Source organism: Notolepis coatsorum (assembly GCF_963971535.1).
Source record: "Notolepis coatsorum genome assembly, chromosome: 6".
Lineage (NCBI taxonomy): Eukaryota > Metazoa > Chordata > Actinopteri > Aulopiformes > Paralepididae > Notolepis > Notolepis coatsorum.
Genome location: NC_140170.1, coordinates 16,918,919 through 16,991,007, shown reverse-complemented (window position 1 = coordinate 16,991,007; position 72,089 = coordinate 16,918,919). Strand labels below are relative to the sequence as shown.

Here is a 72,089-nt window from a genome sequence, read left to right as displayed (position 1 = left end):
GGACAAAGACAGAGGCCCGGAGAGGGGGACCGGAGACATGGACAGAGGACCGGCGAGGGAGGCCGGAGACGGGGACTGGGACCCGACAGTGGAGGCCGGGCACAGGGACAGAGAACCGGCGAGGAGGGCCGGAGACGGGGACTGGGGCCCGACAGCGGAGGCCGGGCACGGGGACAGAGGACCGGCGAGGGAGGCCGGAGACGGGGACTGGGACCCGGTGAGGGGGCTGGACGGCACCTGAAGACACCGGGCACGACAGGAGGAGCTCCACCCCTTGATGGCACCGGAGGACCAGGCGATGTGGGGCTCGTGCAGCGCGAGCCAGGGCCTGCCCAGGACCACAGGGACAAGAGGAGAGCTGGTGACGAAAAACTGGAGCCTCTCAACGTGGTCACCAGCAACGGTGAGAAAGACTGGACAGGTGCGTTGAGTGACGTCAGCCAGGCGGCGATGATCCATTGCGAAGACCTCCAAGGGCCTCTCGAGGTCCTCAAGTGGAATGTTGGCCCGGGTGGCAAACCCAACGTCCATGAAACTCCCCTCAGCACCAGAGTCCATGAGTGCACCCACCGTCGCCCGCTGGTCCGCCCAGGCTAGGGTGACGTCCGCCAGACGGTTGGGTGGTGCACGGGTGGGGGAACAGGAAAGACGGCTCACCAGGATCTCCCGGGGTCTTGGCGAGCCTGGTCCTCTTGGCCGGGCACGGCAATTGGAGACACGGTGTCCACCCCGGCCACAGTAGAGGCAACGGCCACAGAAGAGCCTGGACTCCCGTTCGGCCGGGCTAAGGCGGTTGCGTCCCAGCTGCATGGGTTCCTCCTCGGTCACGGCTCGGGAGGGAACAAACCCACCAGTCACGGAGGGGGCAGGGCGGTCAGCACTGTAGAGGCGGCCGCCGGGAAAGGGAGCCCCTGAGCGGCGGTCGATGGCACAGTCGTAAGGCCGGCGAGGCGGAAAGACCTGAGCCCTGGACTCCCTGAAAACCCCCTCGGGGTCGTGGTACTCGGGGGGTACGTCTGGGGTACAGAAAACCTCCTCGAGGTCGTGGTCCTCGGGGGGTACGTCTGGGGTACAGAAAACCTCCTCGAGGTCGTGGTCCTCGGGGGGTACGTCTGGGGTACTGAAATCCTCCTCGAGGTCGTGGTCCTCGGGGGGTGCGTCTGGGGGTCCCCGTCGGGTTCTCTCACGTCTTCTCTCCTGGAGGCGTCCGTCGATGCGGATGGCGAGGCTGAACAGGTCCTCGAGGGAATCAGGTTCCTCCCGGGTCGCGAGCTGGTCCCTGACTGCGTCACTGAGCCCACTCATGAAGGTTAGGCGAAGTGCTGGGTCGTTCCATCCACTCTCCACCGCCGCCAGTCGAAACTCCAGGACGTAGTCAGTTACCCTGCCGCTCCCCTGTCGGAAGGTCCCCAACCGGGCTCCAGGGTCCAGACCTCGGGCTGGATGGTGGAACACTCTGCGGAGCTCCGCCACGAAGTCTGGATAGGAAAAAACAAAATCTGCCTCCATTGCCCAGGAGGAAGTGACCCACTGGGCAGCATGGCCTGAAAGCAAGTTCGTCATATAGGCCACTTGGGACCCTCTAGCAGTAAAACGGCTTGGTTGATGACGGAAAACCAACTCACATTGCATGATGAATGTGGCACACTCCTCGGGATTGCCGTTGAACAGCCGTGGGACGGAGAGACGGGGTTCCCGAGGTGCGGGATCTGCTGGGACTGCGGGGAATGCTCCTGAAGGAAGTGAGGGAATTAAAGCGTTAACGGTGTCGCTCAGCGTGTGAAGCTGAACGAGAATACCCGACTGTTGTCCTGCCAGAGCGGCCAGGGACCCTTGAATAAGCAGGACCTGCTCTCGGAGTCCCTGTACAGCAGCTGCAGCCGCATCCAGCTGTAGGCTGTGTTCCTTGGCTGACTCTAACTGGACTGCCGCTGCTGTGCTGACTCTCTTGCGGGCGCAGACCGCGCAGGCCAGTACGAACCCCTTGACGTCGTTCCTCATGGTGGGCCACCAGAATCGACGAGCCAGGAAGGAGAACGTGCGATGAACGCCCGGGTGGCAGGCGAACCGGCTGGTATGGCCCCACTGGAGGACCCGGGACCGGACTGAGTTGGGGACAAAGAGATGATTAACCGGTACATTGCCTGGAGCGCGATGGAAGCGTAGGGCACGCCTTACCACCCCCTCGATGCCCAAGGTGACTACTCTCTCTGTGTCGGCTGGGGTCGTCATATTGGTTGGATCGTAATGTTATGGTTTGACACCGACCCCAAACGCACGACACAAGAGAGTAGGAATTCAGAGTTGCCAAAAACAAGGGCTTGTTTATTGAGACTAATTAATGAGCACAGAATAGGCAAGTCAAACAAGACAGGTACACAAGCAAGGGGGAAAATGTTCTGCTGCTCTGCAGCTTCTCCCGTGGTGGTAGTAGGGGGTAGCAGATGCTGACGTCTGAGCCGCTCTGCAGACTTCTCTCGGCAGAATCTCCGAAGTGTTGCGGGACCGAGAGAGAGAGAGAGGGAGCGAGTCAACAAGGGTGCAGGTGGAACGAGCAGGAGAACAGGAGAGGTGACTTGTACCCAAATACAAAAGTTATCCAAGTGAACTAATCTTCGTGTAAATACACACAGTGAGAAAAGTTCCACAACACAATCCCAAGTGAATATCTTCGTGTAAATACACACAGTGAGCACTGTTCCAAAACACAATCCCAAGTGAATATCTTCGGTGCAAAAATAGACACTGAGAGTGAAGTCCAAAAAACAATCCAATGTGAATAATATCTTCGGTGTGAACAACACACAGTGGGAGATGTAAAGTCCCAAAAATATTATCCCAGTGAGAACAACAAAAAGGCGATCGCTGGGTGAGTGACTGTCTGATAAAAAAGGTGGTAATCTTCAGTGTTATAGAAACACACGAAAACGGAATTTGATCAAGACAGTCAGTAAAAAACTCACCCAGACGTAGTGCATAATGCGTAATAGTGCGCAGCGGAGCGAGCGCGTCGCCACGGGGAAAAGGTGTCCAAGAGGAAGGCTTCTTGGAATATCCTGGAGGTAAAGCACAGAGAGCAAACAGCAGCAGCAGCAGGAAACGGAGAATGCAAACAGAGAAATATCAAAACGATCCAACAAACTTGAGTGGGGAAACGGGGTATAAATAATACGGGATTGATTGATTGACAAGCAGTGACAGCTGGGGAATGTGATTGAAAAGCGTGTGGACGGGAGAGAACCAATCAACGACGTCTCTGGGAAGAAGCGTGTGAATAGGGGAATGAAATGATTAACAGAAAACTTAAAGGGACAGAGCGAGTGGGAGAGCAGCGGACCAATCATCACAGTACTTCAAGAAGCCCGTGGTGGGGAAAGAGCCAAACCTTACAATTACTGCATGCCTGATCGCTACGATACGTTCATTACCAACGATTGGACAAGTATTGTTATGCAGCTGCTGAGAGAGAATGTTTTTTTCACGGAAGACGCAAACTGTTTTGTTCTCAACCATCATTTTCTTTGGACAATAAACCTTACAAACTACATCAGCTGCAGCCTGGACATTAAACTCTGTCAACATCCACAACTTCTTTTGTTACCCGAGTATAAAAACATCTAGTAGGTGCATCGTGGCGCATTGTTCATTTATTAGTTAATGACAAGTGGCCACTATAGCTTCTCAAACTAACGTTATTTATTTAAATTGTTCCCGTTAATAATAATGAACATAAGTAGCATGGTAATAATACGTAGGTTATTGATCAATGAATGCATTGATAAATTAATGGTGTACAAATGATACACCAGTAGAACTTCTGTACTACTTCTACTGTAGAAGTCATGTTATTTCCTCATTGTCCTTGCTGTGTCACCTGCCGTTGCCTAAACAAATAGGATCGAGGCGATTTTTAGCCAAGCGACAGAAATAGCTGCACGACCGTCGCTTCAGAATCTCCTGCCGTGTGGGTTCTCTCATTCATAACAATGAAGGCGATACAATTCTGTCTGTCGGCTCTCTAAAAAAATCGGTCGCCTGGCTAAAATCGCTCGCCGTGTGGGGACCCCTTCAGGGTCGCAGTATGCCTTCTAACGGCAACATATGGGTCCCTGACATTGAATAGAATGTACAATAGAGAGCATCCTGACTGGCAACATCACCTCCTGGTTTGGGAATAGCACTGCACAAGACCGAAGCAGACTACAAAGAGTGACACGTTCAGCCGAACGCACAATTGGAGGGGGGCTCCCCACCCTCCAGAACATTTACAACAAGCGTTGCAGGGGCAAGGCTAAGAGAATCATTAAAGACTCCAGTCACCCGAACAACTGCCTCTTTGAACTGCTGCGGTCAGGCAAGCGATACCGGAGGCTCAAGGCGAGCACAGAAAGACTCAGAAGAAGCTTCTATCCCCAGGCCATCAGGCTGCTAAACGAACAATGAACTCTACACAACAACAACCATCAAACGCACATAGCACACACATCCACACGCACACACCCACTTTAAACAAACACACTGTAGCACCCACTCCCCACACTTTATATTTATTGATGAAGGATTGCACTACAACTCGTACACCTTACTGTAAATTGTACCTAAATTGTACCTCATCCCATTTCTGCTTTGCACTATATAGTACTGTACATTAGTACACTGCATAGTATTGTATATTATATGGTAACTCAGTTACGTCTATTCTGCATCGAACATTGTACATATGTCTATACTGAACACTGTGACCTCATTTTCTACTTCTAAATTACATGCTATACTATGTTATTTGATACTATCTTGTCTAGCACAGTCTCTGGAGCGTAACAGTAAGAAGCATTTTGTATGAAAGTATTCTGTACTTCTGTATGACAACTATTAAAGAAACTTGAATATTAAAATCGAGTATACTCGTTGTTGGCATTCAAAGGATGGCGCCCAATAACGAGTATAATCGTTGTTGGCGGGGAATGAGTTAAAAGGGCCGTTCAAGGGGGGATCTCCCTTCTTAGATGTCGGTGACAGTAGTGTTGCAATCAAACAGGCGAAACAGTTGGTAAGCATGCACATATACAGTACGTGTAATGAAACACAAATAAGTACATGCAATAGCAACTATATAAGAACATTTGAAAGATTGAAAATAGAGCTGATGACGGATCCACTTGAGGTATGGGGGCGGCTTAATCTTGCAGTGATTGACTTGTCTCTTGATCTTGCAGTGATTAACTTGTCCCTTGATCTTGCAGTGATTGACTTGTCCCTTGATCTTGCAGTGATTAGTTGAGTTAACATTGTAAATTGTATATTGCATAGTAGTGTATATAAGAACCAGTTTCTCAGGAACCTAGCATGTCTTTTTTTACCATGCATATTCTTGTGTCTTATCTATTTATTTTTTCTATGCCTATTTTATTCTATTTTATTATTGTATTTTGCACAATCAATGCGGGCATGACCACCCGCATTTCACTGTATGCCCTGGTATGTATGTGACAAATAAACCTCTTGATTCTTGATTGACTTGTCTCTGGATCTTGCAGTGATTGACTTGTCTCTGGATCTTGCAGTGATTGACTTGTCTCTGGATCTTGCAGTGATTGACTTGTCTCTGGATCTTGCAGTGATTGACTTGTCTCTTGATCTTGCAGTGATTGACTTGTCTCTTAATCTTGCAGTGATTGACTTGTCTCTGGATCTTGCAGTGATTGACTTGTCTCTGGATCTTGCAGTGATTGACTTGTCTCTGGATCTTGCAGTAATTGACTTGTCTCTGGATCTTGCAGTGATTGACTTGTCTCTGGATCTTGCAGTGATTGACTTGTCTCTGGATCTTGCAGTGATTGACATGTCTCTTGATCTTGCAGTGATTAGACCTGTGTCTAATCTACACTGGCAGACCTACTTTCAGTGAATGACGCTAAGCTAGGCTAACGGCGCGGCTGTTCCCTAAGCCTAATGCATGCACAGAGAAGAAAGGAGTATGTATCTGCTTGTCTAACTCCAGGGTAGATGGTAAATAAGGTAATTTCCTAATAAGTTGGCGTGTTACATTGAGGACCGAAGGAAGAATAGTCAACACGTTGATGATGACTAATGGAGATCCTAATAAACATAAACATAAACGTTGCTTGTTTATTTAAAACGACTTGTTCTTGTTTGTCAGGAGTGTGAGAGCTATTGTCCTATATGTTCATGTCTTTAGTATGTTTATTGTTTATCATTTGTTATAGTTTGTATTGGCCGTTTTGTCCGGATGTCGGTTATGTTCATGTTGTTTATGTCCATGTTGTTGGAAAGCGAGGCGGGGTGCCTCTCAAGGTGCTTGATCCTCGAATACATTCTGAAATGAAAAATGAATTCAGGCTCTGGATGAGTGTTCCCCCCTGCTGTCTCTCCCTCTGCGCTCCGATCTTTATTCATCTCCGTTGGCGTGGCTCTGCTCTGTCGGCACCTTGCTGTAAAAGCCTCCAGAACGCTGCAATAGAAAATGAACAATGTGAATTCTGTCCTCCAGTTATTGATGTATTGTACACAAACAATCTCATTCGTTTGAATGGATCAATATTTGGAGGACACTGAGAACTAAATGAAGAGAGAGAGAGGCATGTGCAGAGGTTGGTCATCCAGTGTACCAGGGTTTTGTCTCAGTATCTCTCTCCAAACGGGAACAGAGCTGGTGCGGACGTGGTTACTATGCTGTAGTATCTGTGCCCTCTGCATCCAACCCCTTCTGTGGATATATTAGCCCTTTACTATAGCACAACTTCGCGGATGTGGAGCTAATGATGCTAATGATGGCGCATCGCCGTCGGTTGTGTGATAGTAAAGGGTTAATAATAATAATAACTTCGTTTTATATAGCGCCTTTCAGAGGACCCAAGGTCGCTGAGGGTGGCTGTGTTACCGTGTGAGAGGGGAAGTCCAGGGCTTGGTGTTCTTGGAACCAGGCCTGTAGGTGAGGGTGAAGTTAAACCTGGCGAAGAACAGCGCCCAGCGAGCCTGGCGGGAGTTCAGGCGCTTGGCCGTCTGGACATAGGCAAGGTTCTTGTGGTCCGTCCAGACCAGGAAGGGGATCTCCGACCCCTCCAGCCAGTGCCTCCATTCCTCCAGGGCTAGTTTGACCGCCAGGAGCTCCAGGTCTCCGATGTCATAGTTGACCTCGGCTGGGGTTAGGCGGTGCGAGAAGAAAGTGCAGGGGTGCAGTTTCTGGTCGGTGACGGAGCGTTGGGAAAGAACCGCCCCCACTCCGGTGCAGGAGGCGTCCACCTCCACCACGAACTGGCGGGACGCGTCCGGCTGGACGAGGATGGGTGCGGTGGTGAAAAGCCGGCGCAGCTCAGCGAAGGCGGAGTCCACCTTGTCGGACCAGACGAAGGGCACGGAGGGCGAGGTGAGTTGGGTGAGGGGCGCCGCGACCCGGCTGTAGTCCCTGATGAAGCGCCGGTAGAAGTTAGCAAACCCCAGGAAGCGTTGGAGCTGCTTGACGTTGGTGGGACGGGGCCAGTCGGACACCGCCTTGATCTTCTCGGGGTCCGCCCGGATCTTGCCGCCCTCAATGATGTAGCCGAGGAAGCCGATGGAGGAGACGTGGAACTCACACTTCTCCATGTTGACGAACAGCTTGTTCTCCAGAAGACGCTGGAGGACCCGGCGGACGTGCTGGACATGCTCCTCCATGAAGCGGGAGAAGATCAGAATGTCATCCAAATAGACGAAAACGGAGCGGTGGAGTACGTCGCGGAGAACGTCGTTGACGAGGGCTTGAAAGACAGCAGGGGCATTGGTCAGTCCAAAGGGCATTACCTTGTACTCGAAGTGGCCGAGTGGTGTCTTAAAGGCTGTCTTCCACTCGTCTCCTTCCCGCATGCGGACAAGGTGATAGGCGTTCCTGAGGTCCAGCTTTGTGAAGATGGTGGCACCTTGCAGGGGCTCAAAAGCAAAGTTGATTAAAGGCAGGGGGTACTTGTTCTTTACTGTGATGTTGTTGAGACCCCGGTAGTCGATACAGGGGCGAAGGGAACGATCCTTCTTGGAAACGAAAAAGAATCCTGCGCCGACAGGAGAGGAGGAGGGGGTGATTATGCCCGAGGCCAAGGACTCGTGGACGTACTTCTCCATTGATTCCCTCTCTGGGCATGAGAGGTTGAACAGGCGACTAGCGGGGAGTGGCGCCCCGGGGAGTAAATCAATAGCACAGTCGTATTGGCGATGAGGAGGCAGGGAGAGAGCCTGTTGCTTGCTAAATACCGCTTTTAAATCATGGTAGGCAGGGGGAATAGCAGACAGGTCAATGTCTTCATTGGGGGGGTGAGAACCAGCGGCCCCTAGTGGCGGCCGAGCCAATTGTAGGCATGCGACGTGGCAGTGGGCGCTCCAGCTGGCCCCAGGGCGGTAGGCCAATTGATAACGGGGTTGTGTAATTTGAGCCAAGGCATGCCCAGGACAATGGGATTGTGGTAACATGAAACCGAATATCCTCGCTGTGATTTCCGGATAACAGGAGGCGGAGGGGTACGGTGTGGCGAGTTATCCGTGTGAGCAGTTTCCCGTTTAACCCGCTGGCGTCACGGGGAATCGGCAAGGCGTCAGTGGCGATGTGGTAACGGGAGACTACCCCGGCGTCGATGAGGTTCTCGCCGGCCCCTGAGTCAACCAGGGCAGATAGCGGGAGCGATTGGTTATTTAGCGTAGCGTAGCGCTGAATAGCATGTTTGGGCCGGAGCTGGGAGCGATATCAAGACTCGAACAGACGCCCAGCGCTACTGTCGAGCCCCCGCGAAGCGGGCATGAGACAACGGAGTGACCTATTTGGCCACAGTACAGACATGCTCCTGTGGCGAGCCTGTGTCGGTGTTCGCTGGGGGGAAGGCGTGAGCGGTCGAGATCCATGGGCTCGGAGGAACTACTTTCAGCGCGGGCGATGCGGGGAGAGCGAGTCGGGCCGGGTATAGGCGGAAGAGTGGTGCTAGCTTTCTCTCGACGACCTTCACGAAGACGCATGTCCAGTTCCCTGGCCAAATGGATTATCTCGTTTAGGGAGTTTGGTTTCTCCTTGGACGCGAGTTCGTCCTTTATAACGTCGCTCAAGCCTTGGCGGAAGGCGCCTCGCAGTGGCGTGTTCCCCCAGTCAGAGCCGGCTGCTAGAATGTGGAACTCGATAGCATATTCGCTCACACTGCAACCTTCTTGGCGGATCGTAAAACAAGCCGGAGGCCCCCTCTAAGCCACCTGGAGGGTGGTCGAATACTTTACGCATGTCGTCGACATACTCGGAGTACGAATGGCAAAGGAAGGAATCGTTGAAGTGGAGAGCGGTGGCCCATTCCAGCGCCGCGCCCGTGAGCAGAGCCGATAGGTAAGCTACCTTAGACCTATCGCTGTGAAACGTGTGTGGTTGTTGTTCGAACACTAACGAGCACTGAAATAAAAAAGATCTGCACTTGGAGACGCTTCCGTCATAGCGCTCTGGTGCGGGGACAGGGGGTTCCCTATGCGGGGGCATCGCCGCAGCGGGGGAAGAGGCTGGTGGAGCCTGCTGGGCAACGTGTGCCTGTTAGGGATTTCCTATCCCTCGTGAATTCTTAATTGATTTGCCAGTGGGCCAGTCGGCCGAAAGACGAAGCGGAGACAGAGTATTTCTCAAACGGAGCTTTTATTCATTAGAGAAGAAGACAGACAGTCACCCCGCGCGGGCACATCACCAGTAGACAAAAGAGAGCCGGAGAGCAGAATGTCCATATTACATGTCATTTTATACACTTGAGAAAGGGGAGGGGGGGGTGTGTGTGTGTGTGTGTGTGTGTGTGTGTGTGTGTGTGTGTGTGTGTGTGTGTGTGTGTGTGTGTGTGTGTGTGCTGAAAGGAAGAGACATGATTTTGCATGTATAACTGCCAGAGAGAGAGAGTGAACTAGGATTTTGCATGTTCTGCTACATGATTTTGCATGTGTGTGAGGAGGGAGAGAGACACAGACTTCTAGGCATATTCTTCATTAAGGCTTTTAGATATATAGAGGATATTCGACATCAATGAACTGAAAAACCTATCAATTCAATTGATAGGTTTTTCAGTTATGCAAATCCTAATACAAAGACACAGTTATTTCCCCAAGAACGTTGGAGCATATAGCTTTAACTACGCACACACACCAATTATATGATGTACCGTGGAGAGGGGCGATAAGGCGAACGGTGGTAGGGAGGCAGGGGACTGCTTTTCCATATTGAAGGCAGCCCCTCCTTCTACTCCGCTTCCCATCTAAGATCCTTTGTCCTCAAACTATGACATGACAGCTATCAATCATTAAGCCAGGAGGAAGGGTGGAGACGAGAAATGTATAAATGATGTGACGATGTATTGACGACACCACCACTTGGCACTGGCTCGCTCTGTGTGCGGAGGTGCGTGGTCCGGATTGTGGTCTACTTGTGCTGTGACGGTTCAGTAAAACTCTGCAGACTGCCATCTGACTCTGTCTCATCTCTCTGTTCACCTCGCCGACATTCAATAAAAGAACTTAGGTTACATGAGGGTATTTCCTTTCAAATGGGGGCTCGTCCGGGATTGGTGATCGGAAAGAGGTGAGCAGAGACCGAGTAGATTATCTGCAGAGTTGGCACAGGATGAGTAGATCATAATCTGTATTTTTTTATTTTTTTGTTTGTCTTCTTGTCCGTTTCGTGCATTTTGTCCTGGGACGGACTGACGAGTTGAATGGCTGTGTGCGGCAGATCGGATGACGGACCCCGGGGCTGTTTCTTCAATGACAAAAGGTGAGCAGAATACCAAGTTTCTGCAAATTGGCTAATCCAAATTTAGAATAGGTTTGTCATTTGAATGAAATATGCCTGCGTCTGCGAGATCTGTGGCCACACACTGTACATAGGATTTCGTGCAGTTGTTGTTTTCTTTATCGAGTAAGGTCTGCTAAACAGGGTTAGAGGCCAAATAGGGTTAGAGGCCCAAATAGGGTTAAAGGAGTGGAGGTCTGCTAAATAGGGTTTGAGGCCCTAAGGTCTGCCAAATAGGGTTTGAGACCCAGGGTTAAAGGCCCCACCAGAGGTTAAAGTCCTGAGAGGTTAAAGTCCTAAAAAAGGGGTTAGAGTCCCCGGGTTAAAGTTCCCTGGTTAAAGTCCTCCGTGGTTAAGGGCCTAAGTAGCACCTTTCCATAGTGTGGGTTAGAGTCACTATTGAGTTGCCTAAAGGCATATTGGGTTGCCGTGGTTAAAGGCCTATATAGCACCGTTCCACGTGGCCCACGGCTGCATTTACAAGACCAGTGCGTTATGTTGTTGATAAGGGGGCCATTATCATTATTATTAAAATGAATATCGTCCATATTGCAGTTTCAGACTATGCATTGACAACCTAGTTGATTAAATATAGGTGGGTATATATGCTCCGGGTCTGAGAAGGAGCGGGTGTTATATTGTATTATATTATATGTATTATGTTGTGCTATGTGGTTAGTTTATTTGCATGAACCGCTCTGAACACCGCCGTGCACTCTGCGGCCGGTGGGACCGGTGCTTCGCTTTCGCTCCCCCCACGGGCGCGCGGCTTGAGGGGTGGAAGCGGTTGTTTTCGCGTGGTTGGATTCAGAGGCGTGCATGTTCACAGAAATACACTCGATATCTGCGTTGTTACCACAAATATGGATGTTGGTAGAGGCGAGCATGTTCACAGAAATACGGTACAGTGCTGTTAAGGGGATGCGGACCAGTGATGGAGCTTTCGTCATCAGGGTCCCCATTTTCATTTCCACATAATCATCACCATTATTATCATTATTATTTCGTTGGTGCCGCTTGCACACGTAAATTCACATGGGTCTGCACCCTGCATTGCTACTCCCTCCTCGAAAAACTACAACAACACGGGAGTAGGAGCTGTTCCCGTGGTGGTGCTGAACCCCCACTCTCTCTCTCTCTCTCTCTGTCTCTCTCTCTCACTCTCTCGTTCTCTCTCTCTTCTCCCGCTCTCACAGGACCCATTCAGAGTGTCTTCTCCCCCACTCGCACGCTTTCTCCCTCCCTCTCCCTCTCTCTCTCTCGCTCCCTTTCTCTCTCTCTCTCTCGTTCTCTCTCTCTCTCTCCTTCTCTTTCTCACTCTCTCTCTCGTTCCTTCTCTCTCTCCCCACTCTCTCTCTCTCTCTTTCGCTCACGCACCCCGGACTGACACTTTTCCTCACACGCTCTCTCTCTGACTCTCCCATTTTCTCTCACTAGCTCGCGCCCTCTCTCTCCCCTTCTCCCCTGCTCGTTTTTTTTTTTTTTTTCTCTCTCTCTTTCAAGGTAAAAGTGGCTATGGAGAGTCTCCCGGGCATTCCGATGGCTCCTGATAGCAGTGCCGAAGGGACTACTCGACGCGTACACCCGATGGCCGTACACCCGATGGGCGTACACCCGATGGCCCCACTGGGGGCTATGGGCCTTACGTCTAGGTCAGGCATTATAGCTCAGCTACAATCAATGGGCGCAGAGAGATTTGTGTCAATGTCAATCCGTGACGTAGCATTCTTTAAAGAAGGTATGTTGCGAAATAGGGCAGGAGAAGGAAGGGTGATTACGTTCCCCCCCCTCAATCCCCATTAATCTATCTTGTGTTCCCTCTCTCTTAGGCCTAAGGGGGAGTGGGTGTAGACTGGAATTGGCTGAGATTGAGGGTAGAAAGGGAGGAAGCCGCCACTGTTTGTTTGCCTAATACGATACTAAGTGCATGTCTTAAGATTCCAACTAAAACATGTGTGTGTTGATACCGGTGTGAAAGCGTGTTGTGTTTGAGTGATAGATTTTGTTTGTAATGGTTTATTAGTAAATGCATGGAGTGCATGTGTGTCCTGGAGTATGGGTGTGAAGCGTATGTTTGGTTTTAATTTGGTTCATATTTCCTTACATTTGCATGTTTCTATGAGGTCGTGGTAGGGTTGTGAGAATGGGGACAAGATATTGTTGCTTGTTTTTTTTTTTTTTTTTTTTGTATACTCATTAGAATATTGTATACTCATTAGGATATTGTATACTCTGATGTGGGACAATGTGTGTTTTGTTTTGATTTGGTTTATGTGAATTTTAGTCTGATTTTCTAATGATCCCTCGGCATAGAGATTGCAACCATTGAAAATCATTGCATTTTTTTTTGTCCTCTTTTTCATTTGTGAGTTGAGTAATGGTGACGGAGTATGACGCTGATGTGCCGGAACTAGGAATCTGAAAGCTGTCGGGTTGGGGAGTGGCTGAGCGACCATGGACGCGATGGGGAACGGTCAGCTGTCATCCACTTCCTTGGGGACGCTGTGGTCATGCTGAGAACCGTGCCGAGGCCCTTCTCCACTCCATACCTTTGCCGGTGGTGGGGTGGAAATGAAACCCGGACGATGTCACGAGCTGTCGCTCGGTGGTCGCCTGAAAATGTAGGGCTGGTGCCGGATTGAGGGGCGGGGCCGGCAACAGGACTTCGGCCTGAATTCAGTATGATGCAGTGTCCTCTGGGGGTGATGGCTGACTGACGAGGAGTGTCGTTCGGCGCTCTCTGCCTGATGGCCTGCGGTTTGAGACTGTGGGATTCACAGTCTCAAGGGTGGGTGTACTCTGCGGTTCCACACAACAACTGAATAGTGGACTCAACAACTGAATAAATTGAACTAAATTGGACTCAACAACTGAATAAATTGAACTAAATTGGACTCAACAACTGAATAAATTACTGAATTGAGATAATTAATTGAAATGAGAATATAGAGAATAATAGATGAGAAAGTATAAATTGATTGGAATTATGCAAAATGTGACTGAACTAAAACATGTACATTGTGCAAGAGTGTCATGCATCATTTCCATATCTTACAGATCCTGGTTAATGTTAAATCGACGTCAGTTTATTGGTAGATTATTTTTTTTGTTTTTATTCCTCTATAAAGTTACGGCAATGAATTTTTGTTGACTGTTCGAATTGGTAGTGTACCCTCAAATATGTTTCCTGGCTTGTATTGTATAGCTGTCATTAGCATTTTACGGGTTTTTAGTCAGCCTGGAGGAGCAGGGCCCAGTAGTGCATTGTGGCAAACACAAGATTACAACCGGGCATAATGGATAAATGGGAAATCGATTGAACGGGTCATCGAGGTCCTGGGTGGGCCTATGTCAGGGGTAGGACTGGGTAACACGAAGGGCCAAGGTAAAGTTGATGATGTGTATTAGAAGATGAACGATTGAAGTGGAAAAAAGAAGACGGTTCACTCCACTCTCTTCCCCTCTGGTCCGTTCCATCATCTGCCCACCTATGACCCCTCCTGTCTAAAGACACTAGACTCTACTGGCGAGATGGAGGCAGTCGTCTCGGGGGACATCGCCTCCCTCGTCTCCCTCTACCCACTGACTGTGCAGGGATCAAGGACTCTGAGATCTCCAACACCCGAGGGGGTTTTGCTAGGACTCTGTTTCGTTCTGCGGGACTCCCACACCTGCACTGTATTGATGATAGTATTGGTGGTCATCCATACTTGGTGCATGTTTTGATGGTTGTGTCATATTGTTGGGTACAGATCCATCAATGAATTGTTGTGTTGACGTTTTGATTTAACGTCAAAAGGGGGATTGATAGGTTTTTAGTTCATTGATGGGTATATCAGTTCATAATGTCTGGTAATATCTTATATCTAAAGGCCCCAATGTATAATATTCCTGATGGGGCCTGGAGCAGTGGCTCTGTGTCTGTGCTCTCATCCTCCCTGAATATGACCTGATGACCCCGTTCTGCATCCATCCTGAGGCTCCCTCCTCACAGACACACACCCACACACACAGGACCCCTCTCCCCACACACACCCACACATGCACACACGACCAGATCTCTTGCGGGCTGCTTGCGTCTGACGACTGGCCGGCGCACAAGCACGCGCACACATGCAAAACCTCTCTCTCTGGCACGTCAGAACACTCACAGATAATTGATAGGTTTTTCAGTTATGCAAATCCTAATACAAAGACACAGTTATTTCCCCAAGAACGTTGGAGCATATAGCTTTAACTACGCACACACACCAATTATATGATGTACCGTGGAGAGGGGCGATAAGGCGAACGGTGGTAGGGAGGCAGGGGACTGCTTTTCCATATTGAAGGCAGCCCCTCCTTCTACTCCGCTTCCCATCTAAGATCCTTTGTCCTCAAACTATGACATGACAGCTATCAATCATTAAGCCAGGAGGAAGGGTGGAGACGAGAAATGTATAAATGATGTGACGATGTATTGACGACACCACCACTTGGCACTGGCTCGCTCTGTGTGCGGAGGTGCGTGGTCCGGATTGTGGTCTACTTGTGCTGTGACGGTTCAGTAAAACTCTGCAGACTGCCATCTGACTCTGTCTCATCTCTCTGTTCACCTCGCCGACATTCAATAAAAGAACTTAGGTTACATGAGGGTATTTCCTTTCATGCCTCGATACGGTCACATTGTCTTTCTCGCTCAGCAGAGTCGAGGGCGAGGGTGGCCAGCTGAGCAGTGACAGTGTCTATGGAGAGAGCGAGTTGGTCTACTCGGGCGGCCTGGCCGTTGATTATACTCACAGACTGCTTCTGAAACTTCCTCCATTCCTCAATCTCGTGTGCAGCTGGTGCTGTCATCTTGGTTGTGGTATACTGTGAGAATGTGGTCTGTGAGAATTGCTGGATATACACAGGAGAGGAGAGGAGATGGAGAGGAGAGGAGAGGAGATTGGAGCGTTTCAAGGGTTTTAATGAATTCAGTAGTACAGGAATTGGAGGGGAATAGAACGGGGTTATAGTTCTTGTCTTGCGGCTGCTGCTGTGGCAGCGAGCGAGCAAGTGGTCCTGTTCTTGTCTTGGGGCTGCTGTGGCAGCGAGCGGGCAAGTGGTCCTCTTCGGGGACAGGGAAGGTCCAGGCAGGAACGGTCCTGGGGCACAGGAGAAACAGGTTAGGCAAGGCAATACAAAGGGTAGATTCCAGCAGAGCTTTAGGTAGAGACGTCGTACCTGGGTAGTGGTATTTAATACCACAACGATTTCTGGTCAGCGTCTTGGAGTTGAAGTAGGCACCTCGTCAACGGGGGATAGGATGCAGCTGTGAGGAGAGAGGTGCCTGGCAGAGTGCGAATCAGGGGGATGAAGTGCAGCTGTGCTAGGTGACGTGAAGTGAAGTGACGCTGGTCGTATAAGGGTGAATGGAGGGGTGAATGGAGAAAGAGAGGATGAGGAGGAGTGTGTAGTGGATGGAGAGGGGGATGAAGAGGAGCGTGTGGTGAACGTGAGGGGAAAAGGAGGGGGAGTGAAGTATGCCCGTGCTGTGATTACAACACATGTACAATACAGTGCTGTATATACAGTTATATATGCATTTATATATTTATATTTACTGCATATAAATATATCCATATCTGTCTACTATACTTAGTGCACCTGCATAGCCCATATAACTCTGTATGATAGCATGTACAATAATGTTCTATATACCGTATGTATATATGTATATATTAGGGCTGTCAAAATGTATGCTTTAACTTTGGAGATTAATTTAAATTATTTAAAGCATTCAAATAAATGTATCTAGATTCATCTATGGAGTGAAAAATCTTCAATCTTAGCGCCGCGGATATAAGAAAGAGGTAGTCTTTGAATCTAATATACTTTCTTTGTGTTGATTTTACATTAATTCCATGATTTTACTCAAGTAAATATCTGTTACAAGCTTCGGTCTCAAGTAGAAAAATGCTATTTTTAATCTAGATTAATCTAGATTAATTACAGAAAATTGTGAGATTAATGTTAATTTTTTTAAATCTATTGACAGCACTAATATATATATATGTAACGGATGGTACCGTGAAGTGCAGTCACGAAGGACTTCAGATGTTGTGAAGTGGCTGGGGTGAGTAGCGGTGCTGTGGGTTAAACTCACTCTCACCCTCAAAAGACACATAGACACGTTACAAAGCAGTGAGGTCACTTCTTGGTATAGCGGTCTGTGCTGTTGCCTGCGGTGTGGGAGACCACGGGTTCGAAACTCCCTCGGGGGAAGTTTAAGGTGACGATGTCACAACCGTTACATAATCTATCCAAATTTGTCTGTACATACCTGCATATAACCCTTTTCACATATCTGTAGATACTATATCTATATCTGTACATATCCCTTACCTACTCTTACTAGTTACACTGCTGGCCAGTATGACTTACTACCATAGTGTCTTTATACCTGCATCACTGTACATATTAATACTACCATAGTGTCTTTATACCTGTATCACTGTACATATTAATACTACCATAGTGTCTTTATACCTGTATCACTGTACATATTAATACTACCATAGTGTCTGTATACCTGTATCACTGTACATAATAATACTACAACTCTGTACATACATCTGATTAGCACTATTACTCACTCAGTACAGTACTGATTTACATATTTTATATAGTTTATTTATATAGTTTAATCACCTGTACATTGTAGCCTATAATATTACTATGGCACTTTACGGTTACATTTGCACTCTGGTTGGATGCCAAACTTCTTTTCGCTGTACTGTACTCGTGCTGTGTGATGACAATACATTTTGAACCTAATCTAAACTACATATGCAGCTGAATGTATTAGATATATAAGAGCACGGTTATGTAACAGTGGTGTGTGTGTGTGTACTGTATATATATATATACTCTCTGGTTAGAAAGTGGTGGCGTGCAGCAAAGTGGGTTTGCCATTATTTCCTGAAGCCACGCTTCTCCGCCCTGAGAGAGAGAGAGAGAGAGAGAGAGAGAGAGAGAGAGAGAGAGAGAGAGAGAGAGAGAGAGAGAAAGAGAGAGAGAGAGAGAGAGAGAGAGAGAGAGACAGAGAGAGAGAGAGAGAGAGAGAGAGAGAGCAGAGAGAGAGAGAGAGAGAGAGAGAGAGAGAGAGAGAGGGAGAGAGAGAGAGCAGAGAGAGCAGAGAGAGAGAGCAGAGAGAGAGAGAGAGCAGAGAGAGAGAGAGAGAGAGCAGAGAGAGAGAGAGAGAGAGAAAGAGAGCACAAACAGGTCTCCTTGTTATCGTTCTCCGAGCGCTATCCCAACAACTAGCCCCGGTAATGATTTCCATTGTGTGGGTCCGCTATCTCCTCCCCCGCTGCAACCGACGGGAGGAGAGCGACCAGTATTCTCCACCGGGCGGGCGAGCAGAGGGAGTCTCTCTCTCTCTCTTCCCTCATTCACATGATAATGAGGGTACGTCTGAGACGCTACAGGCCCAAACGTAATCAGCCCAGCCGTGTGAAGAGCACCCCGCAGTCCGGCATCACCTATCATCACTATCAGGATCCTATAAGGCTAATGCAACGTGCGTCCAGCTCGGAAACAATAATCCCCCTTGTTGCTATGCCGGCGGTACCCAGGCCCCCGTCATTTCCATGACGACCAGAGTGTGACGCCACTCGCGCTCTATCAGGATGTCTCTCCCATAGAGGGGGGTGAGGCGGGGGGCATTGTTCCTTAGATTCGTGGAAGTGTCCCTATACTGCAGTGACCTCTGTGTTGGTGCTTTGATCGGTGGGGGCCATCCATGTGATGGTGCAAATAATATTTGTAGTGCGTGTGTATATGTGGTAGTCCATATATGTAGCCCCTGTCCGTGACTGTGATGCACGCCAACAAGGTTTGGCCATGTGAATCCACACTCACTTGCTCCTCACCAAACCAAGGTACCCACAGTTGCGTACATCACCGAGGTTGACCATGAAGGACTGGTTCTGGCCGAACCGTTCGTTATACAAGTATCACAGAGAAGGCGGCTGGGTGGCGCAGCGGACATTGCGCTCGTCACCAACGCAAGAGACACCAAGTTCGAATGCGGCTGTCGGCGTTGCCTCCGGCTTGGGCCGGCCGTCATACCGGCTCAATTGGCAGAGGTAGCGGGTGGAAGTCGATGGGTGGTAATCTGGACATTGTGGACAGCGACTCCTACAGGTCGGTTGGGGGACGCCTGCACAGCAGAGACAGGAAAATGGCGGGGGTAGTGTGAGCCTCACTCCCACACGTTACACCTCGCCAATGAGAGTCCGCGCTGGCAGGTGAAAAGATGTGACAGGCTGCTAGACTATGCCCCCCACTGGTCGGTTGTAGTGAGGATAGAAGCCTTGCATCACGTGTCCCCTCCGGTACACGAGGAGGCAGCCTGTCGCATCTTTTCACCAGACAGCGCGGACTCTCAGTGGCGAGGAGTAATGTGTGGGAGGCTCACGCTGCCCCCGATACTTCCTGTCTCTGCTGTGCAGGCGTCACCCAACCGACCTGTAGGAGTCGCTGTCCACAACGTCCAATCCCCACCCATCAACTTCCACCCGCTACCTCTGCCAATTGAGATAGTATGTCGACTGGCCCAAGCCGAAGGCAATGCTGACACCCGGATTTCGAGACCCGAGTCTCTTGCATTGGTGACGAGCGCAATCTCCGCTACGCCACCCAGCCGCCTACTGGTGATCATATTCAACCTAATACTCGCAATAATTGTGTAACAATAACTAAATTAATGTGTGCAAAACCGAATGGAGTTTTTGGATGTGTGAGATTAGGTGCAAAATAAATCATCATTGTTTATATATATATATGGGAAATATTATATTTCCCCTTGTTTTTAACGGCACCTACACTGTGTAGTGTATTGAGAGGGGACCCTATTAACTGTTACACCGCTGAACGGCATGCTGGGTACAGGTAGCTAGCTAGCCAGGTAGTGTCTATTCTTATCCTAACGGATTTACAGTTTTGCACGATCTGATTGGCCACTGACGTTTCTGGTGATGTGACATGTGCGCCCAATCGCGTGATGCGCCCATTTCCGCCTCGAACAGCAGCAAACTACCTAACACCTAGTTTGTCACTGGTTAAGCTTAGGCGACTCTTTCGAAGTTGGTTAAGGTTAGAGTTTGGAATCAGGGCTGGTGTTCTATCGCCCTGCTCTAAGACAAACTCTAGCCTTAACCAACTTCGAAAGAGCGCCTAAGCTTAACTGGGCGCAGAACTTGCCGTCACACGATTGGCGCGACCAGAAACGTCAGTGGCCAATCAGAGCGCAGAACGCAAACGCGGAACTGTAAATCCGTTGGTAAAAGAATAGACGCAGCCAGGTAGCATAAGAGTCTGTTAGCAGCCGGGAGGACAGAACAGAAAGATGAAGAAAGAGACTCAAAGACACCCATCCATCCGTGTTATTTGAGTTATATTCCAGAATGCACAAATTCACAAAACACATTTTAAATAGTTTTTCTTTTAAATTAGGGCAGTCATAATAGCATGGAAAAGCTAAAAAATTAATTCTGTCTCATTCATTTAAAGGCCAACCTCTAGGTTAAACCCTACTGATCAATTATGGGTAGTTTACATCATTGGTATATAATTTCATTATTTATTTATTTCCATTTGACACCGGAAATGCCACTCTGAAAGAGTTAAAAAGGTCCACGCACGAATAACATGCACGCGCGAATCAAAAAAGCTTATCAAAACGCCGACGTCACAACAGGTGTGGCTTGCATATTAATGAGCCGAATCTAATGTTGCTTTTCCACTAAAATAAAGTACTCAGTTTGTCTCCGTGTGGGGAGGCGGGGCTGCTGGTGATCAGCATGAGAGCTCCAGAAATGACACGTGAAAAACTGCAGACCACTGATTGGTCAGAAGAGAGACGCGTGACGTCACTGTTTGGGGAGTCTGAACGAAAACAGAATGTCCGCGCCGCCATCTTTAATGTCTCGCGTAGGATATCTTTTGTACGTTTGCAGCAAGAAACGAGTGCAATACAAAAGGATACAGTCACTGTGTATTCTGCCTCATTTATTGATGAAACAAAACCGACATCAACACAATTTGCCACCGAGCGGAGAGTTTAGTCTGACAAAAAGATCGCTGATTAGTTACGCTTGTTGTTGGGGGTTAGGGACGTAACGTTAGTTAGCCTAATGCTAACGTTAGCAGATAGACACGAGAGGCTATCTGTGTAGAATAGACACCATGAGGTAACGTTAGCGTTAGCATAATAGACACAACGAGAGTCTGGTTAATGTTGTTATTGATTGATTGAATGAAAACTGTGTTTTACTCTGGCTTGCCAAGCTCATCATAGCCCCTTTCGTGACTGATGCACCGAGTGAAGCTTGTGGACTCGACAACAGCGGCGGCCGCAGGGCGCCGGAGCCCGCAGCGCTAGTTAGCTCATAGCTATCGTGTAACACTAGCCTTTGCGGGCTCGGGCGCCCTGCGGCTGCCGCCGCCGTCGCATCCATGGGCCCCCCGGCAGGGCACCCGTGGGGTCGGGTCGGGGTGTACAGAGAGGAGAGAACCATTTTGGGTCGGCCGTTCATGCCGGCCAGCGAGCCGGATGTCGGGATATGTTGTTAGCACAATAGCTACCAAGCTAAGCTATGTTATCTACTAACGTTATAAACACAATGTGTACAACGACACAATGATTTACATTATTACAAATATGGTAACGTGGTTAGCTTTAGAGATGGATGGATGGCTATAATCACGGAGCAATAGTGAGGTGAAACAGATACATTTCCATTCGGCTAGTAGTAGCAAGCATATATCTATGGTAGCAAGGCTCTCTGCCTGCCACTAGCTGTGTGACTCTCAGCGCCCCCTGGTGATACCCCTGGTGACCAATACCTGTTGTGACGACATTACACGTGCACGTTATAAACCATTGATTAAAATATGCAAGTGCATGTTGATTGTGTTGGGCAGACAAAATGTTTTGATAAAAACGCTAAAACTGGGTCAATTTCAATACCTTTTTTTACAATTCTTCATGAAAGTCACTGTTGGCCTAGTCCACATTGTTTATTGAACAAAAATACAACGTGGAGGTTGACCTTTAAAGGAACACAACAACATTATGGCAAATGCGCTCATCATCTTCTCCAGAGTCAGAGAAGAAGATACACACCGATTTCCCCTCTGTGCGTTCAGTAGAAAGCTATCCGGCTGCAAGCTAGCCTAGCTTAGCACAAATGAATGGAAGCGGATGCGAACCAGCTAGCCTAGCTCTTGGCCAAACACACCCCTTCCAGAGTTTTAACCTAGGCTAGTGGTCTGTATCCGCTTCCATTAATTTGTGCTAAGCTAGGCTAGCTTGCAGCCGGGTAGCTTTCTACTGAGAGGGGAAATTGGTGTCTATCTTCTTCTCTGACTCTGGAGAAGACGACTGTAAAAGCATAATTTCCCCATAACTGCTGCCGTGTTCCTGTAAATATTTCACATTATTACAATACTAGCCCCCTTGACCTGACGTGAGAGACCATACCTGAATGAGAGCCCAGGCAATAAACACTGTACGACCCAAAAGATGTTTAGGAAACAGTTTATAACGAGTGTTAACATGTGCACTAATATCCCATTCATATTTAGGATTATTTATTTAAATTTTTTTTTACATTAACCCAGATATTCTCCTGGTTATGAGAGATCTGTATACAGTTCCTGGGATATGTTGATATTAGCTGGGAGACCGACCTACACGACGCAGAACACAAGCTTGTATCCAGAATACTGTGTGCATGTTACCACAGTCATAATCCATATTTGCAATCTAAATGGTAAACGGTGCATTTATATAGCAGCTTTTGTCCAAAGCGCTTTACAATTTAGTTCCTCACATTTTCACCCGTTCACTCACACATTCACACACCGACGGCGGAGGCGACCATGCGAGGTGCCGACCTGCTCATCGGGAGCAATTGGGGGGTTAAGTGTCTTGCTCAAGGACACTTCGACGCGCTGCCCGCCCGGGAGGAGCGGGAATCGAACCTGGAACTGTGGTGGCAGAATGCCATATAATGCACATCCTATATAAAAATAGATTACACCTTTATGGATACAGGTCATTACAAAACATATCCCATGTCACCGACATTTATATTCTCTGAGCAAACTGTCAGAATGGACCAGGAGGGGTGCCAGGAATGTTTTCCAGTGTTCTTATTTGGATTTGGATCTAACCTCGGTCATGACCTGAAATGAACCTCATAGACTCCAGCGCAAACTGGATTGGAGTCTGCAGATGTGGAAAGACCAGAGCCAGAATGAAATGCAGTTTATAAAGATTTGGCAATAACAGAAATTATTAGACACACCTAGCTTGCACCAAAACGTGACCAGTCACTCCAATACAGTGAAAGTCTCCCAATGAGAAATAACCCGCCTATAAATATAACATGCCAGGACTGGAAGAGTATAAATATGCTTCAATACTTTAGCCTGTTAGGACTTTTGGTTTAATCTTGTGTGAAATAAACTATATCTCCTCCTATTCATCCGACCTGTCCTGCGTCTCTCTCTTCAGCCCTGATTCATGTATACTCTACAAGTCATAGAAGTTAACTACTAGTGTGAGAAATCAAAGTAATTCTCAACCACATTTGGCGCCCAACGTGGGGCCATACAAGAGAGAGATAGATATTCCACTACAACTTAGATCAACCTGTTAGTTCATTTATTTATTTATGATAAGGTGTAAAAAAAAAAACACACAGGAAAAAGGACGTACGAGGCACTGAACAAGCAAAGTTGTGTGTCCTACTATTTAACATTATTATCAAAATGTTTTCAGCATATAAAAGAAAAGGCTGTTAGATGATAGGTTGGTTTTTGCAAATATAGAAGGAAGGAAACTTCATACAATAATCTGCAATTTACTTGGTGATGAATAAGTTACAAATAAGAAATGGATTTAATAGTAGTTTATGTTTTGAAAATGTTCAACTTGTGCATGCTGATGGTTTACAAATACCAACAATGAGAGACAGCATTTCAGGTGCCACTGAGGAACGACACTGGGATACGAGTTTTTTTCTGTAAACAAATCTGTGGTATCAGGTTTTTTTCCCTCTTGTTAATGAAGTGTATCATTAATGAAAATGTATTGTATAACCAAGGTATATCTGAGGTACATCTTGCATGTTAGTACTGAGTGTTGTGTTTATACTAATTTATTCAGTCATGTGAAGTATTAACAGTCATTATTACATATAAATCACTAGTACACAAATGTAACTAGTACATATAAGTAGTACATATTCATGGCATTGCCATGAAAGGGAGGATTGTGGTGGCAGAATGCCATATAATGCACATCCTATATAAAATAGATTACACCTTTATGGATACAGGTCATTACAAAACATATCCCATGTCACAGATGTTTATATCCTCTGAGCAAACTGTCAGAGTGGACCAGAAGGCGTGCAAGGGATAGTCTAATATTCCTTTATTCACACATAAACACTAGAAAGATTGTGAAAGAATAAGTCTGACCTCAGCCTGTGGCCTCAGATGAACTTACACTGAGAGGAGCTCGCAGAAACTCCAGTGCAGACCGGTTTGGTGAAAAACAATGGACCAGCCAGAAAACTGAGAAACTACGCAGTTTAAATAGGAAATTGGCCATAATACAATTATTAGACACACCTACACACCCACCGAACTTGACCAATTAGAAAGTGACCTGCCTTTATTGAAACATGCCCAGGAAGAAGACTATAAATATGCTTCAATACTTTAACCTGTTAGGACTTTTTGGTTTAATCTTGTGTGAAATAAACTATATCTCCTCCTATTCATCCGATCTGCCCGGCGTCTCTCTCTTCGGCCTTGATTCATCCTATGGTCCCTGACTCATTTTATAGTGAGAACTCAGCTCTCTACCACAGAACCTCCGGATAACCAGACGACTGCTCCACCCAGTGTTGTAGTCGAGTCACTACATCTCGAGTCTGAGTCGAGTCTCGAGTCGCCAGTGTTCGAGTCCGAGTCACAAAAGAAGAGCCCGAGTCTGGTCCCCGTTACCCGGGTCCGAGTCCGAGTCATCGAGGTTGAGTCCACTCCGCTCTGGCAGTCAAAGAGCTGACGTACACATAAAGAAAGGTCTACATTAAACATAAAGGACACAGCGGTCACCGTTTCACAGGGAGTTTATTTACTTTGTGACACAATAGCCAAAACAAATGCACTAGCCATCAATATCTTATGGCAAACGATTAGGGCCTATTACAAAAAAAACATTTAAATAAATAACTGTATTTATCAATTAACAAGTCTGAGTCCTCGTCTGCACCTTCCGAGTCCGAATGCAGTCAACGCTCGAGTCCAAGTCCCAAGTCCGAGTCGTCGGTGCTCAAGTCCAAGTCCAGTCACTATAGTCCTGAAAATCGATCCACGGACTCGGACTCCAGTACTACACCACTGGCTCTACCCCCCCCGAGCCACTGTCCCCCCGCCCAGTCTAGTGTCTCGCTGACTCGGACCGGCGTCTCTACCCGTGCTCCTCTGGTATCTGTCCGGGGATCCTGCCCTCCTGCTCCTGCAGCGCAGCCTGGTGCCTGCAGGGGGGGCTGGAGGGGATCCTGGCCTCCTGCTCCTCCTGCAGCGCAGCAGCCTGGTGCCTGCAGGGGGGGCTGGAGGCCACGCAGCTGGAGCGGGTCTCCGTCGTCGCCACGCTGGTCCTCTGGATGAACTGCAGGAAGTTCTCCTGCAGGGAGCCCTCGCGGCTGGACGACGCCCCGCCCCCCAGCAGCTCCAGGGGCCGCGTGACGCAGCAGCAGCAGCACCGCCGGAACTTCACCAGCTCCTCCCGGATCTGCCGGTTCAGCAGGCCGTAGAAGAAGGGGTTGACGGCGAAGGACGAGTACGCCAGCCAGGTCACGGCCTCCTCCGCCGCCGAGTCCCCGGGGCTCTGCGTGGCGGCCGCGCCCAGGGAGGTGCGCAGGTGGAAGGTGAAGTACGGCAGCCAGCACAGCAGGAACTGGCCCACGATGAGCACCAGGGTGAGGGCCGCCTTGCCGCCGCTGAACGCCCTCTCCGGGGACAGCCTCTGGGGCAGGTTGCGGGTGGCGGCCAGGATGATGGTGGTCTGGCTGCTGATGGAGTCCGAGCGGACCTTCTTGGCGGCCAGGTCGGCGTCTTCGGCGGGACGCACGGCGGCGGCGGGGGACACGCGCTGCAGGGCGGCGGAGCGCGCCACCCGGTACACGGCGCAGTACACGGCGAAGATGATCAGCGCCGGCAGCAGGAAGCAGGCCACGCTGAAGACCACGGAGAACGCGCGCCTCAGGCGACTGTGGCTCCAGTGGAGGGAGCAGTGGGACGCCGCCATGGAGCTGTGGTTGCCGTACGCCGGCCAGCCCACCAGGGAGACGAGGGCCAGCAGCGCCGCCTTCACCCAGATGCAGAGCACCACGCCCACCGCCAGGTTCAGGCTCATGCGCACCTCGTAGCGCATCGGGTGGACGATGTAGTAGTAGCGCTCCACGCTGAGGAGGATGATAATAATAGTAATAATAATAATAATTAGGGATGTCCGATATTGGCATTAAAATGTAATATCGGAAATTATCGGTATTATATATACATATATATAAATACATTATTTTTTATTTTTTTTACATTTATTTAACCTTTATTTACCCAGGCAAGCAAGTAAGAACTAATTCATATTTTATTTATTGTGAAAAGTATGCATAATGTTGTGTTAATTCCACGACAAGAGATATGTAATGTTAATTACCTGAAATGTTTCAGTTTTTTTGGGGGGGGGGGGGGAACCCTGCATATATATCGGTTGATATCGGTATCGGAAATTAAGAGTTGGACAATATCGGTATATCGGATATCGAAAAAAAAAAAGCCAATATCGAACATCCCTAATAATAATACACTTTATTTGTATGGCACCTTTCATACAAGAAATGCAGCTCAAAGTGCTGCACAACAGCGACAGAAAAGACAGACATACGATGAGCAAAATAGACAAAGTCAAGGTACATAATACTTTCATACAAAATGCTTCTTACTGTTACGCTCCAGAGACTGTGCTAGACAAGATAGTATCAAATAACATAATATAGCATGTAATTTAGAAGAAGAAAAATGAGGTCACAGTGTTCGGTATAGACATATGTCTATACCGAACACTGTGACCTCATTTTTCTTCTTCTAAATTACATGCTATATTATGTTATTTGATACTATCTTGTCTAGCACAGTCTCTGGAGCGTAACAGTAAGAAGCATTTTGTATGAAAGTATTCTGTACTTCTGTATGACAACTATTAAAGAACTTGAACTATTAATACATAGAACATCAAACCACAGCTCCCCACATTAGAATCGGCTCGATCGTCACACATAAAAGAGCAGCAACATAGTGCAATAGTGTAGTAGTGCAATAAAACATTTAGTCAAACAGAAGAGACAGAGTGAAATAATGCAATAGTGTAGTGCAGTGGTTCTCAACCTTTTTACACCAAGTACCACCCGAGAACGTAGCTGGCTCTCCAAGTACCACCATATGGCCGACGTTAAAATACAGTCTATTCAGCTATGCACAGTCCACGCAGGAGGCAGATTTATTCCCAATACCATTATTTATTGTTAACTTTTGTCAGACACAGCCACAATGTACAAAGGGGTAGCACGCAGGGCCGGATTGGGGAAATAATTCAGGCTGGGTTAATATAGTGTGAAATATAGCCCCAGTCAGGCTACTTTTTAAGCGGGGGTCTGATTTTTGAAGTTTGACCCTTTATATGCCAGTGTTTGTGATGGGCATCACAAAAAGTTAAATATTTTCAATATATCAAATGCAAAGTCGATTTTTCTGGCGGGGATTATTACAGGCTAGGCATGTGTCAATGATTAGCAACAACACTGATTTTGATGGATTTTTTTGTTTTTTGTAATGTCAGATTTAACAACAACTATTTTCAGAAAAGTGGGAGTATTTCATTTTGTATCTAACATTACAAAAAAAATTTAAATCTGGGTCTGAAGTTGAATAAAATATTTATGACTGTTTAGACTGCATTACTCTCTGTCACAGTGATCTCCTGGTTGTTCCCCACTTAGGTTATCTAACTATCGACACTGGCCTGGCCTGCTTCTAAGTTCAGTGGCATGACTGCGGACAAAAAATAATTATAAAAAAGTATTTAAATTTTGTATGTATTTTTTTTAAGTACCAGCAGCAGGGTGCCCAAGTACCACCGGTGGTACGCGTACCACAGGTTGAGAACCACTGGTGTAGTGCAATAAAACAGTTAGTCAAACAGAAGAGACAGAGTAAAATAATGCAATAGCGCAGTTCTGAGAATAGACGCCACACAAAGGCATTGGAGCCACACCAACAATAAGGAGGTGTAGTCTGACGTCACTCTGGAGCGCCCGTGAGGTCCACCCGTATAGGGAGGTGTAGTCTGACGTCACTCTGGAGCGCCCGCGAGGTCCACCCCTATAGGGAGGTGTAGTCTGACGTCACTCTGGAGCGCCCGCGAGGTCCACCCCTATAGGGAGGTGTAGTCTGACGTCACTCTGGAGCGCCCGCGAGGTCCACCCCTATAGGGAGGTGTAGTCTGACGTCACTCTGGACCGCCCGCGAGGTCCACCCCTATAGGGAGGTGTAGTCTGACGTCACTTTGGAGCGCCCGCGAGGTCCACCCCTATAGGGAGGTGTAGTCTGACGTCACTTTGGAGCGCCCGCGAGGTCCACCCGTATAGGGAGGTGTAGTCTGACGTCACTCTGGAGCGCCCGCGAGGTCCACCCGTATAGGGAGGTGTAGTCTGACGTCACTCTGGAGCGCCCGCGAGGTCCACCCCTATAGGGAGGTGTAGTCTGACGTCACTCTGGAGCGCCCGCGAGGTCCACCCGTATAGGGAGGTGTAGTCTGACGTCACTTTGGAGCGCCCGCGAGGTCCACCCCTATAGGGAGGTGTAGTCTGACGTCACTCTGGAGCGCCCGCGAGGTCCACCCCTATAGGGAGGTGTAGTCTGACGTCACTCTGGAGCGCCCGCGAGGTCCACCCCTATAGGGAGGTGTAGTCTGACGTCACTTTGGACCGCCCGCAAGGTCCACCCTTATAGGGAGGTGTAGTCTGACGTCACTCTGGAGCGCCCGCGAGGTCCACCCCTATAGGGAGGTGTAGTCTGACGTCACTTTGGACCGCCCGCGAGGTCCACCCCTATAGGGATTTATCATTGGGAAAATGGATTATCGGCTATTGTAACAATTCTGCCTCATGAACATTGGAAAGCGTTCCATGTTTGCACAAGATGAGTTCCCTTCTATCACTAACATTATTGTCTAAGCATTTTTGGTTGAAATCAAATTCGACGAATTTCTTTTACGATTAATTGCGAATATTTTCATGTTGAGCTATAGATTGCGGATGAATACGCACAGAAAGGTACACCATGCAAATGTTCATGCTTTATTTGTTTTAAAACGAGACGATTTAGAAATGCGCAATGGGGAAATACGTTGCAATTTTGCGAGGTGGACCGGCCGGAAACAGCAATGACGTAACCACTACACCTCCCTATAGACCAGGAAGTAACCACTACACCTCCCTATAGACCAGGAAGTAACCACTACACCTCCCTATAGACCAAGAAGTAACCACTACACCTCCCTATAGACCAGGACCTAACCACTACACCTCCCTATAGACCAGGAAGTAACCACTACACCTCCCTATAGACCAGGAAGTAACCCCTACACCTCCCTATAGACCAGGAAGTAACCACTACACCTCCCTATAGACCAGGAAGTAACCCCTACACCTCCCTATAGACCAGGAAGTAACCACTACACCTCCCTATAGACCAGGAAGTAACCACTACACCTCCCTATAGACCAGGATGTAACCACTACACCTCCCTATAGACCAGGAAGTAACCACTGCACCTCCCTATAGACCAGGAAGTAATGACTACACCTCCCTATAGACCAGGAAGTAACCACTACACCTCCCTATAGACCAGGAAGTAACCACTACACCTCCCTATAGACCAGGACGTAACCACTACACCTCCCTATAGACCAGGAAGTAACCACTACACCTCCCTATAGACCAGGAAGTAACCCCTACACCTCCCTATAGACCAGGAAGTAACCACTACACCTCCCTATAGACCAGGAAGTAACCACTACACCTCCCTATAGACCAGGACGTAACCACTACACCTCCCTATAGACCAGGAAGTAACCACTACACCTCCCTATAGACCAGGAAGTAACCTCTACACCTCCCTATAGACCAGGAAGTAACCCCTACACCTCCCTATAGACCAGGAAGTAACCACTACACCTCCCTATAGACCAGGAAGTAACCACTACACCTCCCTATAGACCAGGAAGTAACCACTACACCTCCCTATAGACCAGGAAGTAACCACTACACCTCCCTATAGACCAGGAAGTAACCACTACACCTCCCTATAGACCAGGACGTAACCACTACACCTCCCTATAGACCAGGAAGTAACCACTACACCTCCCTATAGACCAGGAAGTAACCACTACACCTCCCTATAGACCAGGAAGTAACCACTACACCTCCCTATAGACCAGGAAGTAACCACTACAGCTCCCTATAGACCAGGAAGTAACCACTACACCTCCCTATAGACCAGGAAGTAACCACTACACCTCCCTATAGACCAGGAAGTAACCACTACACCTCCCTATAGACCAGGATGTAACCACTACACCTCCCTATAGACCAGGAAGTAAGCACTACACCTCCCTATAGACCAGGAAGTAATGACTACACCTCCCTATAGACCAGGAAGTAACCACTACACCTCCCTATAGACCAGGAAGTAACCACTACACCTCCCTATAGACCAGGACGTAACCACTACACCTCCCTATAGACCAGGAAGTAACCACTACACCTCCCTATAGACCAGGACGTAACCACTACACCTCCCTATAGACCAGGAAGTAACCACTACACCTCCCTATAGACCAGGAAGTAACCCCTACACCTCCCTATAGACCAGGACGTAACCACTACACCTCCCTATAGACCAGGAAGTAACCACTACACCTCCCTATAGACCAGGACGTAACCACTACACCTCTCTATAGACCAGGAAGTAACCACTACACCTCCCTATAGACCAGGAAGTAACCACTACACCTCCCTATAGACCAGGAAGTAACCACTACACCTCCCTATAGACCAGGAAGTAACCACTACACCTCCCTATAGACCAGGAAGTAACCACTACACCTCCCTATAGACCAGGAAGTAACCACTACACCTCCCTATAGACCAGGAAGTAACCACTACACCTCCCTATAGACCAGGACGTAACCACTACACCTCCCTATAGACCAGGAAGTAACCACTACACCTCCCTATAGACCAGGAAGTAACCCCTACACCTCCCTATAGACCAGGAAGTAACCCCTACACCTCCCTATAGACCAGGAAGTAACCACTACACCTCCCTATAGACCAGGAAGTAACCACTACACCTCCCTATAGACCAGGACGTAACCACTACACCTCCCTATAGACCAGGAAGTAACCACTACACCTCCCTATAGACCAGGAAGTAACCACTACACCTCCCTATAGACCAGGAAGTAACCACTACACCTCCCTATAGACCAGGAAGTAACCACTACACCTCCCTATAGACCAGGAAGTAACCACTACACCTCCCTATAGACCAGGAAGTAACCACTACACCTCCCTATAGACCAGGAAGTAACCACTACACCTCCCTATAGACCAGGAAGTAACCACTACACCTCCCTATAGACCAGGAAGTAACCACTACACCTCCCTATAGACCAGGATGTAACCACTACACCTCCCTATAGACCAGGAAGTAACCACTACACCTCCCTATAGACCAGGAAGTAATGACTACACCTCCCTATAGACCAGGAAGTAACCACTACACCTCCCTATAGACCAGGAAGTAACCACTACACCTCCCTATAGACCAGGACGTAACCACTACACCTCCCTATAGACCAGGAAGTAACCACTACACCTCCCTATAGACCAGGACGTAACCACTACACCTCCCTATAGACCAGGAAGTAACCACTACACCTCCCTATAGACCAGGAAGTAACCCCTACACCTCCCTATAGACCAGGACGTAACCACTACACCTCCCTATAGACCAGGAAGTAACCACTACACCTCCCTATAGACCAGGACGTAACCACTACACCTCCCTATAGACCAGGAAGTAACCACTACACCTCCCTATAGACCAGGAAGTAACCACTACACCTCCCTATAGACCAGGAAGTAACCACTACACCTCCCTATAGACCAGGAAGTAACCACTACACCTCCCTATAGACCAGGAAGTAACCACTACACCTCCCTATAGACCAGGAAGTAACCACTACACCTCCCTATAGACCAGGAAATAACCACTACACCTCCCTATAGACCAGGAAGTAACCACTACACCTCCCTATAGACCAGGATGTAACCACTACACCTCCCTATAGACCAGGAAGTAACCACTACACCTCCCTATAGACCAGGAAGTAATGACTACACCTACCTATAGACCAGGAAGTAACCACTACACCTTCCTATAGACCAGGAAGTAACCACTACACCTCCCTATAGACCAGGACGTAACCACTACACCTCCCTATAGACCAGGAAGTAACCACTACACCTCCCTATAGACCAGGAAGTAACCCCTACACCTCCCTATAGACCAGGAAGTAACCACTACACCTCCCTATAGACCACGAAGTAACCACTACACCTCCCTATAGACCAGGACGTAACCACTACACCTCCCTATAGACCAGGAAGTAACCACTACACCTCCCTATAGACCAGGAAGTAACCCCTACACCTCCCTATAGACCAGGAAGTAACCCCTACACCTCCCTATAGACCAGGAAGTAACCACTACACCTCCCTATAGACCAGGAAGTAACCACTACACCTCCCTATAGACCAGGAAGTAACCACTACACCTCCCAATAGACCAGGAAGTAACCACACTACACCTCCCTATAGACCAGGAAGTAACCACTACACCTCCCTATAGACCAGGAAGTAACCACTACACCTCCCTATAGACCAGGAAGTAACCACTACACCTCCCTATAGACCAGGAAGTAACCACTACACCTCCCTATAGACCAGGAAGTAACCACTACACCTCCCTATAGACCAGGAAGTAACCACTACACCTCCCTATAGACCAGGAAGTAACCACTACACCTCCCTATAGACCAGGAAGTAACCCCTACACCTCCCTATAGACCAGGAAGTAACCACTACACCTCCCTATAGACCAGGAAGTAACCACTACACCTCCCTATAGACCAGGAAGTAACCACTACAGCTCCCTATAGACCAGGAAGTAACCACTACACCTCCCTATAGACCAGGAAGTAACCACTACACCTCCCTATAGACCAGGAAGTAACCACTACACCTCCCTATAGACCAGGATGTAACCACTACACCTCCCTATAGACCAGGAAGTAACCACTACACCTCCCTATAGACCAGGAAGTAATGACTACACCTCCCTATAGACCAGGAAGTAACCACTACACCTCCCTATAGACCAGGAAGTAACCACTACACCTCCCTATAGACCAGGACGTAACCACTACACCTCCCTATAGACCAGGAAGTAACCACTACACCTCCCTATAGACCAGGACGTAACCACTACACCTCCCTATAGACCAGGAAGTAACCACTACACCTCCCTATAGACCAGGAAGTAACCCCTACACCTCCCTATAGACCAGGACGTAACCACTACACCTCCCTATAGACCAGGAAGTAACCACTACACCTCCCTATAGACCAGGACGTAACCACTACACCTCTCTATAGACCAGGAAGTAACCACTACACCTCCCTATAGACCAGGAAGTAACCACTACACCTCCCTATAGACCAGGAAGTAACCACTACACCTCCCTATAGACCAGGAAGTAACCACTACACCTCCCTATAGACCAGGAAGTAACCACTACACCTCCCTATAGACCAGGAAGTAACCACTACACCTCCCTATAGACCAGGAAGTAACCACTACACCTCCCTATAGACCAGGACGTAACCACTACACCTCCCTATAGACCAGGAAGTAACCACTACACCTCCCTATAGACCAGGAAGTAACCCCTACACCTCCCTATAGACCAGGAAGTAACCCCTACACCTCCCTATAGACCAGGAAGTAACCACTACACCTCCCTATAGACCAGGAAGTAACCACTACACCTCCCTATAGACCAGGACGTAACCACTACACCTCCCTATAGACCAGGAAGTAACCACTACACCTCCCTATAGACCAGGAAGTAACCACTACACCTCCCTATAGACCAGGAAGTAACCACTACACCTCCCTATAGACCAGGAAGTAACCACTACACCTCCCTATAGACCAGGAAGCAACCACTACACCTCCCTATAGACCAGGAAGTAACCACTACACCTCCCTATAGACCAGGAAGTAACCACTACACCTCCCTATAGACCAGGAAGTAACCACTACACCTCCCTATAGACCAGGATGTAACCACTACACCTCCCTATAGACCAGGAAGTAACCACTACACCTCCCTATAGACCAGGAAGTAATGACTACACCTCCCTATAGACCAGGAAGTAACCACTACACCTCCCTATAGACCAGGAAGTAACCACTACACCTCCCTATAGACCAGGACGTAACCACTACACCTCCCTATAGACCAGGAAGTAACCACTACACCTCCCTATAGACCAGGACGTAACCACTACACCTCCCTATAGACCAGGAAGTAACCACTACACCTCCCTATAGACCAGGAAGTAACCCCTACACCTCCCTATAGACCAGGACGTAACCACTACACCTCCCTATAGACCAGGAAGTAACCACTACACCTCCCTATAGACCAGGACGTAACCACTACACCTCCCTATAGACCAGGAAGTAACCACTACACCTCCCTATAGACCAGGAAGTAACCACTACACCTCCCTATAGACCAGGAAGTAACCACTACACCTCCCTATAGACCAGGAAGTAACCACTACACCTCCCTATAGACCAGGAAGTAACCACTACACCTCCCTATAGACCAGGAAGTAATGACTACACCTACCTATAGACCAGGAAGTAACCACTACACCTTCCTATAGACCAGGAAGTAACCACTACACCTCCCTATAGACCAGGACGTAACCACTACACCTCCCTATAGACCAGGAAGTAACCACTACACCTCCCTATAGACCAGGAAGTAACCCCTACACCTCCCTATAGACCAGGAAGTAACCACTACACCTCCCTATAGACCACGAAGTAACCACTACACCTCCCTATAGACCAGGACGTAACCACTACACCTCCCTATAGACCAGGAAGTAACCACTACACCTCCCTATAGACCAGGAAGTAACCCCTACACCTCCCTATAGACCAGGAAGTAACCCCTACACCTCCCTATAGACCAGGAAGTAACCACTACACCTCCCTATAGACCAGGAAGTAACCACTACACCTCCCTATAGACCAGGAAGTAACCACTACACCTCCCAATAGACCAGGAAGTAACCACACTACACCTCCCTATAGACCAGGAAGTAACCACTACACCTCCCTATAGACCAGGACGTAACCACTACACCTCCCTATAGACCAGGAAGTAACCACTACACCTCCCTATAGACCAGGAAGTAACCACTACACCTCCCTATAGACCAGGAAGTAACCACTACACCTCCCTATAGACCAGGAAGTAACCACTACACCTCCCTATAGACCAGGAAGTAACCACTACACCTCCCTATAGACCAGGAAGTAACCACTACACCTCCCTATAGACCAGGAAGTAACCACTACACCTCCCTATAGACCAGGAAGTAACCACTACACCTCCCTATAGACCAGGAAGTAACCACTACACCTCCCTATAGACCAGGATGTAACCACTACACCTCCCTATAGACCAGGAAGTAACCACTACACCTCCCTATAGACCAGGAAGTAATGACTACACCTACCTATAGACCAGGAAGTAACCACTACACCTCCCTATAGACCAGGACGTAACCACTACACCTCCCTATAGACCAGGAAGTAACCACTACACCTCCCTATAGACCAGGAAGTAACCCCTACACCTCCCTATAGACCAGGAAGTAACCACTACACCTCCCTATAGACCACGAAGTAACCACTACACCTCCCTATAGACCAGGACGTAACCACTACACCTCCCTATAGACCAGGAAGTAACCACTACACCTCCCTATAGACCAGGAAGTAACCCCTACACCTCCCTATAGACCAGGAAGTAACCCCTACACCTCCCTATAGACCAGGAAGTAACCACTACACCTCCCTATAGACCAGGAAGTAACCACTACACCTCCCTATAGACCAGGAAGTAACCACTACACCTCCCAATAGACCAGGAAGTAACCACACTACACCTCCCTATAGACCAGGAAGTAACCACTACACCTCCCTATAGACCAGGAAGTAACCACTACACCTCCCTATAGACCAGGAAGTAACCACTACACCTCCCTATAGACCAGGAAGTAACCACTACACCTCCCTATAGACCAGGAAGTAACCACTACACCTCCCTATAGACCAGGAAGTAACCACTACACCTCCCTATAGACCAGGAAGTAACCACTACACCTCCCTATAGACCAGGAAGTAACCACTACACCTCCCTATAGACCAGGAAGTAACCCCTACACCTCCCTATAGACCAGGAAGTAACCACTACACCTCCCTATAGACCAGGAAGTAACGACTACACCTCCCTATAGACCAGGAAGTAACCACTACACCTCCCTATAGACCAGGATGTAACCACTACACCTCCCTATAGACCAGGAAGTAACCACTACACCTCCTCCCTATAGACCAAGAAGTAACCACTACACCTCCATATAGAGACCAGGAAGTAACCACTACACCTCCCTATAGACCAGGAAGTAACCACTACACCTCCCTGTAGACCAGGAAGTAACCACTACACCTCCCTATAGACCAGGAAGTAACCACTACACCTCCCTATAGACCAGGAAGTAACCACTACACCTCCCTATAGACCAGGACGTAACCACGACACCTCCCTATAGACCAGGAAGTAACCACTACACCTCCCTATAGACCAGGAAGTAACCACTACACCTCCCTATAGACCAGGAAGTAACCACTACACCTCCCTATAGACCAGGATGTAACCACTACACCTCCCTATAGACCAGGAAGTAACCACTACACCTCCCCATAGACCAGGAAGTAACCACTACACCTCCCTATAGACCAGGAAGTAACCACTACACCTCCCTATAGACCAGGAAGTAACCACTACACCTCCCTATAGACCAGGAAGTAACCCCTACACCTCCCTATAGACCAGGAAGTAACCACTACACCTCCCTATAGACCAGGAAGTAACGACTACACCTCCCTATAGACCAGGAAGTAACCACTACACCTCCCTATAGACCAGGATGTAACCACTACACCTCCCTATAGACCAGGAAGTAACCACTACACCTCCTCCCTATAGACCAGGAAGTAACCACTACACCTCCATATAGAGACCAGGAAGTAACCACTACACCTCCCTATAGACCAGTAAGTAACCACTACACCTCCCTGTAGACCAGGAAGTAACCACTACACCTCCCTATAGACCAGGAAGTAACCACTACACCTCCCTATAGACCAGGAAGTAACCACTACACCTCCCTATAGACCAGGACGTAACCACCACACCTCCCTATAGACCAGGAAGTAACCACTACACCTCCCTATAGACCAGGAAGTAACCACTACACCTCCCTATAGACCAGGAAGTAACCACTACACCTCCCTATAGACCAGGATGTAACCACTACACCTCCCTATAGACCAGGAAGTAACCACTACACCTCCCTATAGACCAGGAAGTAATGACTACACCTACCTATAGACCAGGAAGTAACCACTACACCTTCCTATAGACCAGGAAGTAACCACTACACCTCCCTATAGACCAGGACGTAACCACTACACCTCCCTATAGACCAGGAAGTAACCACTACACCTCCCTATAGACCAGGGAGTAACCCCTACACCTCCCTATAGACCAGGAAGTAACCACTACACCTCCCTATAGACCACGAAGTAACCACTACACCTCCCTATAGACCAGGACGTAACCACTACACCTCCCTATAGACCAGGAAGTAACCACTACACCTCCCTATAGACCAGGAAGTAACCCCTACACCTCCCTATAGACCAGGAAGTAACCCCTACACCTCCCTATAGACCAGGAAGTAACCACTACACCTCCCTATAGACCAGGAAGTAACCACTACACCTCCCTATAGACCAGGATGTAACCACTACACCTCCCTATAGACCAGGAAGTAACCACTACACCTCCTCCCTATAGACCAGGAAGTAACCACTACACCTCCATATAGAGACCAGGAAGTAACCACTACACCTCCCTATAGACCAGGAAGTAACCACTACACCTCCCTGTAGACCAGGAAGTAACCACTACACCTCCCTATAGACCAGGAAGTAACCACTACACCTCCCTATAGACCAGGAAGTAACCACTACACCTCCCTATAGACCAGGACGTAACCACCACACCTCCCTATAGACCAGGAAGTAACCACTACACCTCCCTATAGACCAGGAAGTAACCACTACACCTCCCTATAGACCAGGAAGTAACCACTACACCTCCCTATAGACCAGGATGTAACCACTACACCTCCCTATAGACCAGGAAGTAACCACTACACCTCCCTATAGACCAGGAAGTAATGACTACACCTACCTATAGACCAGGAAGTAACCACTACACCTCCCTATAGACCAGGAAGTAACCACTACACCTCCCTATAGACCAGGACGTAACCACTACACCTCCCTATAGACCAGGAAGTAACCACTACACCTCCCTATAGACCAGGAAGTAACCCCTACACCTCCCTATAGACCAGGAAGTAACCACTACACCTCCCTATAGACCAGGAAGTAACCACTACACCTCCCTATAGACCAGGACGTAACCACTACACCTCCCTATAGACCAGGAAGTAACCACTACACCTCCCTATAGACCAGGAAGTAACCACTACACCTCCCTATAGACCAGGAAGTAACCACTACACCTCCCTATAGACCAGGAAGTAACCACTACACCTCCCTATAGACCAGGAAGCAACCACTACACCTCCCTATAGACCAGGAAGTAACCACTACACCTCCCTATAGACCAGGAAGTAACCACTACACCTCCCTATAGACCAGGAAGTAACCACTACACCTCCCTATAGACCAGGATGTAACCACTACACCTCCCTATAGACCAGGAAGTAACCACTACACCTCCCTATAGACCAGGAAGTAATGACTACACCTCCCTATAGACCAGGAAGTAACCACTACACCTCCCTATAGACCAGGAAGTAACCACTACACCTCCCTATAGACCAGGACGTAACCACTACACCTCCCTATAGACCAGGAAGTAACCACTACACCTCCCTATAGACCAGGACGTAACCACTACACCTCCCTATAGACCAGGAAGTAACCACTACACCTCCCTATAGACCAGGAAGTAACCCCTACACCTCCCTATAGACCAGGACGTAACCACTACACCTCCCTATAGACCAGGAAGTAACCACTACACCTCCCTATAGACCAGGACGTAACCACTACACCTCCCTATAGACCAGGAAGTAACCACTACACCTCCCTATAGACCAGGAAGTAACCACTACACCTCCCTATAGACCAGGAAGTAACCACTACACCTCCCTATAGACCAGGAAGTAACCACTACACCTCCCTATAGACCAGGAAGTAACCACTACACCTCCCTATAGACCAGGAAGTAACCACTACACCTCCCTATAGACCAGGAAGTAACCACTACACCTCCCTATAGACCAGGAAGTAACCACTACACCTCCCTATAGACCAGGAAGTAACCACTACACCTCCCTATAGACCAGGATGTAACCACTACACCTCCCTATAGACCAGGAAGTAACCACTACACCTCCCTATAGACCAGGAAGTAATGACTACACCTACCTATAGACCAGGAAGTAACCACTACACCTTCCTATAGACCAGGAAGTAACCACTACACCTCCCTATAGACCAGGACGTAACCACTACACCTCCCTATAGACCAGGAAGTAACCACTACACCTCCCTATAGACCAGGAAGTAACCCCTACACCTCCCTATAGACCAGGAAGTAACCACTACACCTCCCTATAGACCACGAAGTAACCACTACACCTCCCTATAGACCAGGACGTAACCACTACACCTCCCTATAGACCAGGAAGTAACCACTACACCTCCCTATAGACCAGGAAGTAACCCCTACACCTCCCTATAGACCAGGAAGTAACCCCTACACCTCCCTATAGACCAGGAAGTAACCACTACACCTCCCTATAGACCAGGAAGTAACCACTACACCTCCCTATAGACCAGGAAGTAACCACTACACCTCCCAATAGACCAGGAAGTAACCACACTACACCTCCCTATAGACCAGGAAGTAACCACTACACCTCCCTATAGACCAGGACGTAACCACTACACCTCCCTATAGACCAGGAAGTAACCACTACACCTCCCTATAGACCAGGAAGTAACCACTACACCTCCCTATAGACCAGGAAGTAACCACTACACCTCCCTATAGACCAGGAAGTAACCACTACACCTCCCTATAGACCAGGAAGTAACCACTACACCTCCCTATAGACCAGGAAGTAACCACTACACCTCCCTATAGACCAGGAAGTAACCACTACACCTCCCTATAGACCAGGAAGTAACCACTACACCTCCCTATAGACCAGGAAGTAACCACTACACCTCCCTATAGACCAGGAAGTAACCACTACACCTCCCTATAGACCAGGAAGTAACCACTACACCTCCCTATAGACCAGGAAGTAACCACTACACCTCCCTATAGACCAGGATGTAACCACTACACCTCCCTATAGACCAGGAAGTAACCACTACACCTCCCTATAGACCAGGAAGTAATGACTACACCTCCCTATAGACCAGGAAGTAACCACTACACCTCCCTATAGACCAGGAAGTAACCACTACACCTCCCTATAGACCAGGACGTAACCACTACACCTCCCTATAGACCAGGAAGTAACCACTACACCTCCCTATAGACCAGGACGTAACCACTACACCTCCCTATAGACCAGGAAGTAACCACTACACCTCCCTATAGACCAGGAAGTAACCCCTACACCTCCCTATAGACCAGGACGTAACCACTACACCTCCCTATAGACCAGGAAGTAACCACTACACCTCCCTATAGACCAGGACGTAACCACTACACCTCCCTATAGACCAGGAAGTAACCACTACACCTCCCTATAGACCAGGAAGTAACCACTACACCTCCCTATAGACCAGGAAGTAACCACTACACCTCCCTATAGACCAGGAAGTAACCACTACACCTCCCTATAGACCAGGAAGTAACCACTACACCTCCCTATAGACCAGGAAGTAACCACTACACCTCCCTATAGACCAGGAAGTAACCACTACACCTCCCTATAGACCAGGAAGTAACCACTACACCTCCCTATAGACCAGGAAGTAACCACTACACCTCCCTATAGACCAGGATGTAACCACTACACCTCCCTATAGACCAGGAAGTAACCACTACACCTCCCTATAGACCAGGAAGTAATGACTACACCTACCTATAGACCAGGAAGTAACCACTACACCTTCCTATAGACCAGGAAGTAACCACTACACCTCCCTATAGACCAGGACGTAACCACTACACCTCCCTATAGACCAGGAAGTAACCACTACACCTCCCTATAGACCAGGAAGTAACCCCTACACCTCCCTATAGACCAGGAAGTAACCACTACACCTCCCTATAGACCACGAAGTAACCACTACACCTCCCTATAGACCAGGACGTAACCACTACACCTCCCTATAGACCAGGAAGTAACCACTACACCTCCCTATAGACCAGGAAGTAACCCCTACACCTCCCTATAGACCAGGAAGTAACCCCTACACCTCCCTATAGACCAGGAAGTAACCACTACACCTCCCTATAGACCAGGAAGTAACCACTACACCTCCCTATAGACCAGGAAGTAACCACTACACCTCCCAATAGACCAGGAAGTAACCACACTACACCTCCCTATAGACCAGGAAGTAACCACTACACCTCCCTATAGACCAGGACGTAACCACTACACCTCCCTATAGACCAGGAAGTAACCACTACACCTCCCTATAGACCAGGAAGTAACCACTACACCTCCCTATAGACCAGGAAGTAACCACTACACCTCCCTATAGACCAGGAAGTAACCACTACACCTCCCTATAGACCAGGAAGTAACCACTACACCTCCCTATAGACCAGGAAGTAACCACTACACCTCCCTATAGACCAGGAAGTAACCACTACACCTCCCTATAGACCAGGAAGTAACCACTACACCTCCCTATAGACCAGGAAGTAACCACTACACCTCCCTATAGACCAGGATGTAACCACTACACCTCCCTATAGACCAGGAAGTAACCACTACACCTCCCTATAGACCAGGAAGTAATGACTACACCTACCTATAGACCAGGAAGTAACCACTACACCTCCCTATAGACCAGGACGTAACCACTACACCTCCCTATAGACCAGGAAGTAACCACTACACCTCCCTATAGACCAGGAAGTAACCCCTACACCTCCCTATAGACCAGGAAGTAACCACTACACCTCCCTATAGACCACGAAGTAACCACTACACCTCCCTATAGACCAGGACGTAACCACTACACCTCCCTATAGACCAGGAAGTAACCACTACACCTCCCTATAGACCAGGAAGTAACCCCTACACCTCCCTATAGACCAGGAAGTAACCCCTACACCTCCCTATAGACCAGGAAGTAACCACTACACCTCCCTATAGACCAGGAAGTAACCACTACACCTCCCTATAGACCAGGAAGTAACCACTACACCTCCCAATAGACCAGGAAGTAACCACACTACACCTCCCTATAGACCAGGAAGTAACCACTACACCTCCCTATAGACCAGGAAGTAACCACTACACCTCCCTATAGACCAGGAAGTAACCACTACACCTCCCTATAGACCAGGAAGTAACCACTACACCTCCCTATAGACCAGGAAGTAACCACTACACCTCCCTATAGACCAGGAAGTAACCACTACACCTCCCTATAGACCAGGAAGTAACCACTACACCTCCCTATAGACCAGGAAGTAACCACTACACCTCCCTATAGACCAGGAAGTAACCCCTACACCTCCCTATAGACCAGGAAGTAACCACTACACCTCCCTATAGACCAGGAAGTAACGACTACACCTCCCTATAGACCAGGAAGTAACCACTACACCTCCCTATAGACCAGGATGTAACCACTACACCTCCCTATAGACCAGGAAGTAACCACTACACCTCCTCCCTATAGACCAAGAAGTAACCACTACACCTCCATATAGAGACCAGGAAGTAACCACTACACCTCCCTATAGACCAGGAAGTAACCACTACACCTCCCTGTAGACCAGGAAGTAACCACTACACCTCCCTATAGACCAGGAAGTAACCACTACACCTCCCTATAGACCAGGAAGTAACCACTACACCTCCCTATAGACCAGGACGTAACCACGACACCTCCCTATAGACCAGGAAGTAACCACTACACCTCCCTATAGACCAGGAAGTAACCACTACACCTCCCTATAGACCAGGAAGTAACCACTACACCTCCCTATAGACCAGGATGTAACCACTACACCTCCCTATAGACCAGGAAGTAACCACTACACCTCCCCATAGACCAGGAAGTAACCACTACACCTCCCTATAGACCAGGAAGTAACCACTACACCTCCCTATAGACCAGGAAGTAACCACTACACCTCCCTATAGACCAGGAAGTAACCCCTACACCTCCCTATAGACCAGGAAGTAACCACTACACCTCCCTATAGACCAGGAAGTAACGACTACACCTCCCTATAGACCAGGAAGTAACCACTACACCTCCCTATAGACCAGGATGTAACCACTACACCTCCCTATAGACCAGGAAGTAACCACTACACCTCCTCCCTATAGACCAGGAAGTAACCACTACACCTCCATATAGAGACCAGGAAGTAACCACTACACCTCCCTATAGACCAGTAAGTAACCACTACACCTCCCTGTAGACCAGGAAGTAACCACTACACCTCCCTATAGACCAGGAAGTAACCACTACACCTCCCTATAGACCAGGAAGTAACCACTACACCTCCCTATAGACCAGGACGTAACCACCACACCTCCCTATAGACCAGGAAGTAACCACTACACCTCCCTATAGACCAGGAAGTAACCACTACACCTCCCTATAGACCAGGAAGTAACCACTACACCTCCCTATAGACCAGGATGTAACCACTACACCTCCCTATAGACCAGGAAGTAACCACTACACCTCCCTATAGACCAGGAAGTAATGACTACACCTACCTATAGACCAGGAAGTAACCACTACACCTTCCTATAGACCAGGAAGTAACCACTACACCTCCCTATAGACCAGGACGTAACCACTACACCTCCCTATAGACCAGGAAGTAACCACTACACCTCCCTATAGACCAGGGAGTAACCCCTACACCTCCCTATAGACCAGGAAGTAACCACTACACCTCCCTATAGACCACGAAGTAACCACTACACCTCCCTATAGACCAGGACGTAACCACTACATCTCCCTATAGACCAGGAAGTAACCACTACACCTCCCTATAGACCAGGAAGTAACCCCTACACCTCCCTATAGACCAGGAAGTAACCCCTACACCTCCCTATAGACCAGGAAGTAACCACTACACCTCCCTATAGACCAGGAAGTAACCACTACACCTCCCTATAGACCAGGATGTAACCACTACACCTCCCTATAGACCAGGAAGTAACCACTACACCTCCTCCCTATAGACCAGGAAGTAACCACTACACCTCCATATAGAGACCAGGAAGTAACCACTACACCTCCCTATAGACCAGGAAGTAACCACTACACCTCCCTGTAGACCAGGAAGTAACCACTACACCTCCCTATAGACCAGGAAGTAACCACTACACCTCCCTATAGACCAGGAAGTAACCACTACACCTCCCTATAGACCAGGACGTAACCACCACACCTCCCTATAGACCAGGAAGTAACCACTACACCTCCCTATAGACCAGGAAGTAACCACTACACCTCCCTATAGACCAGGAAGTAACCACTACACCTCCCTATAGACCAGGATGTAACCACTACACCTCCCTATAGACCAGGAAGTAACCACTACACCTCCCTATAGACCAGGAAGTAATGACTACACCTACCTATAGACCAGGAAGTAACCACTACACCTTCCTATAGACCAGGAAGTAACCACTACACCTCCTTATAGACCAGGACGTAACCACTACACCTCCCTATAGACCAGTAAGTAACCACGAGCACCTCCCTATAGACCAGGGAGTAACGCCTAGACCTCACTATAGACCGGGAAGTAACCACTACACCTCCCTATAGACCACGAAGTAACCACTACACCTCCCTATAGACCAGGACGTAACCACTACACCTCCCTATAGACCAGGAAGTAACCACTACACCTCCCTATAGACCAGGAAGCAACCCCTACACCTCCCTATAGACCAGGAAGTAACCCCTACACCTCCCTATAGACCAGAAAGTAACCACTACACCTCCCTATAGACCAGGAAGTAACCACTACACCTCCCTATAGACCAGGAAGTAACCACTACACCTCCCAATAGACCAGGAAGTAACCACACTACACCTCCCTATAGACCAGGAAGTAACCACTACACCTCCCTATAGACCAGGAAGTAACCACTACACCTCCCTATAGACCAGGAAGTAACCACTACTCCTCCCTATAGACCAGGAAGTAACCACTACACCTCCCTATAGACCAGGAAGTAACCACTACACCTCCCTATAGACCAGGAAGTAACCACTACACCTCCCTATAGACCAGGAAGTAACCACTACACCTCCCTATAGACCAGGAAGTAACCACTACACCTCCCTATAGACCAGGAAGTAACCCCTACACCTCCCTATAGACCAGGAAGTAACCACTACACCTCCCTATAGACCAGGAAGTAACGACTACACCTCCCTATAGACCAGGAAGTAACCACTACACCTCCCTATAGACCAGGATGTAACCACTACACCTCCCTATAGACCAGGAAGTAACCACTACACCTCCTCCCTATAGACCAGGAAGTAACCACTACACCTCCATATAGAGACCAGGAAGTAACCACTACACCTCCCTATAGACCAGGAAGTAACCACTACACCTCCCTGTAGACCAGGAAGTAACCACTACACCTTCCTATAGACCAGGAAGTAACCACTACACCTCCCTATAGACCAGGAAGTAACCACTACACCTCCCTATAGACCAGGACGTAACCACCACACCTCCCTATAGACCAGGAAGTGACCACCACACCTCCCTATAGACCAGGACGTAACCACCACACCTCCCTATAGACCAGGAAGTGACCACCACACCTCCCTATAGACCAGGACGTAACCACCACACCTCCCTATAGACCAGGAAGTAACCACCACACCTCCCTAAAGACCAGGAAGTAACCACCACACCTCCCTATAGACCAGGAAGTAACCACTACACCTCCCTATAGACCAGGAAGTAACCACTACACCTCCTTATAGACCAGGAAGTCACCACTACACCTCCCTATAGACCAGGAAGTAACCACTACACCTCCCTATAGACCAGGAAGTAACCACTACACCTCCCTATAGACCAGGAAGTAACCACTACACCTCCCTATAGACCAGGAAGTAACCACTACACCTCCCTATAGACCAGGAAGTAACCACTACACCTTCCTATAGACCAGGAAGTAACCCCTACACCTCCCTATAGACCAGGAAGTAACCACTACACCTCCCTATAGACCAGGAAGTAACCGCTACACCTCCCTATAGACCAGGACGTAACCACTACACCTCCCTATAGACCAGGAAGTAACCACTACACCTCCCTATAGACCAGGAAGTAACCACTACACCTCCCTATAGACCAGGAAGTAACCACTACACCTCCCTATAGACCAGGAAGTAACCACTACACCTCCCTATAGACCAGGATGTAACCACTACACCTCCCTATAGACCAGGAAGTAACCACTACACCTCCCTATAGACCAGGAAGTAATGACTACACCTCCCTATAGACCAGGAAGTAACCACTACACCTCCCTATAGACCAGGAAGTAACCACTACACCTCCCTATAGACCAGGAAGTAACCACTACACCTCCCTATAGACCAGGACGTAACCACTACACCTCCCTATAGACCAGGAAGTAACCACTACACCTCCCTATAGACCAGGATGTAACCACTACACCTCCCTATAGACCAGGAAGTAACCACTACACCTCCCTATAGACCAGGAAGTAACCCCTACACCTCCCTATAGACCAGGACGTAACCACTACACCTCCCTATAGACCAGGAAGTAACCACTACACCTCCCTATAGACCAGGACGTAACCACTACACCTCCCTATAGACCAGGAAGTAACCACTACACCTCCCTATAGACCAGGAAGTAACCACTACACCTCCCTATAGACCAGGAAGTAACCACTACACCTCCCTATAGACCAGGAAGTAACCACTACACCTCCCTATAGACCAGGAAGTAACCACTACACCTCCCTATAGACCAGGAAGTAACCACTACACCTCCCTATAGACCAGGAAGTAACCACTACACCTCCCTATAGACCAGGATGTAACCACTACACCTCCCTATAGACCAGGAAGTAACCACTACACCTCCCTATAGACCAGGAAGTAACGACTACACCTACCTATAGACCAGGAAGTAACCACTACACCTCCCTATAGACCAGGAAGTAACCACTACACCTCCCTATAGACCAGGACGTAACCACTACACCTCCCTATAGACCAGGAAGTAACCACTACACCTCCCTATAGACCAGGAAGTAACCACTACACCTCCCTATAGACCAGGAAGTAACCACTACACCTCCTCCCTATAGACCAGGAAGTAACCACTACACCTCCATATAGAGACCAGGAAGTAACCACTACACCTCCCTATAGACCAGGAAGTAACCACTACACCTCCCTGTAGACCAGGAAGTAACCACTACACCTCCCTATAGACCAGGAAGTAACCACTACACCTCCCTATAGACCAGGAAGTAACCACTACACCTCCCTATAGACCAGGACGTAACCACCACACCTCCCTATAGACCAGGAAGTGACCACCACACCTCCCTATAGACCAGGACGTAACCACCACACCTCCCTATAGACCAGGAAGTGACCACCACACCTCCCTATAGACCAGGACGTAACCACCACACCTCCCTATAGACCAGGAAGTAACCACCACACCTCCCTAAAGACCAGGAAGTAACCACCACACCTCCCTATAGACCAGGAAGTAACCACTACACCTCCCTATAGACCAGGAAGTAACCACTACACCTCCTTATAGACCAGGAAGTCACCACTACACCTCCCTATAGACCAGGAAGTAACCACTACACCTCCCTATAGACCAGGAAGTAACCACTACACCTCCCTATAGACCAGGAAGTAACCACTACACCTCCCTATAGACCAGGAAGTAACCACTACACCTCCCTATAGACCAGGAAGTAACCACTACACCTTCCTATAGACCAGGAAGTAATGACTACACCTCCCTAAAGACCAGGAAGTAACCACTACACCTCCCTATAGACCAGGAAGTAACCACTACACCTCCCTATAGACCAGGAAGTAACCCCCACACCTCCCTATAGACCAGGAAGTAACCACTACACCTCCCTATAGACCAGGAAGTAACCACTACACCTCCCTATAGACCAGGAAGTAACCCCTACACCTCCCTATAGACCAGGAAGTAACCACCACACCTCCCTATAGACCAGGAAGTGACCACCACACCTCCCTATAGACCAGGAAGTGACCACCACACCTCCCTATAGACCAGGAAGTAACCACCACACCTCCCTATAGACCAGGAAGTAACCACTACACCTCCCCATGCAGGACATGAAGACGGCTGTGTCGCGGGGCCTCTGTACCTGATCGCCGTGATGGTGAGGATGGACAGGCAGACGAGGAAGACGTTGAGGAAGATGTAGACCTGGCACTCCAGGACGGTGAAGACCACGGTGCTGAAGAAGGGCGAGCTGGTCACGATGCCCAGGGGCATGAGCAGCACGGCGCAGAGCAGGTCCACGGCGCACAGGTGGCACACGAAGGCGAAGCGCTTCAGGTGAGGGGCGCGCGCGATGGCCACCATCACCCCCGCATTGGCCAGCAGGGCGATGAGGTTAAGGGTCACCATGCAGAACAGGCCGATCAGGTCCTTGACCTGCGACTGGGAGCTGGTGACCACGGCCACCTGGGCGGGGACGGTGGGGGGGTCCGGCCCCCACGGCGAGGTGGTCGTGAGGTTGGGCGCCGCCGGGGCGATCAGGACGGACTTCTCCATTATGCATTCACCGCTTTGTCTCCGGTTTCCTCCTGCCTCCTCATCGTCCGTGTGGCTCGTCGATCCGTGTCTCCACTGGTGAAGAGAGAGAGGACAGGTTTTTGGAAGACGGTTGCATTAATATGGGAGTCCACAAGGTGTAAATGAATGATTTGTTCCCCTCCTCTGTATTAAAGGTGCTACATATGACATTCAACCACTAGATGGTGCTATAGGTAACATTCAGCCACTAGATGGTGCTATAGGTAACATTCAGCCACTAGATGGTGCTATAGGTCACTTTCAGCCACTAAATGGTGTTATAGGTCACATTCAGCCACTAGATGGTGCTATAGGTCAAATTCAGCCACTAGATCAGGGGCCTCAAACTCACGGGCCGCGGGCCAATTGCGGCCCGCTGGATGATATTTTGCGGCCCCCTACTTGACATCAAAGTTTAGTGTTAGTGCGGCCCACGCGCAACTTTTTGCCGAGTCGTTGCGCGAGTTGGACGTTTTATTTATTTTATCACTTGTAGGCTACCATAGCGCAGGCAACGTTACGTTACTGACTTGGTTGAAACGTGATTCCGGAGTGATACCAAGTAAAGTGGAAGGAAAATATATCCTGTCACCCAGTGCTTATGGCAGGTATCCTCAAAATTCTCCGCTATCTCCTCTGCAAGCACTGCTCCACTGTCTGCGTCTGTCTGCCTTGGTCCAATCACATTCAGCGTCCCGTCAGCATTCCCCCCCCCCACCCACAGTCTGCGAATCAGAGGCAGAGTAGGGCGGGTCTTGCGTGTCGTCTCTTTCAGCGGTTCGAGTCAGAGCGAGAGTTGACAGCGCATCTACAGGTAGTCTAATCTGCAGGTACCTCGTTCCCAGTTTTATCTGCGTGATAAATGATAAATGTAGCTAGTAGCCTAGTTTCGCCAGCAGGCAGCTAGTAGAAAAATGTGGCATGTTCAAAGATGGCCAGTAAAAGGAAAGTCGACAGTGAAAATCGCTGCAATTCAAAGGTGAATGGACTGAAAAATATGCGTGCATCCTCCCAGCATCAAACCAATGTGCCTAATATGCCAAAAGAACTGTAGCTCTTGTGAAGAGTGGCAATTTGAAACGCCACTACGAAACTAAAGTTATTTTGATGCAACCTTTCCTCAAAATTCAGTGCTAAGAACCACAAAAATAAATGGAATGAAATCATCATATCAAGCTGCAAGCAGAATTATTGTTAAATCTACATGTATGTCACAACGAGAAAAAGCAACCAAGTTCTCACTCAGTGGCATGGGTGTTGGCTAAACACAAGAAGCCATTCTCTGATGCATACATAATAAAATAATGTATGACTGAAGTGATGGAGACCATGTTTGAAGGCAAACAAAAGCAAATCCCCCTCAGATAGCAGAGCAACCAGAATAACTGAAATACTGGCTGGTGATTTGATTAAACAGCTTTGTGATAGAATAAAAAAAATGCACAGTGCATTTCCATAGCTGTGGATGAGTCCACTGACACCACTGAGAAGCCTATGTTCTGAAGAACCGTTCATGTTCGAAGAACTGTTCATGTTCTGAAATGTTATTGCTAAAGATTGAGAAGATTGGATCAGTTGTACTCTTTTTTGGAATACTTGAAACCCCTTTTTTGTGGAATATTTGATGCCGCCCAGCCTCACCCAGACTCTACCTCCAGCGGCCCCCAGGTAAATTGAGTTTGAGACCCCTGCACTAGATGGTGCTATAGGTAACATTCAGCCACTAGATGGTGCTATAGGTAACATTCAACCACTAGATGGTGCTATAGATAACATTCAGCCACCAGATGGTGCTATAGGTAACATTCAGCCACTAGATGGTGCTATAGGTAACATTCAGCCACTAGATGGTGCTATAGGTAACATTCAGCCACTAGATGGTGCTATTTACATCACATTTACATTTAGTCATTTAGCTGACGCTTTTATCCAAAGCGACTTACAAGTTTTGTACAACAAGTCAGCAGGAAGTGTTCAACTCTATCAGCTGAGTAACAATGTTCAAGTGTTGAGTGATACAGTGTAGGTTAGTATAATTAGGACAAGTGCATGACAGTAAGGTTAGTTATGGTTAGATATATATTTTTTCTTTTCATTTCAGATATTGATTGAAGAAGTGCGTCTTTAGTCGACGGCGAAAGATTGGACGGGTTTCGGCTGTCCTAACTGTGGTGAGAAGTTCGTTCCACCATTGTGGGGCAAGGACCGGCTTCTCTTTGATGACCCTGCCGGAGATCGGATAGGAGTAGGTCTGAGTCTGCTATAAATAACATTCAGCCACTAGATGTTGCTATAGCTAACATTCAGCCACTTGATGGTGCTATAGATAACATTCAGCCACTAGATGTTGCTATAGGCAACATTCGGCCACTAGATGGTGCTATAGGCAACATTCAGCCACTAGATGGTGCTATAGGCAACATTCAACCACTAGATGGTGCTATAGCAGCGGTTCTCAAACTACGGGTCGCGACCCAAAGTGGGGTTGCGGGTAGATGACAGTGCGCATTGGCAAAAAAAAATAACTCAGATAGAGTTTTCCACCCGGCAGCTGTGTGTATTTGCCAATTTGTCTCGCCCCTTCATCAACGGTGGCCGACACACAGTATTCCAATACACATCTCACTACACCCTGCGCATTTATAATCGCCGGAGGGGGGTCTGGTCTTTTGTGTGTAACCTGGAGTCGCAATGGATAGGTTTGTTGTCAGAAGCGTTGCTGGTTGGCCGCGATGAAATGGGCTCTGCCTCTGCGCATAACCAGCTGCTATACCACACTGAGTATTCGCCTTTGTTAACTCGGAGAAGAAGCACGGATTTTCCTTGCAGACAAAAACAACACATTGGCAGAGAAATGTGCTGATAATGAGCTGGAAACTCTGTTAGTGGCACTCCAGGATAATCAGTGGAGATTTGGGGGTATTTACTCAGCTTGATGGCTTGTTGTAGGAACAGAATGCAGGAGGCGCTCAATGATCTTTCGTGTGACGAGCTACTGAAAGCCAAGTTCACTGGACACTGGACAGGCCCTCGCAAAGTTCTGGATATCAGTCCGGAACGAGTACCCAGTGTTGTGTAATGCTGCGCTGATAAAGCGTGTCCCCTTCGCATCAACATACCTCTGTGAGGGTGGATTTTCAGAGTAGAAGCGGATCTCTGCCAAAGCGCACATGAGCGCATTTTCTTTTCATGTTCTGGCAACATAATTTGGCTAAATATGCCTCGTTTTATAAATGTGTATACAGAAACAATTCCATTGCTTTTGTTGATAATATCCATTCATTTTATTGATAACATAGTGCTGTAATTTCATTTTCGAAACAACGTGTGCTTTTATTTTGATATTCCTTATTTCCATGTTGAAATTACGGGATACATTAACACAATGGGGACCAGCCACGTATAAATACGGGTTTCGGTGCCATGCGTTGTGGATCAGAGGCACGTATATAGCCGTGGCAAGTTGTTATTGTTTTATTCCATATTAATAACCATATCAAGATCCCCGATCGACTCTGCAGATCTACCCGCCTCTGTGGAATCGGCAACATGCAATACCGGCCAGATCCTCTTAGGGGCGCCATCGCTCCACTGCAGTATCATTGTGGGCGAATGGAATAATTTTTTTTTACCTTTCAGTGGAGGATCATATTACTCTGATCACAAACTAACAGCATGCACCGTGTATCACGTTTCGAAGCGGAGATTTCACCATGGAATAAGAGGATTTATCATCAACCAATGGACATATCGATCTACCAGATGCCGATCGATAACAGGGAAATGCTGCCGGTATCACACGGGCTGACGGTAAGACATTTATCACCTAATTTACAGCCGGATCGGAGCTTGCTGTGCAACGCAAGCAGTCGATCTGTGAATGTGGCTACTTACACGGACACTCTATTGGTAATCAATAATACTAATCGACGTACCCCGCCGCCCCCCTTTCATCCATAGATGCTCTGGGATAGTCCGGATCATAAGCAGTTTATGTTATTTCATTAGCATATATACAACGGAAATGCCGTTGAATATAACGTTAGTAGCCTTTAGCTCCATAACTAGCTTCCCAGAAAATATATGAGACGAAATCTGCGATAAAGCTTATATTCACGGCGCTATAAAATGACAACCTACCGATGGATTTTTTTTTCTTTAAGCCATTCTGAAGGGACGGGTTATGCACTCAAGTGACAATGAGAATGGACAGATAGCAACACTATAAAGTATAGATATAGCTGTTAGAAAACCCAGATGTTTGTTTACATTCCCCGGTCCTCTAGCCACTAATTAGACTAAGCCCATCGGTCGTCAAAGTGTTAAGTGTGGGGTTGCCAAAAAAAATCCTAAATAAAATGGGGTTGTGGTATAAAAAAGTTTGAGAACCCCTGTCTATAGGCAACATTCAACCACTAGATGCTGCTATAGGTAACATTCAGCCACTAGATGTCGCACTAGAGCACCAGCGTGTCATTTATCCAATCAGGTGCATTCCACGTGGGTGAACAGAAAGTAGGGAGGGGGGGATACATGTAAACAACAACAGTCATTTTGGACACTACAGTATATCTATATCTGTACATATCCCTTACCTACTCTTACTACTAGTTATGCTGCTGGCCAGTATGACTTACTTATATCTGTATCACTGTACATATTAATACTACAACCCTCAGGCTTTCCACTGAATGCACAGAGAGGACATTGGTGTCCATCCTCTTGTCCGACTCTGGAGATGGATGGATTATGGATTTGCCATCATGTTGGCGTGCTCCTTTAACAGCTACTGTAGCAGTGAAGATGTGTTGCTCTAACCTTGGGTTTCCTCTGCAACCAGACCTTGACTATATTGCTTTAGGCCGGGTAACATTGATTGTATGTTGCTAATATATTTTGTGCTTACAGTAAGTGTCATCGACCACCAGTGATGAAAACTACAGTATTTACAGGAAACATTTATCCCCTTTTGTTTGTTTGTTTGTTTGTTTGTTTGTTTGTTTGTTTGTTTGTTTGTTTGTTTGTTTGTTTGTATGCCGTATGAGTCATCAGAGCTTGTCTCACACACTATTACCGCCTGTCTCTTCTAATAATAATAATAATAATAGTACATTTAATTTGTAACGCACTTTATATTTGTGACAATCTCAAAGTGCTACAGGAGATAAAGATAAAAAATTTATAAAAACAATTCAAATGAATAAAACAACCAATGAAATGGAGGAAACATACAGATTAAAAATTATTTAATAATAAAAAATTAAAAAAATTCAGGCAAATGCCTTGTTAAAAATAAATGTTTTAGGCCCCTTTTAAAAACCTCAACGGACTGTGGTGCTCTCAGATGGTCGGGGAGGGCATGTGTTTGAGTGTCCAGAGCGGAGGGAGCGGGTGGAGGTCGGGGGAGCGATGAGTTCCTTTAGATAGCAGGGGGCGTTGCTGTGGACGCACTGATGGGTGGGGAGGGAGACCTCTTCTCTGTTCTCCAGACCCGTCTCCATCACACACCTGCATATAACTCTTCTAGATTACCTACTTATACTGCTGCATATAATTCTATATACCAATTTATACTCCTGCATATAATTCTATATACCAATTTATACTCCTGCATATAATTCTATATACCAATTTATACTCCTGCATATAATTCTATATACCAATTTATACTCCTGCATATAATTCTATATACAAATTTATACTCCTGTGTATAATTCTATATACCTACTTATACTCCTGCATATAATTCTATATACCTACTTATACTCCTGCATATAATTCTATATACCAATTTATACTCCTGCATATAATTCTATATACCTACTTATACACCTGCGTATAATTCTATATACCTACTTATACACCTGCGTATAATTCTATATACCTACTTATACACCTGCGTATAATTCTATATACCTACTTATACACCTGCGTATAATTCTATATACCTACTTATACACCTGCATATAATTCTATATACCTACTTATACACCTGCATATAACTCTGTATGATACCATGTACAATAATGCTGTATATACTGTATATATATATTTATCCACATCTGTCTGTACATACCTGCATATAATCCTTGTTACATATCGGTGGCTGGGTGGTGCAGCGGACATTGCGCTCGTCACCAACGCAAGAGACACCGGGTTCGACTCAGGCTGTCGGCGTTGCCTCCGGCTTGGGCTGGCCGTCATACTAACTCAATTGGCAGAGGTAGCGGGTGGAAGTCGATGGGTGGTAATCTGGACGTTGTGGACAGCGACTCCTACAGGTCGGTTGGGGGACGCCTGCACAGCAGAGACAGGAAATGGCGGGGGTAGTGTGAGCCTCCCACACGTTACACCTCGCCAATGAGAGTCCGCGCTGGCAGGTGAAAAGATGTGACAGGCTTTTGTGACAGGGGACACGTGATTCAAGGCTTCTATCCTCCCTACAACCGGCCAGTGGGGGGCATATGCGAGCAACGTTCAAGACAGGGGAGGGGAGAATTGGCACATCGAAATTGGGATGGGAGAAAAATTGAAAAAATAGGAGAAAAAAAAGAAGGGTAACCCTTTCACTACCACACTACAGAAGGGTAACCCTTTCACTACCACACTACCAAAGGGTTAACCCTTTCACTACCACACTACAGAAGGTTAACCCTTTCACAACCACACTACAGAAGGTCAACCCTTTCACTACCACACTACAGAAGGTTAACCCTGTCACTGCCACACTACAGAAGGTTAACCCTTTCACTACCACACTACATGAGGTTAACCCTTTCACAACCACACTACAGCAGGTTAACCCTTTCACTACCACACTACCAAAGGGTTAACCCTTTCACAGCAACAATAAAGAAGGTTAACCCGTTCACTGCCACATGACAAATGGTTAACCCTTTCACAACCACACTACATAAGGTTAACCATTTCACTACCACACTATAGACGGGTTAAACTGCAGGCACTAGGCTCTTATGCTACTCATACGATGACGTGATGGTAGTGAGATGCATCATTTGATTAAAGGTGCACTATTTCGTTTTGGGAGAGTCGCCGGTGAAGAGAAAGATGTCTAAAGTATATTTAGTGAATAAACAAACTGTCAACAGAGGAAAACTGAATCCCTGGAACACTGATAAAAGATCCCTGTAACACCGATAAAAGATCCCTGTAACACTGATAAAAAGATCCCTGTAACACTGATAAAAGATCCCTGCAACACTGATAAAAGATCCCTGGAACACTGATAAAAGCTCCCTGCAACACTGATAAAATATCCCTGGAACACTGATAAAAGATCCCTGTAACACTGATAAAAGATCCCTGTAACACTGATAAAAGATCCCTGGAACACTGATAAAAGCTCCCTGCAACACTGATAAAAGCTCCCTGCAACACTGATAAAAGATCCCTGGAACACTGATAAAAGATCCCTGCAACACTGATAAAAGATCCTTGCAACACTGATAAAAGATCCCTGGAACACTGATAAAAGCTCCCTGCAACACTGATAAAAGATCCCTGGAACACACACTGATAAAAGATCCCTGGAACACACACTGATAAAAGATCCTTGCAACACTGATAAAAGATCCCTGGAACACTGATAAAAGCTCCCTGCAACACTGATAAAAGCTCCCTGTAACACTGATAAAAGATCCCTGGAACACACACTGATAAAAGATCCTTGGAACACTGATAAAAGATCCTTGCAACACTGATAAAAGATCCCTGGAACACTGATAAAAGATCCCTGCAACACTGATAAAAGATCCCTGGAACACACACTGATAAAAGATCCTTGGAACACTGATAAAAGATCCCTGTAACACTGATAAAAGATCCCTGGAACACACACTGATAAAAGATCCCTGTAACACTGATAAAAGATCCCTGGAACACACACTGATAAAAGATCCCTGGAACACTGATAAAAGATCCCTGGAACACTGATAAAAGATCCCTGTAACACTGATAAAAGATCCCTGGAACACACACTGATAAAATATCCTTGGAACACTGATAAAAGATCCCTGGAACACACACTGATAAAAGATCCCTGGAACACTGATAAAAGATCCCTGGAACACACACTGATAAAAGATCCCTGGAACACTGATAAAAGATCCCTGTAACACTGATAAAAGATCCCTGTAACACTGATAAAAGATCCCTGGAACACTGATAAAAGCTCCCTGGAACACACACTGATAAAAGATCCTTGGAACACTGATAAAAGATCCCTGCAACACTGATAAAAGATCCCTGGAACACACACTGATAAAATATCCTTGGAACACTGATAAAAGATCCCTGTAACACTGATAAAAGATCCCTGGAACACACACTGATAAAAGATCCCTGCAACACTGACAAAAGATCCCTGGAACACTGATAAAAGATCCCTGCAACACTGATAAAAGATCCCTGGAACACACACTGATAAAAGATCCCTGGAACACTGATAAAAGATCCATGGAACACTGATAAAAGATCCCTGCAACACTGATAAAAGATCCCTGGAACACTGATAAAAGCTGAACAGCTTCAAGAAAGGTTACTGTCTCTGTGTTGTTGTTGTTGTTGTTGTTGTTGTTGTTGTTGTTGTTGTTGTTGTTGTTGTTGTTGTTGTTGTTGTTGTTGATGACAAAGGTAGGACACACAACAGTGTTGTTTACAAACATATCCCAGGCTTAAGTTTTGGCTCACAGCGCTTCAAAAATAATTGTGTTTCCTCTATGACACAGGATAGAATCATATTAATAGAATCAGGCCTATGTGTATGTTGTTCTAAAGGAGGTTCCAGCAAATGTAAACAAATCCCCACCCCCCCACAAAATAGCTTTAACGAGATAGGCTTCCTTCAGGGTTTAACCGGTTTACTTGTTTAAAAGCACGACCACGTCTAAATGAAACAGGGTTGATTATGATCACCACTCACCCATCGTTCTCCACCGGCTGGCCGGCTCGGCCCGACAGCTCAGAGACACCGAGCTGTTCCTCTTCAAACCCCTGGAAAGTTCATCATCGTTACATTCCCACATCTGTCACCGCCGAGGCCGAGACCCTTAGCGTCAGTCAAACCGAGACATCCAGGAGGCACATCATCCCATCGGGGGTCAAAGTTCACGGGTTCCAAAAAGTAGGATGATTTAACAATAAGCCGGGGGGGGGGGGGGGGTTATATTCCAGGGACGAGGTCCAGACCACAGGATGAGCTCACAGGGGCAGCGGAAGGAAGGGCTGTCGTTGGTCACTGCTTCTGGGATGGTGTGTGTAGAACTCTGCCTGATGAGAAGATGCTTCCTCTCTCCTCCTCTTCCTCTTCCTCGCCGCTGCTGCCGTGGCTGAGCTGTGAATGGCAGTGACGGTCACACATTGTGTGGTGTGTGATTTTTTTAATTTTTTTTCCTTCTCTCCAAACAGACACACACTCTACTGTCCCCTTCTGCCAGAGTACGGCCTCCCCCAGGTCCTAACGCCCCCCGGGTTACAGGGAGGCTGCACCAAACACTTCATTCCTATGGCCTAAGCCCTAACAAGTAGCCTATTTCATTAATTCCTTACCGTATATATATACATCTGTCTGTACATACCTGCATATAATCCTTCTATATACCTACTTATACACCTGCATATAACCCATATAACTCTGTATGATAGCGTGTACATGAATGCTGTATATACCGTATATATATATTTATTCTTACCGTATATATATTTATCCACATCTGTCTGTACATACCTGCATATACTCCTTTTTAGATATCTGTAGATACTATATCTATATCTGTACATATCTCTTACCTACTCTTACTAGTTACGCTGCTGGCCAGTATGACTTACTACCATAGTGTCTTTATACCTGTATCACTGTACATATTAATACTATATCTATATCTGTACATATCTCTTACCTACTCTCACTAGTTACACTGCTGGCCAGTATGACTTACTACCATAGTGTCTTTATACCTGTATCACTGTACATATTAATACTATATTTATATCTGTACATATCTCTTACCTACTCTTACTAGTTACATTGCTGGCCAGTACGACTTCCTACCATAGTGTCTTTATACCTGTATCACTGTACATATTAATACTACAACTCTGTACATACATCTGATTAGCACCATTACTCAGTAGTACTAATGTATATATTTTATGCCCAGTTTAATCATCCGTACATTGTAAATTTGCACTCTGGTTGGATGCCAAACTTCTTTTCGTTGTACTCGAATCTAATAGATAAACAAAAACAGAAAACTAGACAGAAGAATCTAGTATTTTATTTATAATAAAACACACAAAAAAACGTTATTATGCCAGATATGCCTTACAATATATAGATAGAATTAAAGCCATATTTGTTGCCTGTTGATTGCCGTTTCAGGCGACAAAATCCGCTCAGCGGTTCTCGAGTTACATGCCGATATGTGAGGCCTGAGCACCAAAGTACACATTACCACCCTCGACTCCCGGGGCTCTAGCTCCGTCAATCATTTGGCGATCTCAAAAAAAAATTTGACAGGGTTGTAGCCAATGAGTGTGCCTTTCCAATGATACCCCACATGGGGATCGAACACGGTGTGTATTGATCGATTTATGATCAAAACAGCAGGGTCCCCTTATAAGGGGGTGACAGTGGCTCAGGAGGTAGAGCAGTCGTCTGGTAATCTGGAGGTTCCCGGTTCGATTCCCGCTCCTCCCAGGTAGCGTGTCGAAGTGTCCTTGAGCAAGACACTTAACCCCTAATTGCTCCCGATGAGCAGGTTGGCACTTTGCATGGTTTCCTCCGCAATCGGGGTGTGAATGTGTGAGTGAATGGGTAAAATGTGAGGAACAAATTGTAAAGCACTTTGGATAAAAGCGCTATATACACCATTTACCATTTATAAGGAGACCCTACAGCTTAACAGGTTAAGTATTCTTAGCTATTTCACATAGTTTGATTATTGGATATTGGATATGGTACTAGTCCATGTCTCTAGTCCTTTGTCATGTTTGCTTGTAATGTCATGTTATGATGTACGTATTATGTTGCACGTCACAATGTACATTTTTTGTGGAACCCAGCAGGGACGTGCACAGGACTTTAGAGGGGCAGGTGCTCAAAGGCTGAAAAGGGCACTGGGCCTGTGCTATTTTTGGGGGCCCTTTTTGGGCGGGGAGGGGCCTTTTTATGCTTTTTGGGGGGTTTTGGTGATCAAATATTGAATATTGAACTATAATAATCAGTGCAGGAGCTCACTTATCTTTGAAAGACACTTTTATCACTGACTTAAAAGGCCCATACATCTCCATAAATGTTCAGGGCGGAGGGAATAAGTGCTTACCCTACAGACCCCAAGTCTGTTAGGACAGCATACTCGGTTGGCACTGCTCAAAACGTACCTTTTTAAAATAGTTTTTAAATGAATTATTATCTTTATTTCATTGTCTTATTTTTCTTTATTTCTATACATTTGACTTAAAGGGGAACTATTTTACTATTTCTTTCACTATTCACTTTTACACAATTCCTGTGAAATATGGAACACCTCTGTAAGTTTATTTTTTTATTTTTTATTATTCATTGTTTTGTATTTCTAATCAAGTACTCAAAAACAGCATTTTTCTACCTCAAGATCTTAAACCCTTTTGAGGCTGGGCTCCAACCACTGTGTGGCCTGGTGGCAACTGCCACACCAACTTCCACATTATTATGCAGCTGAGAAACCTCTGACGTCACAGATATGCACATTTTCAGATGACTCAGTTCAGTGAGGGTGAATATTGTGAGAGGAGAATTGGAAGAATGCGCCAATATGAGAATTAGAGACATAGATCCTATTAATATAAGTCCACATAGCTAGGAAACAATGCTAAACACTGAAAAAGGCCATTTATATCATTTTATTTGTTCTTTTTTAATGTCAACATATTATTTAAATTATTAAAATGGAACCGTTGTGATGTCACAGTATGATGTCATAATCAAACATTCTAGAACATGTGTGATGTCACAGTATGATGTCATAATCAAACACTCTAGAACATTTGTGATGTCACAGTATGATGTCATAATAGAACATTCTAGAACATTTGTATATTCAACAATTCTCTCAGAAGATCTCAGATCTCAGAAGACAAGTGAAGATATCACTTGTTGTTTCCGGCTACTTGTCTGTTAGCTTGAATATATTCTGTAGATACAATTTAAAATCCCCACATGGAAAAGGAAACAATGTCCTGTACAATCCTTAATGAACTGCGTCTGGAGGGAAGGTTCTGTGATGTGGTTATTAAAGTCAACAGCACTGAGTTTAACGCCCACAAGAACATTCTGTGTGGCTGCAGCGCCTATTTCAGGTACGTTTATCTTGGTTTAGGTTAGCTTGGTTCAGGTTAGCTTGGTTAGTAAATAGATACCATACTGTACTTCTACTGTAAACAGATACTATACTGTACTTCTACTGTAAACAGATACTATACTGTCCGTCTACTGTAAAAAGATACTATACTGTACTTCTACTGTAAAACAATACTATACTGTACTTCTACTGTAAACAGATAATATACTGTACTTCTACTGTAAACAGATATTATACTGTACTTCTACTGTAAACAGATACTATACTGTACTTCTACTGTAAACAGATACTATACTGTACTTCTACTGTAAAAAGATACTATACTGCACTTCTACTGTAACAGATACTATACTGTACTTATACTGTAAACAGATACTATACTGTACTTATACTGTAAACAGATACTATACTGTACTTCTACTGTAAAAAGATACTATACTTCTACTGTGCTAAGACCCTAATACTTCTACAGAGAAAATATATTACTACTAGGGCTGTCCCGACTAAGGATTTGGATAGTCGACTATGATTGGCCAAAATTGGCTGTTAGTCGACTATTAGTTGACTAAAAAAAATTAAAAAAAGTATAATATATATATATTTTTTTATCATTCCATTTGGGCTGTGGGGGATGCTTAAAGGTCAACCTCCACGTTGTATTTTTGTTCAATAAACAATGTGGACTAGGCCAACAGTGACTTTCATGAAGAATTGTAAAAAAAAGTATCGAAATTGACCCAGTTTTAGCGTTTTTATCAAAACATTTTGTCTGCCCAACACAATCAACATGCACTTGCATATTTTAATCAATGGTTTATAACGTGCACGTGTAATGTCGTCACAACAGGTATTGGTCACCAGGGGTATCACCAGGGGGCGCTGAGAGTCACACAGCTAGTGGCAGGCAGAGAGCCTTGCTACCATAGATATATGCTTGCTACTACTAGCCGAATGGAAATGTATCTGTTTCACCTCACTATTGCTCCGTGATTATAGCCATCCATCCATCTCTAAAGCTAACCACGTTACCATATTTGTAATAATGTAAATCATTGTGTCGTTGTACACATTGTGTTTATAACGTTAGTAGATAACATAGCTTAGCTTGGTAGCTATTGTGCTAACAACATATCCCGACATCCGGCTCGCTGGCCGGCATGAACGGCCGACCCAAAATGGTTCTCTCCTCTCTGTACACCCCGACCCGACCCCACGGGTGCCCTGCCGGGGGGCCCATGGACGCGACGGCGGCGGCAGCCGCAGGGCGCCCGAGCCCGCAAAGGCTAGTGTTACACGATAGCTATGAGCTAACTAGCGCTGCGGGCTCCGGCGCCCTGCGGCCGCCGCTGTTGTCGAGTCCACAAGCTTCACTCGGTGCATCAGTCACGAAAGGGGCTATGATGAGCTTGGCAAGCCAGAGTAAAACACAGTTTTCATTCAATCAATCAATAACAACATTAACCAGACTCTCGTTGTGTCTATTATGCTAACGCTAACGTTACCTCATTGTGTCTATTCTACACAGATAGCCTCTCGTGTCTATCTGCTAACGTTAGCATTAGGCTAACTAACGTTACGTCCCTAACCCCCAACAACAAGCGTAACTAATCAGCGATCTTTTTGTCAGACTAAACTCTCCGCTCGGTGGCAAATTGTGTTGATGTCGGTTTTGTTTCATCAATAAATGAGGCAGAATACACAGTGACTGTATCCTTTTTTATTGCACTCGTTTCTTGCTGCAAACGTACAAAAGATATCCTACGCGAGACATTAAAGATGGCGGCGCGGACATTCTGTTTTCGTTCAGACTCCCCAAACAGTGACGTCACGCGTCTCTCTTCTGACCAATCAGTGGTCTGCAGTTTTTCACGTGTCATTTCTGGAGCTCTCATGCTGATCACCAGCAGCCCCGCCTCCCCACACGGAGACAAACTGAGTACTTTATTTGAGTGGAAAAGCAACATTAGATTCGGCTCATTAATATGCAAGCCACACCTGTTGTGACGTCGGCGTTTTGATAAGCTTTTTTGATTCGCGCGTGCATGTTATTCGTGCGTGGACCTTTTTAACTCTTTCAGAGTGGCATTTCCGGTGTCAAATGGAAATAAATAAATAATGAAATTATATACCAATGATGTAAACTACCCATAATTGATCAGTAGGGTTTAACCTAGAGGTTGGCCTTTAATGTCTGAAGGAGTCGACTGAAGGCTTCTTGTCCTCTGCAAAAGCATGCAATTGGTCCACTGATGGATACATCTTGATATTTGTCTAGTCTAGTGTGTTCATTAGATGGGTGAAATCCTCTTTCAGTGCCTCTGTGCCTGTTTTCTTAGGCAGTTGGCCTCTGGTATGCGTGCCATTAGCGTTAGCCACGCTTCTAAGAGGTTGGCAGTCGACTACGGCTCCTTTCGACCGATTAGTCGACTATTCGACTAATAGGGGTCAGCCCTAATTACTACACAGGACAGAATGTTGCTTACTGTTTACTCATCAGATATCTCTATACTCTGCATCCCACAGAGCACTCTTGACTCGCTGGAGCGACTCAGAGCAACTCGTCTACACTATCCCTGGGGTGTCCCCGGGTATGATGCAGCTCATCATAGAGTACGCCTACACACGCTTTGTGCTGGTGACAGCAGAGAACGTGGAAGAGCTTCTGGTGGCTGCAGACCAGCTTCTCGTCACTGGCATAGTAGGAGCGTGCTCTGACTTCCTACAAGGCCAGCTGTCTCTGGAAAACTGTGTCGGCATCTGGAGGTTTGTGGACATCTACTGCTGCCCTGACCTGAGGCGCAAGGCCCATCTCTTCATCGTGTGCCACTTTGAGGAGATGTTGCACGTCTCACAGGAGTTTGTGGAGCTGTCCCCACAGCAACTGGTGGACATCATCGAGAGGGATGATCTGAACGTGAAGAGCGAGGAGACGGTGTTCGAGGCCATCCTCCGTTGGATCGACCACTCCCGTGAGGAGCGTAAAACACACATCCCTTTGCTGCTGCCCAAGGTAACTAAATTTGTATTATTTTACTGTTATTATTGTTGTCGTCGCTGTTGTCATTGTTATTATTATTATTATTATTATTATTATTATTATTATTATTATTATTATTATTATTATTGTTGTTGTTGTTGTTGTTGTTGTTGTTGTTGTTGTTGTTGTTGTTGTTGTTGTTGTTGTTGTTGTTGTTGTTGTTGTTGTTGTTGTTGTTATTATTATTATTATTATTATTATTATTATTATTATTATTATTATTATTATTATTATTATTATTATTATTATTATTATTATTATTGTACTGTTATGTTCTGTTTTATGTATGAAAAGAAAAGAAAAGAAAAACATTTATAAAAAAAATACAAAATAATTGTATTACTGTGCATTACATTAAAACAACACTAGGTTCCCTAGTGCAGTGGTTCTCAAACATTTGGGTCCAAACTGTTTCTTAGCAACAGAAACCGTCTACAACCAATGTACCTGCTGTCTGCTTGTCTCTTCCCAGGTTCGCATGGGCTTGATGAGGCCTGACTACTTGCTGAACAATGTCCAGAACAACCCTGTGGTGAGGGACAGCCACGACTGCAGGCCCCTCATCCTCAGCGTCCTGAACCCCCCTGGCTCCGACAGGCTCCCAAACCCCCTGACCCGCCCACGCCTGCCCCAGGAGGTCCTATTGGCCATCAGCGGCCGGGGTGCCATGGAGGCTTACAATATCCGAGCCGGTGGATGGATGGACGTGAGCGTTGAGGGGGAGAGTACCCGAATCCACCATGGCACCGCTTATCTCCAGGGTCTGGTCTACTGCATCGGCGGCCATAACGTCATAGGAGAGCCTCTCAGCAGTGTGCGCAGGTTCAACCCCGTCACTCGCAGCTGGCTGCAGGCGGCTCCCATGCACTCATGCCGCTGTTACCTCAGCGTGGTCGCATTGGGCGGCTGTATCTACGCCATGGGAGGGTGGGACGGACACGTGGATCTGAACACCGCCGAGCGCTACGAGCCTGAAACCAACCAGTGGACAGTGATCTCACCCATGCTGAAGCACAGGGGCGCCGCCGAGGCAGCAGCCCTCCACGGCAAGGTGGGTGGAACTGAGGGACACAGGGTGCTAGATGAACACAAGGAACGTTAGATCAGAAATCATAAATGGCTTTATTGCCAAGTAAGCTTGCACATACAAAAGATGTGTCTGGGTCCTTTGGTGCATCAACATTAACAGACAATTAAAGTAGAATGAAATCAAATGGAATATATAAACTAAATTAGAATATTCTTTCTTATTACAGGTTTACATCTGTGGTGGCTTCAACGGGGCGGAGGGTCTGTTCACAGCTGAGTGCTACAGCCCAGACACTGACCAGTGGACTCTGATCGCCCCCATGAGCAGCAGGCATGGCGAAGTGGGAGTCGCTGCGTACGGAGGACAAGTCTATGCGGTAGGTGCACACAGAGACAAATGCTTTATACTAGATATTTCTATAGATATGTATCATTTGACTTGCAATGCTGCTGTGATGCCCTCATTTCCCTAAGTGGATTAATACAGTGTCTGCCTGCCTGCCTGCCTGCCTGAGCCACACACTAAAACATTCCTCTCATGTGTCCTGTCCTCAGGTGGGAGGGTGGGACAGTAGAAACGTCCTGCGTAGTGCGGAGGCTTACAGCCCCTTGACTGACTCCTGGAGTGCCCTGCCCAACATGCTCACCCCCCGCAACAGCTTTGGCATCGCGGTGCTGGACGACCTGCTCTTTGGTCGGAGGCTTCAATGGCTTCACCTCCATCTCCAACGTGGAGCGATACGACCAGAGCAGCGACAGGTGGACTGTAGCCGAGGACATGAAGATCCTGCGCGCTGACCTAAGCTGCTGCATAATGCATGGCCTGCCTAACATGAGCCAGTACGCTGCTCCCTGTGGAGGAGGAGGAGGAGGAGGAGGAGGGGGAAGAGGAGGAGGAGGAGGAGGAAGAGGAGGAAGAGGAGGCGCAAGAGGAGGAGGAGGAGGAGGAGGAAGAGTAGGAGCAGAGGAGGAGGAGGAGGAGGAGGAGGAGGAAGAGGAGGAGGAAGAGGAGGAGGAGGAGGAGCAGGAGGTGGAGGAGGAGGAAGATGAGGAAGAGTAGGAGCAGGAGCAGGAGGAGCAGGAGGAGGAAGAGGAAGATGAGGAAGAGTAGGAACAGGAGCAGGAGGAGGAGGAAGAGGAGGAGCAGGAGGAGGAAGATGTGGAAGAGTAGGAGGAGGAGGAGGAGAAGGAGGAGGAGGAGGAGGAAGAGGAGGAGGCAGATCAGGAAGAGTAGGAGGAGGAGGCGGAGGAGGAAGAGGAGGAGGAGGAAGAGGAGGAAGAGGAGGAGGAGAGAGAGGAGGAGGAAGATGAGGAAGAGGAGGAGGAGGAAGATGAGGAAGAGTAGGAGGAGGAAGAGGAGGAGGAGGAAGATGAGGAGGAGGCAGCAGGGGATCCATCTAAGCTTAAACATTTATTAGACCAAAAGAAATCCTAAGTGTTTAGTTTGTGTAATGTAATGTAATATCTGTTTTTAGTTTGTGTAATGTAATGTAATATCTGTTTTTAGTTTGTGTAATGTAATGTAATATCTGTTTTTAGTTTGTGTAATGCAGGGGTTCCCAAACTTTTCAGGCCGTGACCCAAAAATAACGGGGTCAGAGAGCCACGACCCCAACTATTATAGGAGGTCAAAAAAATAAAAATTAATTTTTATTTAATTTTTTTATAAATGGAAATGTATGGTTGAAACATGCACACGTTCAAACGCACACACACTAATAAGCATTGGGGGCTTTTAACCAGGGCCGGACTGGGGAAATCATTCAGGCCAGGAAATATAGTGCAAAATATAGCCCCAGTCAGGCCACTTTTTAAGCAGGAGGTCTGGGGGTCCCCCACCAGGACATTTCTTGTTAGGCATAACAAAAAATATTGTTTGTTTCCTGTTGGTTGTCAGTTAAGGCCATGGGTAGGTAGGGAATTTATTTTATTTAATTTTTTTTATTTTATTCTTTCCCACGGCGACTATGGATAGGGAATTTCTTTATTTAATTAAAATTTTCACAACAACATGGATGCATGTACTCTGCCAGCATGTTTAATATCCATAATACTAAAGGTTTGACTAAGATTTCTATGAAACTTTATTAATTATTATTATTATTTTTTTTATTATTTTTTTAAAAACTCATAAAATATATTGGGTTGCACCTAAATCGGCAGGGTCGGTCGGCAACCGGAAACAATTATGTGCGCTCGTCGTGAGCCCGTGGTTCTGGTCAGAGTCATTATGGCTTCAGTGGATAACCCTGATCTGCATTGTGATGTTTTAGATACCCCAGTAATAACATTACAATTGAATTAAATACAATTAGGCCTGAATGAGACTCCGGCCACCGGCACATTATCAGCCAAAATGCGCATCGCAGATTATCTGTACATTGACCGAGTGGAATCCCGTTCACATTACTGGATTTGTTTATTGATGGAGCAAACTGAGAGATTGTTCACAGAGGCGCTGCCGAACCAAGATATAATATGATGTGTATAATATAATGTGTGTAGAGGCATATGATACAATCTATTTTGTTGTTGGTATTAGGTAGCCTATATGAATTACATATAATAGCAGCCAGCCTACATTATGCAACAGTAATTTGCGCATATATAACACACAGCCCTGCGAATCCTGCATACAGTAAACTAACTTGATCATTAATCTAGCTGTTGTATCTTTACGCTTATGAAAACATTAAATAATATGTATAGGCTATAGGCCGTCGCTTTAGCCTATATTCTCAAATGGCATTTAATGGCTATCCGAGTCCTCGATATCCTCGCGGACGGACCAGTATACCTTTATATCATATCATATTCATATTCATATCATAGTTTACTCTATCAGCCTACCAGCATGTAATACGTTCTTTGTTAGAACTCAACTCGTTATTATTTTGCGCATAGATTGCAGAAATACAGGAACGTTTTGATTTAGGCTTTGACATTGTAAAACTAAATAAGTGAAATTCTGTAAGCAGAATACAAGTCATGATATCACCCACACGATATATGCTCTGTGTTTTCATTCATTTAAGACACATTTATTGCAAGGGTTTTGTATACACATACACTCAACAAATAACCTCAGTCTGTTCTCGTTGCAATGCGTTTTTTATTCTTTCTTATAGGAAGGGGGAAGAAGAAGAACACTATATCGTGGGTGTTCATATGACTTGTATTCTGCTTACAGCTTCGGGGTTCCACTTATTACGTTTAACAATGGCAAAGCCTTTTAAATATAATCAAAACGTTCCCGTATTTCTGCAATATATGCGCAAAATAATAACGAGTTGAGTTACGCAGAGCGCAGTCAGTGCTTATTTCCGCGTTGTAAAAATATTCTACCACCGGCGCCAGCTACGCATGCTCCGACCTGTGCTTAAATATACGCACAAAGTCAAGCACAAGTGCAACCTTACTACTATGTACTATGTTACTATCCGTATACTACTACCTACCATGCTAATATGTCTATTATACTATGCACTCAGGGTGTAACACTCAAGTTCAACACTATTTGACGAACAATGCCACTGACCATAAGCTGCCAGAGATGCACATCTCCTGCTGACCAGAAAGCCACACTGATAGTGGGGTGCCTGGACGCGTGAATATTTTAGGCAACCAACTTGTGTTTAGCGTTTCTCTGATTGGCCAATACGCCCATGTGACCACGGCAGCGCGAGAGAGCTGCAGCGCGGAAATAGGCTGTCTATTGCCTCGCGCTGCAGCGCGGAAATAGGCTGTCTATTGCCATTCTCTAAGACAAACTCTAACCTTAACCAGCTCCTTAACAGCGCCTAAACTTAACCCTTCTAACCTTAAGCAACTCCGAAACAATGCCTAACCTTAACCAACTCCGAAACAATGCCTAAACTTAACCGGCGAAAGAATGCACGTTAAAAAATATTGCCATTCTCTAAGACAAACTCTAACCTTAACCAGCTCCTTAACAGCGCCTAAACTTAACCCTTCTAACCTTAAGCAACTCCGAAACAATGCCTAACCTTAACCAACTCCGAAACAATGCCTAAACCTAACCGGCGAAAGAATGCACATTAAAAAATATTGCCATTCTCTAAGACAAACTCTAACCTTAACCAGCTCCTTAACAAGTTCAAGTTCAAGTTCTTTAATAGTTGTCATACAGAAGTACAGAATACTTTCATACAAAATGCTTCTTACTGTTACGCTCCAGAGACTGTGCTAGACAAGATAGTATCAAATAACATAATAACATAATATAGCATGAATTTAGAAGAAGAAAAATGAGGTCATAGTGTTCGGTATAGACATATGTACAATGTTCTGAGTTACCATATAATATACAATACACAATACTATGCAGTGTACTAATGTACAGTACTATCTAGTGCAAAGCAGAAATGGGATGAGGTACAATTTTAGGTACAATTTACAGTAAGGTGTACGAGTTGTAGTGCAATCCTTCATCCATAAATATAAAGTGTGGGGAGTGGGTGCTACAGTGTGTTTGTTTAAAGTGGGTGTGTGCTATAAAGTGTGTGGAGTGGGTGCTACAGTGTGTTTGTTTAAAGTGAGTGTGTGCGTGTGGATGTGTGTGCTATGTGCGTTTGGTGGTTGTTGTTGTGTAGTGTTCATTCATTGTTCGTTTAGCAGCCTGATGGCCTGGGGATAGAAGCTTCTTCTGAGTCTTTCTGTGCTCGCCTTGAGACTCCGGTATCGCTTGCCTGACCGCAGCAGTTCAAAGAGGCAGTTGTTCGGGTGACTGGAGTCTTTAATGATTCTCTTAGCCTTGCCCTTGCAACGCTTGTTGTAAATGTTCTGGAGGGTGGGGAGCCCCCCTCCAATTGTGCGTTCGGCTGAACGTGTCACTCTTTGTAGTCTGCTTCGGTCTTGTGCAGTGCTATTCCCAAACCAGGAGGTGATGTTGCCGGTCAAGATGCTCTCTATTGTACATGAGTAGAAGTTCTTAAGGATCTTCTGGCTGACTTGGAACTTCCTTAGGCGCCTGAGGAAGTAGAGGCGTTGTCGTGCCTTCTTCACAACACTGTCAATGTGTGTGGTCCATGTCAAGTCCTCGGATATGTAGGCTCCGAGGTACTTAAAGCTGTTGACTCTCTCAACCGGTGCCCCGTCGATGCTGAGGGGGCTGTAGTCCTTGACCCCCGACCTCCTGAAGTCCACAATCATCTCCTTTGTTTTGCTGACGTTCAGGGAGAGGCTGTTTTCCTGGCACCATCCCGCCAGGACCTAGACCTCTTCCAGGTAGGCCCTCTCGTCGTTGGCAGAGATCAGGCCCACCACCACTGTGTCGTCAGCAAATTTGATGATTGTATTGCTACTCCGCTGAGCCACACAGTCGTGTGTGTACAGGGAGTAGAGGAGGGGACTCAGAACACAGCCCTGGGGGGCCCCTATGTTGAGGGTGATGGATAAGGAGGTGCAGTTGCCTGCTCTCACCACCTGGGGTCTGCCAGTCAGGAAGTCCAAGACCCACTGGCAGAGGTCATAGCCCAAGCCCAGGTCCCTGAGCTTGGCTATGAGTATGGAGGGGACTATGGTATTGAATGCCGAGCTGTAGTCGATGAATAGCATTCTCACATAGTTCCCCTGCCTCTTGTCCAGGTGTGATGCTGCTGTGTGCAGCACATGGGCTATGGCGTCCTCCGTGGACCTGTTGGGGCGGTATGCAAATTGCAGGGGGTCCATGTTGATGGGGAGGGAGGAGCAGATGTAGCCCTTTACTAGCTTCTCAAAGCACTTCATGGCTATGGAGGTGAGAGCTACAGGGCGGTAGTCGTTGAGGCAAGCAGGCTTGGATTTTTTGGGTACAGGGATAATAGTGGACTTCTTCAGGCAGGTGGGGATGACAGCCTGTTCTAAGGACAGGTTAAATATGTCAGTGAATACTGGGGCCAGTTGGTCGGCACAGACTTTTAGGACGCGGCCGGGGATGCCGTCCGGACCTGCTGCCTTCCTGATATTCACTTTTTTAAAGGTCCGCCTCACATCATGCTCTGTTACCCTGAACACTGCGCCTCCATCAGCAGCCGACCCCCCCCCCCCCCCCCCATTGCCGTGGCTTGTGAGCTGGTGTTGTTATTACCAGCATCAAACCTCGCATAGAAGGTATTGAGG

At 47.0% G+C, this 72,089-nt stretch overlaps 1 protein-coding gene across 1 annotated transcript; it reads right to left on the bottom strand.

Moving 5' to 3' along the window:
* Nucleotides 1-25,301: 25,301 nt before the first annotated feature.
* Nucleotides 25,302-49,523, bottom strand: gpr61l (G protein-coupled receptor 61-like; the record flags this gene model as incomplete). Its single annotated transcript, XM_084315480.1, has 2 exons — nucleotides 25,302-26,298; nucleotides 49,111-49,523. The coding sequence occupies 2 exons, from the start codon at nucleotides 49,521-49,523 to the stop codon at nucleotides 25,302-25,304; spliced, it is 1,410 nt and encodes a 469-aa protein (XP_084171606.1).
* Between the last annotated feature and the right edge of the window lie 22,566 nt (nucleotides 49,524-72,089).